The sequence below is a fragment of the Odontesthes bonariensis genome, chromosome 4 (assembly GCF_027942865.1).
Source record: "Odontesthes bonariensis isolate fOdoBon6 chromosome 4, fOdoBon6.hap1, whole genome shotgun sequence".
NCBI lineage: Eukaryota > Metazoa > Chordata > Actinopteri > Atheriniformes > Atherinopsidae > Odontesthes > Odontesthes bonariensis.
In genome coordinates, this window is record NC_134509.1 from 18365579 (window position 1) to 18432137 (window position 66559).

Sequence of the window (66559 nt, forward strand, 5' to 3'; positions counted from 1 at the left end):
GCAGAGATAGTGTGCAATCCTATCACATCATTTCATGCTCTTCACTTTACAGACTTCACAAAAATCACTAGTAAAGGTTGCCAAAAGGAAAAAGGGCCCACCTCCAGTGTTCTCCACACACAGGTGGTGACAGAGACTGAAAACGCAAAGCAAAGGTCCAACGTTAAACTACCCTGCATGCTCTGTCAAGACAACGGACACAAACTTTACAGCTGCCCCCAGTTCAAAGGCAAATCACTTGAGGAACGAAGGAAATACATAAAGGATAAAAGGCTCTGTTACGGCTGTCTCAAACCCGGCCACAGCGCAAAGGACTGTCGCTACAGACTTGTATGCGAAATGTGTAAGAAAAAACACCCCACCTGTTTGCACGACTTCAACTATGATAACAACAAATCAGCAACAAACCCAATTCAGACCAACACAGAACAGGCTGCAACTACCCTGTCTCTAAATACAGAAACCAACGAACAATGTGCAAACACTTCCATGATCGTACCAGTGTGGGTTTCTTCAGAACAACAACCAGGTAAAGAAAGGCTTGTTTATGCACTCTTAGACACCCAAAGTGACACTGTCTTCATTGACCAAGATGTGTCTAACAACATTAAGGCTAAGTCTACCCCAATAAGGTTAAAGCTCACTACAATGCTAGGTAAGGATGCTGTTGTGCCATGTGAACGTGTCTCAGGTCTCAAGGTGAGAGGCTACAACTCCACGGAAATGATTGAACTCCCTCCTGCTTACACCAAAGACTGTATACCAGTTAACCGCTCTCACATTCCTTCCTGTGAAACGGCAAGGCAATGGAATCATCTCAGAGCAATTGTGAATGAGATTCCTCCACAGCTAGAATGTGAAGTTGGGCTTTTAATTGGCTACAATTGCTCCAAGGCATTAGCTCCAAGGCAGGTAATCTTAGGAGGAGATAACGAACCCTACGCGGTCCGCACCGCATTGGGCTGGAGTATTGTAGGCCCTACATCATCTCACAATGACTCTCTTAGCATGTCTGTGTGTCACAGAGTCACAGTCAAAGAGCTCCCCTTAATGACTCCAGCTGATGCACTCAAGGTTCTCGAGTCTGACTTTAAGGATGACACCAAGGATAACAGATCAGTGTCTCAAGACGACATTCTCTTTCTGAACACATTAAAGGAAGGCATTTACAAAAACAATGAAGGACATTATGAAATGCCACTTCCATTTAAGGAGCGACCTCTCTTACCAGATAATAAGCAAATGGCCACTGTGCGACTTCAAAGCCTCAAAAACAAACTGTTGAAAGACCAAGGCTACAAGAAGCAATATGTAAAGTTTATGAGTGAAATCATAGAAAAGGGTGATGCAGAGGAAGTGCACAGTGAAGCAAAGGAAGGAGAACGGTGGTATATTCCCCACCACGGGATATATCATCCCCAAAAACCAGACAAACTCAGAGTAGTCTTTGACGCCTCAGCAAAATACAAAGGTAACAGTCTCAATGATTATTTGCTGTCAGGCCCAGATCTGCTGAACAGTCTAAATGGTGTTCTCATCCGATTCAGACGTCATCAAGTTGCATTGTTATGCGACGTTGAAAAAATGTTCCACCAATTTCATGTATACGAAGCAGATAGAGACTATTTAAGATTTTTATGGTGGAAAAATGGCAACCTGGACGCTGAGCCCCAAGAATTTAGAATGAAGGTGCACCTTTTTGGCGCCACGTCCTCACCAGGGTGTGCCAATTATGGACTAAAACATCTTGCGAAAGAAAATGAGACACAGTTTCCTCTTGCATCTCAGTTCATAATGAAGGATTTCTATGTGGACGATGGTGTAACAAGTACTGCAAGCATCATGGAAGCTATTCAGCTCGCTCAGGAGGCTCAGACACTCTGTGCATCAGGTGGCCTCAGACTACACAAGTTTGTCAGTAATGACAAAACAGTGATAGAAAGCATTCCAGCATCTGAACGTGCCTCTCCACAGCAAGCATGTGACTTAGCATTTAATGACTCTAAACTTGAAAGAGCTCTTGGGATTCACTGGCACATAGAATCAGACACACTCAGATTTCGCTTTCACCCCGATGACCAACCTGCTACAAGACGTGGCATCCTCTCTATTGTTGCATCTCTTTACGATCCATTGGGATTCATTTCCCCCTTTGTACTCACAGGCAAAAGAGTGCTTCAAGAGGCATGCAAACAAGGCACTGGTTGGGATGATCCCCTTCCCAGTGAACTATGGCCAGTGTGGGATAACTGGAAAGATGACTTGAAGAACTTGGAGAAAATCACAATACCACGCTGTTATGTTACCAAAGATTTTGGCCAAATTGTAAAAACAGAGTTGCATCATTTTTCCGATGCAAGTTCCTATGGTTATGGTCAGTGTTCATATTTAAGACACATAAACAAAGATGATAAAGTGCATTGTGCTTTGGTTACAGCAAAGACCAGAGTTGCTCCCATTAAAGTAATAACCATACCAAGACTCGAACTGACAGCTGCCGTTGTCTCCATTACTGCAAGCAACATGTTAAAGGATGAGCTTGAATTGACACAGATTGACGAGTATTTCTGGACAGACTCTAAAGTAGTTTTAGGTTACATCAATAACGAAGCACGCCGTTTTCACACATTTGTCTCCAATAGAGTGCAAAAGATAAGGCTCAATAGCGCCCCCCAGCAGTGGAGATATGTTTCGTCTGAGCAAAATCCTGCGGATATTGCCTCCAGAGGTTCAAATGCGAGTGACCTCATTTCATCAGATTGGTTTAATGGGCCACAGTTTCTGTGGAACAAGGCAATCCCTCCAGCTGCAGAGATTGACATGAACGTGTCACTCGGTGATCCAGAGGTAAAAAGGGCACACGTACTGACCACTCTCAAAGCAGAGAAGAAGAGTTTGTCAGATAAGTTGACAAAGTTTTCCTCGTGGTACAAAGTCACTCAAGCCATAGCTCGACTCATTCGCTGTGCCAAGAGAGATAAAACAGCAGGCCATAGTACAGTACAGGAAAGACAACACGCACAATGTGTTATTCTAAGGGACGTACAAGCAAGGGAATATGCAGAGGAAATAAAGATGCTAAAACACGGAAAGGCACTTCCTCGCAAAAGCACACTGTTTGAAATGGATACTTTCCTTGACAATGATGGACTCCTTAAGGTGGGAGGAAGACTCAAAAATGCTTCATTCTCCTCCACAATGAAACATCCAGTAATAGTTCCGAAGGGTCAACATGTCACTCAGCTAATAATAGCTCATTTCCACAGTAAAGTGCAACACCAAGGGAAGGGACTGACAATCAATGAGATCAGGTCAAATGGAATTTGGATTCCAGGCATCAACAAGGCCGTGGCAAATTTTATACACCAATGTGTAAAGTGTCGCAAACTCAGAAGAGGTACGGAAGAACAGAAAATGTCTGATCTCCCAACACAGCGCTTAGATCCATCTCCACCATTTGCCTTTTGTGGAATGGACTGTTTTGGACCATTTCTAACCAAGCAAGCTCGCAAAGTGCACAAGCGTTATGGACTTCTTTTTACCTGCCTTTGTTGCAGAGCAGTGCACATAGAAATGTTAGATGACATGACTACAGATGCCTTTATAAATGGACTCCGCTGTTTCATAGCCATAAGAGGAACAGTCAGTGAGATAAGGTGTGATCAAGGAAGCAACTTCGTCGGAGCTAAAAACGAACTGAAGGAAGCTCTAAAGCAAGTGGACCCTAACCGAATTACCACATTTCTTGCCGAGAAACAGTGTGACTTCAAAATGCACACTCCTCATTCAAGCCATACAGGAGGGGTATGGGAAAGACAAATCAGGACAGTTCGAAACATTCTGTGTTCAACTGCTTCACTTTCGTCAGGTAGACTGGATGATGCATCATTAAGAACATTCTTTTATGAGGCAATGGCCATTACGAACAGCAGTATGGAAGCAAATCGTAATCAAAATTCAAATTCAAATGCATTATCAGAAATGCTTTTTCATTTTAAGAATGTGGCTGCATTATTTGACTCATAAATATAATTACTAATCAAACATCCTATTTGCATTTCAATTTTCTTCTTCAAGACTGCTCATTCTTTCACTTAATTCAAATGAAAAGGACAAAGACATTTGGAATTTAATTTTCAAAATATGCCTCAGCAAATAGATACCAAAATTCAATTTGAAATGTAAAAGTTGAAAATTCAAATGCATTATCAGAAATGCTTTTGCATTTTAAGAATGTGGCTGCATTATTTGACTCATAAATAAAATTACTAATCAATCATCCTATTGCATTTCAATTTTCTTCTTCAAGACTGCACATTCTATGCCATAATCAAAAAGAAAACTAAGCGGACATTGCTTTTTCGTTTTAGTGGTCTGCATGCAAAATACTGCCCACAATTCGATAATGAAAAAGCAATCTGAGCGGCGCAGGAGAGTGACGTCACGCCTGCTGACCGTGCTACCCATCATGTAGGCTACGGTAGGGGGCGGTGTGCATATTTGCTGTACAGTTTAGCTGCCCAGGTGGAGTCAAACAATATATCCATTCTGATGCCGGTGACCGGGTTGAACGGGTCACAGAGAGCTTGGCTGCATACTCTGCCGTCACAGATTCAGAGGTTAGTGCAGCAAGGGCTAGCGCGTCGCGGCTACGACCGGCCATGACTTTCGGGCCGCGGCCATCGCTGAGGGAGCAGCCATTAATGAGGCTGAGACAGACTTTGCGAACAGGAGTCGGGGGATTACCTTTCACAGGTAGGATTCAACATTACTATTGGTTGCATTTTGTCAATAGAATATTATTGTACTGTATTTGTGTCTGCCGGCGAAATCGTAGCCAGCAAACGTTAAACTAGGATATGTTTATAGCAGGTGTTATGCCGAGAAGTGCTCCCCCTGCTGGTCGTACTTTAAGGAGAGTCTGTGATGGAATGATACGATAAAACTACATCATAATTTGTTTACCTAATTGAATTAACGGATGCAAATCTCAATAAGTCCAAATTTGTATATACAATTAAAATAACCAAATTTCATAGTTTCAGGTTCATTTTTATATAATTTCATCTGGGCTATAATGAGTTGAGATTGTTAATAGAAAATGTATCCAACAGTCTTTCGTGTTGACTCCAAAAGTATTAGTCACGGCCCTTACTTTTGAATATATGTCCAATAATATAAAAATAGTTAGGAATAGGAATACTCTAAACTCTACAATTGTCAGATTATCATAATTGTACACGTATTATTAATTTACATGAAGAGATGTGAAAAAAGATGCACGAATGAAACACCATTGTCAGCTCAATATTATTTTTTTTGGATAAATGTAATAATCCACACCTGAAACGGTTTACGCGCGCTCCGTGAATGGGAATGCACTTCTCGGCAGAACACCTCTGTTCACACGGCTATTAGGCCAACGGAAACTTCATAAATCATATATTCCATAACACAGGCTTAGATTACAACTAACACAAGAATGCTACTTTTGAAATAATGCAAATATTACTGTTATAACATTGACCATCACATTTTACTCAGGTTTATTAATGACGTTTATTATGCCTGTATTATTCACATGTAATTCTTTCATCCTAACAAAAGTATTTACCTCATGTCTCATACCCACCCCTCAGATTGTCCGACCGAGAGTTGGTGTTATTCCCTCCATCTTCGGCTTACAGGTTCACCTAATAAGAGTAGGTGTATCATCATAAGGCTATTAGCATTCATAAATTGAAATATTATCAATAACAGGGCGGGGTGAAATACTTATCCCTGTGTGTGTGTATTTTTATATATTTTAATATTATGCTTCTTCATTTTAGCCAGAAAAGGGCAGGACTACATGTTCTTCCAGAAAAGCTGAAGAGAGCCTGTCTGTGACCACTGACAGCAAGGGCTCGCACATTTTCTGGTGGGGAGGGGGGGGGGGCGGGGGGGACTCACACTAGGGCCAAAACACCAACTACAGGTACCGTACATTAACAGCAGAATGACAGTGTGTGATAGACTGGTCAGTAGGCTATATTTATAAGACACCGATGTTCGTTGTCAGCTGCCGCTGTTTTGGCAGCTCGAGCCTTGTCGTAATTTTGTAATTTGGAACGGATGGAATGAGAATCCAGCTTTGTACATATGTATGTGTATATATATATTTCTAGTGTAAGGTAGAGGATGTTTGTTTTGTATGTGTATTTATTTGACGATTGCCTATGGTGCCCTACGAATGAATGAGTACGTATGTATACACACTGCTTGAAGATCATTCAAGCTGTTGACCTAACGAATTTTCCAATCACGTACTACAAGCTTTGTATCATTGAAGAGGAATAAAGACACTATACAGCTGTTATGATTTTTATGTAACATCTTTATCAAATCTGTAATAAAGTATTTCACAAGGCCAAAACAATGTAAGAAAATATCTTTGATTTTTGCTTTTTTGGCTTCACAGCATAACTTTGTTATGACCATAGCATCAAGGTTCAAGGTACAATGTTTTTTAAATTGCCAATTGTGCATGAACCGCAGTCAAGACACATGCACTACTTGTTCAGGGATCTCTCTGAGTTAGTCTAGAAATATAGAAATACTATAATAAAATATGAAGAATATAAAAAACACTGTACAAGAAGGTAGTTGTATATACACAAGTTTAAATATTTTGAATGGTATCAACCTAAAGCAAAACAAAATGAGCTAAGAGCCCTTGTTATAAATAGGCTTTATTCTTAGACTTTATGTATTCATATTCTGTAGTTCTCTAGATAATCTATGTTCCTAGTTTGTACGTTACACTCTGCTCATACAACGCAAATGTATGTCCAACACTTTAAGATGACGTAGCGGGATAAAATAACTGGGTCAGATAAAGCGTCTCTTAGGACAGATAGGTCTGGTGCAGTAGATGCACGCCTGAAACAACACGCACACACACACATCGCTTATCACATCCAAAGAACATGACGAAGACGGTGGATGGCCTGCTCACAGCATGAGTAAATATTCAATAATGCGCCGTCAAATGTAGGTACAACCTCTGAGATAAGGGTGAACATAAATATGAAATGTTTCCAGATCTCTGGACTTGGTCGGACGGATTTCATGCGAGAACTCTGTCTCTCCAAGTCCAGCGCTGATACTTGACCTGTGACCTCCAATAAATACTTTGTTTAACTTAAGACTGCTCCAACTGGTTCTTAGGCTTCCAATATAAAGAATAGGGTCTAACACCCTGAAAGAGGAGTGTTTTGCAGAGCTTGTTTTTGTCTCATGCTCCCTTTTATGCAGGTCAAGAGAGGTCAGTTTGCCAATGTGGTGGGGCCTTATTTTCAGAAACACAGACACAAACAATGACAACAAGTTGGAATAATGGTTGTTGATGCCAAACTTTGTCTCCTCAATGTGTTCCCCAAGCTGAAGAACATCCTCCGTTCTCCTCCCGGATGATGTACGTGACTGTCGTCGTCTTTACAGCTTTGCTGAAGCTTGGCGAATCACCCACTCTGCAGCTCTCAGCACCTTCACTGTGCCACATGATGGAATCACTAGTACACCGTTGTTTTTCAGGGCTAGAAAGTGGTAGCTATCATGAAATGATGAAGGTACAGCATCTCTGACCAAGCTTGCATGGCACACACCACAGGACAGCTTTTGCAGAATCTGGAGGACTACAAACCCTGCGATGTAGTACAAAGCATTGTCCACAACATCCACCAGTATAAATATTGAGAAGTAGCTATTTAACATATTTAGAACGGTAATTTTGATATGATGTTTAAAAAAGAAATACTCAAATCATTAGGCTGAGTTAGTGAGTTTGAGGTTGAAGCTTCTGGGTCATCCTGAGTGGTCACAGACAGGCTCTCTTCAGCTTTTCTGGAAGAACATGTAGTCCTGCCCTTTTCTGGCTAAAAGGAAGAAGCATTATATTAAAATATATAAAAATACACACACACACAGGGATAAGTATTTCACCCTGCCCTGTTATTGATAATATTTCAATTTATGAATGCTAATAGCCTTATGATGATACACCTACTCTTATTAGGTGAACCTGTAAGCCGAAGATGGAGGGAATAACACCAACTCTCGGTCGGACAATCTGAGGGGTGGGTATGAGACATGAGGTAAATACTTTTGTTAGGATGAAAGAATTACATGTGAATAATACAGGCATAATAAACGTCATTAATAAACCTGAGTAAAATGTGATGGTCAATGTTATAACAGTAATATTTGCATTATTTCAAAAGTAGCATTCTTGTGTTAGTTGTAATCTAAGCCTGTGTTATGGAATATATGATTTATGAAGTTTCCGTTGGCCTAATAGCCGTGTGAACAGAGGTGTTCTGCCGAGAAGTGCATTCCCATTCACGGAGCGCGCGTAAATCGTTTCAGGTGTGGATTATTACATTGATCCAAAAAAAATAATATTGAGCTGACAATGGTGTTTCATTCGTGCATCTTTTTTCACATCTCTTCATGTAAATTAATAATACGTGTACAATTATGATAATCTGACAATTGTAGAGTTTAGAGTATTCCTATTCCTAACTATTTTTATGTTATTGGACATATATTCAAAAGTAAGGGCCGTGACTAATACTTTTGGAGTCAACACGAAAGACTGTTGGATACATTTTCTATTAACAATCTCAACTCATTATAGCCCAGATGAAATGATATAAAAATGAACCTGAAACTATGAAATTTGGTTATTTTAATTGTATATACAAATTTGGACTTATTGAGATTTGCATCCGTTAATTCAATTAGGTAAACAAATTATGATGTAGTTTTATCATATCATTCCATCACAGACTCTCCTTAAAGTACGACCAGCAGGGGGAGCACTTCTCGGCATAACACCGGCTATAAACATATCCTAGTTTAACGTTTGCTGGCTACGATTTCGCCGGCAGACACAAATACAGTACAATAATATTCTATTGACAAAATGCAACCAATAGTAATGTTGAATCCTACCTGTGAAAGGTAATCCCCCGACTCCTGTTCGCAAAGTCTGTCTCAGCCTCATTAATGGCTGCTCCCTCAGCGATGGCCGCGGCCCGAAAGTCATGGCCGGTCGTAGCCGCGACGCGCTAGCCCTTGCTGCACTAACCTCTGAATCTGTGACGGCAGAGTATGCAGCCAAGCTCTCTGTGACCCGTTCAACCCGGTCACCGGCATCAGAATGGATATATTGTTTGACTCCACCTGGGCAGCTAAACTGTACAGCAAATATGCACACCGCCCCCTACCGTAGCCTACATGATGGGTAGCACGGTCAGCAGGCGTGACGTCACTCTCCTGCGCCGCTCAGATTGCTTTTTCATTATCGAATTGTGGGCAGTATTTTGCATGCAGACCACTAAAACGAAAAAGCAATGTCCGCTTAGTTTTCTTTTTGATTATGGCATAGAATGTGCAGTCTTGAAGAAGAAAATTGAAATGCAATAGGATGATTGATTAGTAATTTTATTTATGAGTCAAATAATGCAGCCACATTCTTAAAATGCAAAAGCATTTCTGATAATGCATTTGAATTTTCAACTTTTACATTTCAAATTGAATTTTGGTATCTATTTGCTGAGGCATATTTTGAAAATTAAATTTCAAATGTCTTTGTCCTTTTCATTTGAATTAAGTGAAAGAATGAGCAGTCTTGAAGAAGAAAATTGAAATGCAAATAGGATGTTTGATTAGTAATTATATTTATGAGTCAAATAATGCAGCCACATTCTTAAAATGAAAAAGCATTTCTGATAATGCATTTGAATTTGAATTTTGATTACGATTTGCTTCCATACAGCAGACCTCTTACAGTGGACAGCTTAAGTGACCCAACCAGCCCAGAGCCGTTGACTCCAAATCACCTGCTCACCATGAAATCTAAGGCAGCCCTGCCACCTCCAGGTAAATTCATCAAAGAGGACATTTATGCACGGAAAAGGTGGCGGCAGGTGCAGTACCTAGCAGAACAGTTTTGGTCACGTTGGAAAAGGGAATATTTGTCCAACATCGCAACAAGGCAGAAATGGCATACTCCAAGGAGAAACTTGAAAGTTGGAGATGTTGTCATGGAAAAGATGGATGACTTACCTCGCAATGAATGGAGATTAGCACGTGTAATGGACACAGTGACTGACAAAGACGGACTCGTAAGGAAAGTAAAGCTTCGCTTTGGAGAAAAGAAGATGGAGAAAGGAAAATGTCCTAGCAAACCTTCTATAGTAGAACGTCCAGTGCAGAAACTGGTTCTGCTTTTTGAGACTGTTTAACTATATTTTACAGTTAATGTTCATCCTTTCTTGTGGACTGAGTTTTCACAGACTTTAAGGGTTGTAGGTCCTTTCTTCATTAGGAAATTATTATCGCTCCCTTTGTTTGCTAGTTAAGCTCTAATAATTTGGTGGGAGTGTAAAGGACTACTAATATGTTCTGTATTATAAATTTATTCATATGTGTTTGTCCTTCTGCTGCAGCTGTTGCGCAGCCAATGCTTTTATTTTGAAAAGCTTAGAACAGGAAGGTGTCGTAAATCGATTGTCGCAAACTGCGGTAGTAGCGCGAACTCCGGGGAAAAGAGAGGCGATGTGCTCCACAGTTGAACGGAACATATTACTACAGTATTATTGTGGATTGAAAAGGTCCTTTAGCACCTGGTTGATGGAGGAACAAGGTTGGTAGTAGTGTTTTATTGTATAAATGTATATTTAATTATATTTCACGGAGCATACAGGTTGCTATCAAGCTTAGCAGTAATGTTTTTCCCAGTAGAGGGCACTCGTGTTTTATGTGTCAGTCATGTTTATCATATATAGGTTTATAAGTTTCAATGTTATATGCTATGTAAGGTCACAGGTTTTATCTTTGTGTATTTTGTTTTATTTCACAGTACAGTAAAATATTGAAGACAATATTAACGAATAAAGGTAACATACTGTCAGAGTTACTAATAATGTATTTATTCTGTATGTTTCTAGCTCTTACGGTGTGTTCACATGCAAGGCTGTTCAATAAAGGATTGTGAACCATCAGTTTGAGAGACCATCTTTCCAACCGGGACGCTACAGCCTAAAGAGACAGACAGAGGAGGTTCCTTTGACGTGAACCTAAACAGAGGTAAGTTGCAACTCTTGTAAAAATACAATTTATCATATTGTGTGTTTAAATGAAAGTAATTAAGATCAAAACTAAGATAATTCTGATGATGTTCATGTACTTGATCGTTTTACAACGATGAGAATTTCATTTTGGGAAGTGTTCAACCATTAAAATGTTTCAGGGGAAAAATGTAAACACAGAACTTTCAAACTTAAGCTCTACACTTTACCATTTAGTTGTGGAGACACTGGTAGAGTTTTCTTTATTACTTTTATGTAGTCCCGCGACCCGACCGACGGATTCAGCGGTATAGAAAATGGATGGATGGACTTTTATGTAGTTTCTTTGTGTATTGCTTTGTGATTGCAGATCTGTATAGCTGCTTGGTTGTCTGTTATCCTGTTTTTTTTTTTGGCTGGATCTTGAGTCTGAAATAATATTTCTATCTATCATGTAGGGCTGGACAATAAATCAATAATATATATCACGATAGACACGTGATCAATATTAATAGATCGTGCGTCTGATAGAATATTCAATATATAGAATATTCTCTGAACTCTGATCCAGAACCACAGAGCATTCTGGAGGATGTAGGCAGAGGAAAGGCTTTAGCCACTCAACCTCTCAAGGCCAGCTAAGCTAGGTTGATGGCATTATTCAACTCCCTCACTCACTCACTGGTGAACTAGCAACAAGCTGTTGAGTAACTTGCGGAGCAGCAGTTTCATGTTTCGCCACCGTGCCTCATAACTTTAATAAATAAATAAATAAATAAAGGTGTGAAAGCTGTGGATAAAAGAGGAAAGATAACATCACCAGTTTGGCAGCATTTCAGATATAAAAACAAAACAAAATAACAACTAATCAGTAATAAACTGATATGAAATGCTTGCATCGTTTTTCAGTAATATCATCCAACTCTACTATCATGTTCATAATAAATCTTTTGCAATGTTATATTTTATTAGACGTTATTCATTACTTATTGTTTGTAACTGTCACAGGATGGAAGAGATATGTGACTTCTTAAAATCACGGGATGTTTCAGAGGAAGTCATACAACGACTGGAAAAGGATAAGGTAGTTAGATTGTTGAGGAAATCAGTACCATTTAGCAGTTATCATACAACACTATTATAGCGACATGGTGAAGAAAGATAAGTTTTATCATTTGGCCTTTTTTTACTTTTTTTTAAAACTTTTTTATTTATAGGTTAAATAACTGTTTCAACATTTTTTTTCTAGATTGACTCCAGTGTCCTTCTGCTCATGACAGATGAGCAGCTTAAGGAGTATCTCCCATCTTATGGTGATCGACTGGCGCTTCTTGGATATTGCAGAAGGAGGGGAAATGATCCTGCTGGCCGGAAATCAAAACTTTTTGACCGACTGAGAGCCAAGATTTCAAGAAACAAAGGCAACGATCAGAAGCAGGTCTCAGAAAATGTTACCATCAGAAATGCTCAAAAAAGTATGCGAAAAGTTGAGATAGGATGGCTGAATTCTCGAGATGGGAAGTTTTTTCAAGTTAGGACAAAGAAAGGTGGTGGAACAAGAAAAATTGATGTGTCAAAGGACTGTAGAAAAAATGAGTTAATTGAAAAGGCAGTGGGTTTGTTTTTTCCGTCTCAAAGAAATTCACAGGGAAGAATCACAGATTTTGAGTTTGATATGACAGATTTTCAGGAACATTCACTTGATAAACATATTACCGTTGGAGAACTTTATGAGCAGACAAAACTACCTCTTTTGCGATTTTACCTAACAACCAAAAAAAAGGACAGTGGCAGTGACTCAGAACCAGACAACCCCAGTGGAAATGACCAAGAAGCTTTAAGTTTTTCTACTCACTCTCAGGTTCACACACCACTGACTCAATCCAAAGCACCAGAAAGTTTTGATGTCATATATGTTGGAAACAGCAGTGTCCTGACAAACAGCAGCAGTGATAATGTTCACCTAGTTTACTCTACTGTTGACATGGGTGATTTGTCCAGTGTCCAAGAGCTAGATGCAGCAATCAATGTTGACATTTTAGAAGACAGTGGCACTGTTACCTTTCTCACAGGACACATTTCTAACACAGGTAGTCTCAGTCTTGATGACACCCTTCCGCTGTCTCCACAGTCATCTAGTCCAGTGCTTTCTTCTTCACACTTTGATTATTTGGAGGAGCCCATTGTTCAGAGAGATGGGATTAAAAAAATCCTTGTTCTTCACCGTGGCCAAATCCTGAAAGAACTAATTTCACATTTTTGTGATCCAAGTGTCACTCAGGAGGACATATGTATTCAAGTGGTGCTTCCTGATGGAAGGCGAGAAAAGGCTGTTGATGATGGTGGAGTTTTGAGGGATGTCCTCTCCGAGTTTTGGCAGGACTTTTATGAACAGTGCACAATGGGCAATAACTTTAAGGTGCCCTACTTGCGTCATGATTTTGGACAGCAACAATGGGAAAGCATTGGCCGAATCATTGCCTTTGGCTGGCAAAAACAGAAGTACCTGCCTATAAAACTTGCTCCAGTAATACTGGAGCAAGCAGCTCTTGGTTGTATAAAGAGTCCTCTTGTTGATAGCTTCCTTAGGTATGTTACAGAGTCCGATCGAATGGTGTTTGAATCTTGCCGTTCAGATTTTCAGAGTGTGGACAGAGAAGAGCTTCTGGAAATCATGGATCTCCATAACTGTCGAAGAGTACCAACAGCTGATAACTTTGAGGTGCTACTTGAGGAGCTTGCTCACCAAAAGCTCATTCAGGAACCTGCCTTTGTTATTGAGCAGTGGAGCACTGTGCTTTCCCCGCTGAGGTCAGAGATGGAAAGTATTACAGCTGCATATGAAAATCTCCAACCAACATTAAGAAAGGTTGTACGTTCAATTGTATACCCTGCAATCATGAATGCACAGCAGAAAAACATCAGCAAATATTTAAGTTCTTATCTCAGGGAATCAGACACACAGCACCTGTCACTTTTTCTTCGGTTCTGCACGGGATCTGATTTGTGTCTTGGAAAAACCATCAGTGTTAGCTTCACTCAACTTCAAGGTATTCAGAGACGGCCAGTTGCCCACACATGCGGTTGCTACCTTGAGTTGCCGGTTAATTATGATAACTATCCAGAGTTTCGATACGAAATAAACAAGGTCCTAGAAAGCAGTGTATGGGTGATGGATATAGTGTAACAGACTTCAGCTGAAGAACATGTGAGTTTAAGGAGTTTTTAGCATTACACTTTCAAAGTTTAGCATTATCTTAAAAACACAGTTTTTAGCTCATCTTACCTCCACAGTGTTTGTATTTTTGCAATGTATTGTTCTCTGGAGTATTTATAAGACCTGCAATGTCTTAGTTGTAGGCACTCTCCTACTGGTGTTTGTTTTTTTCTGTTAAAGTACACCAAAGTTAAAGAAAAAGTTTAAAACATAAATCTGAGTCTGCAGTAAAATGTATTTCCTCAATATTTTGGGTTTAATTGAAAGATTTTGTATTGCTGCTATGACTTTTTTTTTTAACTTTTAATCATTTTACTTGAGGCCACAATAGCTGGTTTATTCCACAGTTAAAAATTGAGATATGGCCAACATGCTTGTAAACAAGCAGCTCTTGGTTGTATAAATCATTTATGAATCATTTCTGATGTTTTGTTTCTTATATCAGTCACATACTTTAAATGTTCTGTGCGTGAACATGTTTCTACTCTGTAGTTCTGGAACAAATGGAACAGAGTGTTTTATTTATCCGTATTCATTAAAACGTTTCTTTTGTTTACTCAGCATTTTATTTATATTGCTGTTATTTTAAGGTTATGCTTACTTATATCTTCAATAACAGATTGATGCCATTGCAGTAGCTCAATATCAGATTTAACCAGAAAACAGCTGAGAAAGAACACTTTTTTTCAGTTATTCTTTTTTTTTACACCTTGAAGCATTATTTGTCATTATTTTTAAAAATGATTTTAGAAAATAACTCAAAGCCTTCTGTAATGGTTATGTAGAGATTTTTTTATTTTATTTTGAAATACAATAAACCACTTTCTCAATTTAAGTGTGATTTATTTGGGGTGGGGGCTTTAAATCAGCATTGGATGCACACATGAAAAATTAGGTTTCAACAGCAGTTTTCAATTCCTTTATTTTCTATTTAATAATCAACATAATGTTCAAACTGTAATGAAGTGAAATTGATAATAAAGGGAAAATATCAAAATCAAAAACCATCTGACCATACTTGTGTAATGTATCAATATATTGATTATTATATCAGCTCAGCATGCATTGATCTTATTATTTTAGCGTTTCTTCTTACTTGGTTACAGAGCTTGGGAATGGCTTTGACCCATCATTATGATGGTGCAACAATTTGCTGAAGCAAATGCAGGTACTCCCAGGAAACGTCTACTGAAGTCCAAATTAGTGACAAGGTAGCAAACTGTCAACGCAACAAAATGTTTTTACATTTATCACTACAGTTCCAAATCACTAGTAATCAACTGTCTGAGTCTTATATATAGATCAATTGTTGCAAACACATCATCTGTGACATCCAGGTTATGCTCTGAAATCAGGTCCACACAGATACTGAAGACATCTTCATCGCATGGAAAGTCTTTGAAAACACAGTTTTCCAAGCAGGCTTCAACCCTGTTCAGATCGATGCTGTGTAGATAGTCTCTGGTTCCATACACCTGAGGTACTGTGTACATTATGGATGAGCGCCCATGAGGACTTCGTGAATTATGTGCTGGACGTATCCTGTGGTTGTTCCAAGCTGAAGCAACTTCATTTAGTTCTTTCTAGAAGAAAATAAAAACCAAACTAGACTCATTGCCTTGAAATAAGCATTCAAAAGTAAAACAGAAATATGAACCTAGCATTACTAAATCCATTTACCCATCTAAAAACGGGGAGATTTCATTCAAGCAACTGTCCAAACATGCAATCTTTGCAATATTTAAGATATGCTATTAATTTAGTATCATACTCAGAAAATAAATCTTTGCACATTATAATCACTTTATAGCAATCATAAATATTTTCAATAGGTGAGAAGGTGTAAGACAGAGCGGCTCAAATCAAGCTCACCTGTATTATGTGGAGAAAACAGAACTGAATCAAGGCTTTGTCCAAGAAGCTGTCCGAGAAGTGTCCATCTGCTTTCAGTTTGTCAAAGAGGTCCATCCAAAACTGGAAACATTCACTTCGCAGGATCAACCACCATCTTTCAATCCGCTGATTTCCAGTGCTTGGACCAAATATTACATTACCACTTTCAGGTTGATCTTCTGTAAGATGCAAAAATCTTTGCATGTCAGCCGCATGAACATTTTCTGTCCCTAAATCCACTCTCAGTCTTTCAGGACAACCCTCGGCTTTAATCACTGCATCCATGAAATATCCAGCAATGACTTTTGGATCATTATTTGTTTTGTATGCCTCAAGCCATATTAGCCTTCTGGAAAAACCGTCAATGCAACCGTTGATCCCAATTCCAAATGGTTTGAGCTTATCATAGCCATCCATATGCCAAACATAGTTTGGACCACGACTATAGTAAACCCGTCTCCTCAGTCGATTTCTTGACCTTAGGTCCACTCCTTCACCATCTAGTAAGCGTAAAAGGACTCGAACTGTTTCCCTGTCTGTAACAAGACCATTCATCCAACATTTTTGGTGCATCCATCGATATCCGTGACACTGTCCAGAGGTTTCGAGTTGCTGTCGAATGAAAGCTGCCACGACACTCGCATCAGTTTTGTTCTTTCGGCGCCAAAGTTTCTTCTTATTAAGAATCCTTTCAAGTGTCCTCTTGCTAAGAATAACCCCATGAACCTCAGCCAGCAAAGCAAGAATTTCATCATTGGTGAAACCACGTCTGAAATACACCTCAATTTGTTTATAATCCATTAAAAAGGGGAGAAAAAACTGGTTAGACTACTGTTTTTCACTGGTTAGACTGATCAAATGGATCTCATCCTCAGACAAGACAGTATGTCTACTGGAATTGTCAGTTTTGGAAAGTCAAAATTATGACTTTAAATCTCATAATTATGACTTTGAAAGTCGAAATTATGACTTTAAATCTCATAATTATGATTTTCTATCTCATAATAATGACTTTGAAAGTCGAAATTATGACTTTGAATCTCATAATAATGACTTTCTATCTCATATTTATGACTTTGAATCTCATAATAATGACTTTCTATCTCGTAATTATGACTTTGAAAGTCGAAATTATGACTTTGAATCTCATAATTATGACTTTGAGTCTCATAATTATGACTTTGAGTCTCATAATTATGAATTTGAATCTCATAATTATGACTTTGAAAGTCGAAATTATGACTTTGAATCTCATAATTATGACTTTGAATCTCATAATTATGACTTTGAAAGTCGAAATTATGACTTTGAATCTCATAATTATGACTTTGAATCTCGTAATTATGACTTTGAATCTCATAATTATGACTTTGAAAGTCGAAATTATGACTTTGAATCTCATAATAATGACTTTCTATCTCATAATTATGACTTTGAATCTCATAATTATGACTTTCTATCTCATAATTATGACTTTGAATCTCATAATTATGACTTTCTATCTCATAATTATGACTTTGAATCTCATAATAATGACTTTGAAAGTCGAAATTATGACTTTGAATCTCATAATTATGACTTTGAATCTCATAATTATGACTTTGAAAGTCGAAATTATGACTTTGAATCTCATAATTATGACTTTGAAAGTCGAAATTATGACTTCCTGTTGGTCTTTTATATTTTCTTTCATGGCGGAAATGGGCTTCCATAGAATTGAGTGTTAAGAATGTGATTCTCCTTTCTGCTGGAAACAAAGGAGCAGAACTGTGGCTCTTTTTTTTTTAGATGACCGACCATCACAGAGCGAATAAGAAGGAAGAATATTCTGCCACAGGCTGAGGAAACTAAAGAGAAAGGTGTCTTTAGGACGTATCTCCCAGCATGACGGCGCCCCACATCAGCTGAAGCCTTTCTGGGTGAGTCTGCATGTTGTCTCTGTGGTCTTTTCCAGGTTTTTATCAGGTTAAGTTGAATTTATAGTTCAGCCCCTGGGAGAGAATCCAACCCTCCAGGATGAAGCAGGCTTAGAAAATGAAAGAAGACAAAAGGTTGAGTTGGAATTTCTCCTGGATTATACTGACATCTTGTGGTTAAACATTATTTTACAGTATTTTCTCGAAGCTAAATGATCAAATATTTAAGTTTCTATTCTATTTATCAAACCCTTTTTCTTTCTAAGCAGATTTCTTTGTATTTCTTTTACACAATTTTCTGTGTTTGATGCCTGAGCTTCTGTTAAAGATGCATTTTGTCATATTAATATATAAATATATTTGTATAATAAATTGCTGCACATGCTGCTGAAGTCTGACAGGAGTTTGATAACTACTAACAATACTGTAATAAAGACTTATTCCATGTAATGTATTTCACTGCTTTTTCATCCCGTGTCACAGGTAATTAAATATATAAACTCTCCACCTGCAAATGAACTGAATAAAAACGATGATTCGCAGCAGCAGCTGTAGGTTCGGAGGAGTTACACCGACCATAAATGTTGGCATCACATGAAACTGGATCCAGAATCAGTCTAAAGTTTAGGCTCAAACAGCTTAAACAGCCCAAACCATCTCAAACGGTCGTTAAAGCCTCCTAAATGAACAGCCTGCCTGGTTCAGTAAAAACAAATGTGTCTTCTTTCTAAAGCAGGAGGAGTTGTGATGTGATTTGTTGTATTTTTCACTTGTAAAACAACTATTTAAGGAAGTTTTCAGGGTTGAACTTGTAAAATAATTAAATCTCCTTTAGAGAGATGAGTGTGGTGAACCTGAGCAGTCCAGATGTTTCTGCACACCACAGAGTTAAAGACAGATGTGTCACTGTCTGTGGCAGCCATGCAGGCCATAACAACCCTCCTCACAGGTAGAATTATCATCATCGTCTGGAAGAGTCATCCTGATGAGTCTGAAAGACATTTGGGTTTTTCCCGTTCAGTCATTAGCAGAGGAGCTCATCTTCATCCATCCAGCTGTGATTACTCAGCTCAGCAGTGCGGTCGCGCCTCCCAATGAAGCTTCGAACAGGTGATGTCCTTCCTAATGTTCAAATATGGCAGCTACAGACTCGTAAGATCACAACAGTCTGTGGTTCTTCTGCTTTATTTGGTGTTTTCCTGTTTTATTTGGTGTTTTTTCTGTTTTTTTTTGCTTTTTATTTGGTGTTCTTCGTTTTTTTTGGAGTTTTTGGTTTTATTTAGGATTTAATCTCGCTTTGCGTTACTCTATTCTTGATGAGCCTCTTTGTTTCTACTCTGGCTTTTATGATTTGCCTCTGTTGTTGTAGTCTCAGTATTGTGTTACCTCGGTTCAGTTTCTGGTTTATTCTGTTTCCGTCCTCGGTTCTCCTGTTTGGGCCTCAGCTCCACGCTCACCTGTCCGTCCTGTTCATCAGTTCCCGCAGTATTTATGCTCCTGTGGTTGATCACCGCTGTAATTCTGTTGTCCACAACCTTCCAACCACCGCCGATCCCGACAATAACAAGCTTAGAATAAAGCTCAATGTGAGTCTCAGCTGCTGTTTTTCTGTTTCTGCCCTGTTTGATGTATTTTTGTGCCTCTGCTTTTTTCACTTTTCCCTTTAAACACTCTGAGCTGTGTTACAGGGAAATAACTGTTCTTCAGTCACAGCATAGGAACAACACACAGAGAGCAAGGAGAGAATAAAACATGTTACTGTTTCCTTTGTCCAAATTGGTGTTGATCCACTTGAACAGAACCCTCTACAAATAAATTCACAATAAGATGGTATTTAGTGCTCTGAAATAGCCTGAAATAGTCTGAAAGCTTACTTTGGAATCAGTAACCTTTCCAGGTGGATATTTCAGTAAAGTTTGGGATACATTTCCTACAATGATGCCCATTAAAACTGTAGCTCAGGTGTGAAATAATCAGTGTGATCAAATTCATCTGGTGTTCATTCACCGAAACGTCCTAAAATGACAGGATTCTACTTCCTGTTCATGTTTTCCTGGTTAAAAAAGTCACGTCTGCCCTGCAGTTGACCCAAATGATGTATTTCAATTCAATTCAGTTCAGTTTTATTTACATAATGTCAAATTACAACAAATGTCATCTCAAGGCATCACAAAGATACAGTCGAGATGTTTGTATCATTAAAAAGCACTCGATTATCCTTCATAGAAAAACCTTCATATGTGGAACTCAGACATGCAAAGTTGAGTTTTTAAGGCCCTTAAGACTGTAATATTTACTGTTTATGCAAAAAGACAAACTAAAGTAAAAGTGCTCAAAGTAATGAGGTCTGTGCAAACTTTAAATAATATTCAGTCATATTCAGTCCAATTCAAGCCAATTATTATGACTAACTGGATGAATTTTGTTCAGATCTTTTTAATTTATCTGTAAAATTGAATGTTTTCAAGAGAAAATAAACCTTTATCCAATATGTCCTCCTTGAAATGTATTTTACATGAAGTGGAAGCGCCGGTTTAAAGAAGATACTGTGAGCTGGGTGTGCTTTTGTATCTCGTTACATCATCTTTCACCCCGGAGACATTTACGGCATCACCACAACAGAGAATATATGCTGCGTAAAACAAAGGGAAGACTGTTGTGTCGGGTTATTTTTACCTGTTAGAATAACAGAAATAAAGCTTTGTGTGTTTATTCTGAACAAAATGCTTCCAATTCTTCTTCGTGAATGTGCTCTGATCAGGAGGAAATGATGAGTTAAACACAGAACTTCCCCATGGCTGCCAAACAAAGCTTCTTTATTATCTCAGTAGTTTCACAACATGATTAATGGAAATGTGTTGACATGATGCACAACTAAAAAAAACAATGTTTAGACAGATAAATGCAGCAGGCTTGACAAAAGAAACGACGATCCCACACATGCAATATCAATATTTTTACAATTTTCTTCATCAAACATCAAACCGAGGAGGAGAAAAACAGCTCCAAGGCTCTCTGAGGTTTGTAAATCTTGGGTACCTGTCATGGTTATGTGCTGTTGCCAGTTCTTCGGGTGTGTTTTCCCTTGAGCCGTGGATTGGGTTGGGTTGGGCAGGATTGTGAGTTCATCCACCTGGGTGGAGTCTGGGCTCCTGCCACAGCAGCTGCTTCATCCGCTCTGCTCATAAGGACCAGCATTTGCACCAACTCTCCACCAGAGTGTCAGCATCTGTATTGTGGTAATCGGGTCTCCTCGTGGCTCTTCTCTGAGTAATATTCTCTCCTGCCTCCTGGTGGGTTCCTGGTAGTTTGGAAGTGGCTAACTCTCCTGTGCACCTGATCTGTCTCAGTTTCTGTGAAAGCCTTCCTGATGATAACTTATCATGACAACCTACCTGCCTGCCCACCCTCCTATGGCTGCAGCACCCACCAAAGGCAACCAGTGTGGAGGAGAATTTACACCCCATCATAAATGTTATCTTTCTGTTTTTAAAACATCTGTTTTTGGAGCCTCTGACAGATGACGTCAGTACTTTGTATGTTCTGATTGGCTGGTTGACTGCAGCCTGAACACGTCTGCAGCTTCCAGTCTGATTCAGTCTTCGTACTCATGTCGGGTCGTCATGTCTGTCTGTCTCAGACAGAAATCAGCATTCATTCCACCAGCTTTATAAACCCTGTGTGTTCAGATGGTTCTTTTATAAATTTCATTCACTGAGAAACTAAATGAACGTGCACAAACCTGATTTCCTACTTTAGCCTTTAATGGATGCAGGCACTTCTATGCTTTGTCATTTACATATCAAGACATGTTTCCACACTTTGAACTTGCCTCTGGCTAATGATACCTGCACATTTTTGCATACATGCTGAACAGGTATTCCGCCCACAGTTGGAGGAAGTATGGACCCCGACAGTTTAAAGCGCGCAACAGACTGTGAGAGACTGTCCTGTGGTTGGTTTCTGTAGAAGTGAAGCAGATATGAAATAGTTTCAGTGGTCTCTGCTGCGCTTAGCTTCATGTAGGTCACATAGTGGTGGCCCAGAAGGCTGGACAGAGACAGCATGCGTCTCCTTTTATCTGCCTTTATGTATATATATATATATATATATATAAATATATATCTTAGCTTCATGTACACTCTAAAAAAGAATGTGCTGGCTCAACATGAAACAATTGATGTAACAATTTGCATAGATTTTTTTAAGCTATTTCAACTTAGCCATAATTGAGTCAGTGCCACAAGATTTATCTGGTTAGGCAAACTCATTTACTTTAGCACAGGCAACATGATTTTCTTTGTGTAAAAATGACTCCTTTTAGTTATGGAACCAATTTCTTTTCCTTTGATTCTACTCAGAAATGTCTATGGAAATTGTTACCTTATTTTTTTTTTAGTACTATTAACTTATTTATCTAAGTCAGAATAAATTACACATTGAAATTCCAGTTTTATGAACGGTTTATTCAAACATGGCTGCATATTGACATTTTAATAGCACACAAAACTGTAGCCTCCATAAAAGAAATGCTATAAAACAGCTCAGTAAAACTGTCTCAGAGATACCTAACATTCTGACAGTCATGCTGATCAGACTGATATAAATTCTTTGCATTACTGAAAGTGCATTATTTTGAACTATACTATCTACTAACTAACTATACACTATACTATAGGTGAACTATAGCTGAACTCTACATTATACACTGCACTTTGAACATTACACCTTCTGTATAGTATGTTACTCAACAAAACATTGCAAACAACAGTGCAACATTTTCCTCTTTAATTTGAGGATGGTCTAACTCAGATTCTTTTTAGTACAATAGTTTATTTTTTAGTGACATAACCGTGGGACTGGCTTTCAGATCATCCAGCTCGAGGAGGATCTTTTGAAACACTTCAAAAGTATTTTTCAGTCCTTTTGGGTAGCTGAGGTTGAGTGCGTATATCAACCCCATGAGCAAGACACAGGCTCTGGGAATATCCACATCTGTTAGGACCTCTGTTCCCTCTATGACGATCTTTGCATGGGCTGGATCAGAGCCACCTCGTGTTGTGACAATCTTCATCAGTTGGTCCGTACTATTCCCATCTCCATCCTAGTAGGTCAGAATTAATATAAATGTTTAAAGGGTTTGTAGTGGATTGGAAAATGCAACATATATTTACTATGTTATTTTTAAATCTTATGTATATGTATCTTATGTTCCGTATGCGCTGAATATTCATTTTTTGCAGCCCCCCCTCTTGAGGACAGCAGGTACATTATTTTCGGGGAGTATTGGTCCAGTTTTGCCAGGAATGTTGTCTCCAGGCTAACAGTTGTGATCCTCCTGAATTCTTGGTTAATCTGTATACAAAACAAAAGGCACAAATAGGCACACCATGTTAATGCATACAATTTACTCCAAAATAACACATACTGTTAGCTGTCTCATGGAAAAATATTTACTTGAGCTGCGTCAAAAAGAGCCGGCCATCTTTCTTTCCGGTCACTGCCTACAACTTGTGCCACATCAGCAATACAGTAAATTTAATTTGACCATTTTTGAATATTCAAGATGAAAAACAAGAAAAACAAAAGCTTGCAAACTAGCCTTCTACAAAGAAATAGGCATTGGGCAAGCACACATACACACACAACTAGCTTAATAATGTTAAGACCACTCCTGCGCCGTTGGCATCTGCAACATTTGCTTCCTCACCCGCGTTTTTACACTGCACTTACTGTCACATTGTGGTGGCCCAGAAGGCTAGACAGAGACAGCATGCGTCTCCTTTTATCTGCTTTTATTATGTTCTAGGTTTGTGTGGAACAGGAAGAGGTGAGTGGGTTTCCCTTCAGTCACAGCTCTCAGCCAGAAGACTCATCGACCTGCAGGAACAAAGACTCAGCGTTCTGTGGACTTTGGGTGTTTCAGCACAGAGCCACTAACAGCTGTGAAACCATCACAAAACATATCAGATATCATTACCATCAACATTTTATATGTTTTAAATGTTCTTTTATGAATTACATCTTGTTCTGGGAGATTTCCCATCCAAGGTGTTAGCCTGATTCTTTTATTGGAAGCCCAAGAACAAGCTGGAGGAATCTTAAGTTAAACAAAGTATTTATTCGTGGTCACATGTGAAGTTTAGCCGTGCTGAACTCGGAGAGACAGAGCCCTCGCAGGGCCTCCCATCAGAGAGAGCCCCAATATCTGGACACATTTCATGTTTATGTCCACCTTTATCTCACAGAGGTTGTACCTACATTTGACGACAAATCATTGAATACTTACTCATACTGTGAGCAGGCCATCCACCGTCTTTGTCATGTTCTTTGGATGTGATAAGCGATGTGTGTGTGTGTGTGTTGTTGTTTCAGGCGTGCATCTACTGCACCAGACCTATCTGTCCTAAGAGACGCTTTATCTGACCCAGTTATTTTATCCCGCTACGTCATCTTAAAGTGTTGGTGTATGAGTGTAGGAACATAGATAATCTAGAGAACTACAGAATATGAATACATAAAGTCTAAGAATAAAGCCAATTTATAACAAAGGCATCCTGTTTTTATTCAAAATGTTGCACCGTGTCCCCATCTTTGGGGAACCGGAGATGTACAAAATGCTTTATAAAGATGTCAGGTACATGGTCAAAAACTGGAGGAAAAGGACCCAAAAGCAGGACTTCAGACGGATGGAAGACGGGCAGAGACGACCAATGAGAACCTTATTAAAAAGAAAACTTTCTGCTTTTTATCTCAAACTAAATAGGGAGAATTTACCCTCCATCATAAATGTTATCTTTTTGTTTTTAAAACATCTGTTTTTGGAGCAGCCTCTGACGTCAGTACTTTGTATTTTTCTGATTGGCTGGTTGACTGCAGCCTGAACACGTCTGCAGCTTCAGTCTGATTCAGTCTTCGTGCTCATGTCGGGTCGTGATGTCTGTCTCCGTTTAACTCCGTCATGGAGACGAGGATGATCGTTATTTCCCTCTGCCTTGGTAAGTGAGCTGTTTGTTCTGTTTGATAGAAACCTGCACAGCAGGTAAAGTTCAGGGTCTGCGCGGGTTTGCAGAGTCTCAGCAGTCAGAGAACAGCCGCCTCATATGTGCAGCACATTCAGCTCAGAGTCGCTTTTATCTTTATTTCATGATTTCTGTTTCTTTGGAAGGTGCACCTGACCGTCTCTGCCTCCAACTGTTACCTGATCATCATTTATTGATCTGCTTCATGCATGGAACTCCATTATGATGCTTAATAGAGGGTTGATGAGTTATTTTGGAGAAGAGAAAACTAATTCCAGGATGTGTCTTATCAATTAAAATAATCAGAATGAATCTCTAAGAAAAAGAATATCTGGATCTGGGTTTTCAGGCTCCTGTAGGAGCCACAAAGTCCAGAATATCTCCGCAGGTTGAGCTGAACTCAGCGATCAGTTGGTCAGAGTCAGTAAAAAGCGGATGGAGGTTATTTCTGCCTTTAAACAGAGAAGAGGCGCTAAAGGCTTCAGAGGAGTCACTCATAGTGCTTATTAATAATGTGTGAGAAATGAGGAGCAGTGTGTAGCAGGTGGGTGAGCTCCACCTTTAAAAGATTCATTTTGTTTTACAAAGTCGTTATATTTCACTTTTTAAAGATAACGTGAGATAAAAAGTTTCCACCAGAGCTGGAATCCGCTCAAAACAGAGAGATTGTTGAATAAAACCAGATAAATACTGAGGTGGAATTAATCAGGACATTTATCTGAAACAAATAACAGACAAAAGAACAGGAAACTGTTAACAAAAGATTATAAAGTTGATGTTGAAGTCAAGCCAACAATGCAGTGAAAAGCCTGTTCAATGCTCCGTTCATCACCGTTACAGTGAAATAACAATGATTGCTTCTTCTCTGCACTTTAAGTTGGTAAAATGTATCCTGCTGGCTCACTGTGCCCCACATCACATATTTAACAGCTAGCTTACCAATACAGGCATATATTTAGCTCAATGGCTGCAAACAAAGGAGGAATCTGTTTTAAAAGATCAGATATCAAGTTTCAGACGAAGCCACAAAAAGCTAAATTCAAGGCAGTGACCTAAAATTCTACAGAATAACAGCTTGTTTGGCTTTTAGTGTGAACTGCAGATGATTCATTTCTCATAAAATGAAGAGAAATATCAGGTCAGGGTCAGCATCAGTGAAATGAGGGTTCCTGGTTCAAATCCCGGCTGGTTCTTTCTGTGTGGAGTTTGTATGTTCTCCCCATGGATGTGTGGGTTCTCTCCGGCTTCCTCCCACCACCCAAACATGAATGTCAGGCTGGTGACTCTGAATTGTCTCTAGGAGCGTCTCTGTGATGGCGAACACTGCCTCTCGACCCTGTTGGATTAAACAGGTATAGAAAATAGATGGATGATGGAGGCTACTTTTTTTGTACTTCACGTTCAACAGACACTGAGGGTGGGGGGTATTTCTATATGCATTATGCATTCACTTCTTTTACATTACATTTAGCAAACGCTTTTACAAATTAGGATAATTAGGATATGATGACAGACAGACAGTCATCATTGAAAAAAATAAACGTGCACAATCGGCCTCCTATAATGCAATATATGCAGTTTCCAAGTATAGAATCTAGAGAGTGAAATGAAAGAATTCCTGATTTCCATGTCATTTCTTTTTTTTTCTTTCATTCCCCCCCAATCTCACGTCCCGGTTTGGAATGTCTCGCGGACCGGACCCGGTGTTTGGGGACCCCTGCTATAGTGCCTGTTCCCTTCTGGAGTTTCCCACCTGCTTCAGTTACTGATTAACTCACTTGTTTAGCGTTTGTCGTGTTCGGTTCCCGGACGCCGACTTTGAACTGAAGAAAGAATCCAAACACAGCTGCCACTCTGATGGATGGTGGGATAAATGAAACTGGGTGGAAAGTAGGGGTGGGTATTGGCAAAGAAGTCACGATTCGATTCGAATCACGATTCACATGCCACTATGCGATACTATCACAATGCATCACGATACTTGAATTATTGCGATGCATCGCGATATTTTCACTGAACATACTTTAAAAAAAAATATAGCCATTACCAGTGGCTGACTGGCTGTGTATGATCTGGATAATGTCTTCAATTAATACATAACTCAAAGCAAATCAATTCATAACTGTATTTATTGAAACAACTTTTGGAGGTATTGCCATTAAAACAAATATTACTGGACACACTCATCACAAAAAGTGCATAGGATTTATAAAACTTAAAATAACAAAATAGGGATGATCAGTACAGATAAAAAAAGTGCATAGGCTTTATAAAACTATAAAAAAATCAAATAAATATTGCAAACATCCCATGCAGCGAAATGCATCAATTGCATGTGTCCTATCATTAAAGGCATAAAAAGCCCCCCCACCCAAAAAAAAAAATAAATAAAAATAAATAAAATAAAATAAAAATAATTGATACTTGGCGTCAAGAATCGATGCAGTAGATCGCGAAAATTAGAATCGCGATGCATCGTCATGACGATTATTTTGCACACCCCTAGTGGAAAGCAGGACAGAAATCCTGTTGCAGCTCGACTGAATCACGTCGACTGTTCTGCCCGCAGCGGTTAATGTTACTGAGGAGTAGTGTTGTGACGTTCGCGAACGAGCCGGTTCTTTTGAACGGCTCTTTCATATGAACGAAGGGAGCCGAGTTGCGGTGGCGCGGGAGCCGTTCTATTTCTCGTTCTTTTTTTCTTTTCTTTTTTTTTGTCATGCGTGTTTCACGCAGCTCCCAGGGGACATCTAGTTGCGGATTCCCCCCACATAGGACAACTACGAGTAGGAGGGGTAGGGCGCAGGCAGCTTGCACGTGCCCTTCACATGAGCAGTGAGTGTCTGAGTGAGCACTGACACTTCTGTATGGGGGGGGGGCCTTCGTGGCGCGAAAATAAGCGCCGCAGCGGCGCCACGCCGACAGCGCACACATAGAACGTGAGGGAAAAGTAATATAGGAATCTAGTCAGACAGTCAGTCACTCATTGCTCGCAGAAAGGGACAGAAAGGGAAGCAGCCAAATTTGTTTCGAAATGAGCCAGAGAAAGAGGAGCAATATTGGGACCACTTTTCAGCTGAGGGGGATACCAAAGCTAAATGTAACTTATGCATCTTATGTATGATTTCTGCCGCATTCCCAAATGTGTGCAGGACTTTGCGTTTGTGGAGTAACCAGAGACGGTCAAATAGGACTAAGAAAATCTTTTGAGTAACCATGGGTACGAGCGGACATGGCGGAAATTGATTATAAGCCTAAAATACTTTAAAAAAAAAAAGAAAAAAAAGAGCCAAACGAGCCAGTTTTTTGAACGGCTCTTTGAAAGGAATGAGCCATAAAGAGCCGGATCCCCCAAAAGAGCCATAAATCCCATCTCTACTGAGGAGCAAAGAGGAGGTTTCATGTCAGAACCTGAAACTGAGAGACAAGGCAAACAAAGGTGTGTCTGACGGAAACCACAACTCATCTTTTCCTGCTTCATCAGGTGCGGGTGTTTGGGGGGCTGAGCCTCTCCCAGCTGCGCTCAGATCAGAATCACTGATAAAGATAACCTGCATGTTTGTGGACTGTCGGAGGAGAGCGGCCACACAAGCAGCTCAGCTTTAATCAGAACACACATCCTGCAGACTTTAAAGAACCTGAGCCTAAAGCACCTTTTTATTTCTATCATCTTTCATTCAGTTCCAAACTGTAATAATCAGCTGATTATTGATCTTTATGATCATCCTGTTCAGTAAATGTGTGAGACTTCCTGCACACTGGTTCCAGAACCAGTCAGCACCTGGAGAAGCAGCATTTTCACCACTTTGGAGCTGAACTGTTCAACAATCAGCAGCAGATGTTTTCCCTCTTATATAAAATGTTATGATGGGAAACCGAGCCAGATGTTCCGTACCTGCGAGCTGGTTTCTGCAGATATTTACAGTCACTGAACAGCTTTATGAGCCTGTAGGAACCGGTCTGTAGTGCGTGCAGGACAGCTGAGTCAAAGCCAAACAACAGAGTGAAAGCAGCACTCTGCTGTGACTCTCAGGTTAAAGCGTGTTTGACTTGATTTAGAAACATCTGGATTTGGCTTTTTGCTTCCAGTTGTGCATCGTGATGTTGTGAAGATTCACCTCGTGTCTCCGGCTCTGTTCGGTGTTCCTGTCCGTGAGACTGAGAAGTCAAAGTTTATGCAAATTCACTGAAGTCTCAGTTTCATTTGTCAGGACTGAATTGAATTTACTGCTTTTAAAAGTTAGCCACCATTCTGTGTTGGTGCATCTGGACTCCTTATGATCCCTGCTGTATTTGAAAGGTTTTCTCCTGTTTCCCTCCTGGATGTTTTACTTCCTGCCCTCGTGTTTCTTCACACCTGTGTTGTACTAGTTTCTCTGAGCTCCACAGTTTTCTTTGTCTTTTCTCTGACTGTCACCGACAGCTTCACTGTAAACCCACATATCCTTCAGACAGCTGGGATAGCTTTGATGGGAGCTGAAGCTGACTGTTGTGTCTCTGATTGTTTCACAGGAACAATTTTATCTGCCGCTGAAGGAGTGAAGGAGAACCTGACAGGTGTTGTAGGAGGAAGCATCAGACTGCCCGACTCCATGCTGGATAAAGGATTTCTTTTATATAATAGAAACAACATTGCTTCAGTGAAAAATAGAGAATTTGAGATCGAGGAGGACATTTATCTGAACAAACTTCTCTGGGACAAAGAAACTGGACTCTTTACAATCACAGACCTGCAGAGGAACGACTCTGGAGTTTATAAGTTTGACTCTAAAAAAGGACGCGTTTTCACCTCATCTTATAAACTTACAGTTTACGGTGAGTCCCATTTCCTCCTAAATCTGATCAGTGTATTGATGGTATAAATGTTCTAGTGCAAAGATCAGACTTGTATAACTGCACCAAAGCAGACTGCAACGCCTGCAGACAGAGATCAGGTCAGCACATCGCAGGAAGCTTTATCTCTGCAGGATTTCTGCCAGCAAAGTGAATCAGGCCACAACCATCACACTGCCCACATCTGGAAATGATGCAGAGGTTTATTAATATGCAGCTTCCAGCTTGTCAGAACCTGTTTGACCTGCAGGTGAGTCAGGAACTCAGCTTAACCCTCACCAGGATTACTGGATGTGGGGAAGTTGAATGATGTGGGGATTTTTACCTCCTGAGTTCTGCTTTATGTTAGAAAACAACTGAATGTCTCCTTTATGACTCCAGATCATCTTTAGAGCAACATCCCTTTTAAAAAGTTCCCTGCTGAATTAAACAGAGAGGAACATGAATAAAACCTCCTCGTCTTCCTTCTGTTCTCCATCCATTTCCCCTCCAGACTCTGTTCCGTCTCCTGCAGTGAACACACTGAGTGTGAGCTCTGACAGCTGCTCGTTGCTGTGTTCGGTGCACAAAGAGACGACGCTGCTGTGGTTTAAAGGCGAGCGGATCCTGAATCGGAGCCTCTCTGCGTCCTCTCTGCCTCTCACCGTAAACACAGAGGACTTCAGCTCCTCTTACAGATGTGTTGCTGCCAGCCCTGCAGAAAATAAGACTCTGACGGTCAACATTAATGCATCTTGCAGTGAAGAAGCTACGAGGCAGATTCCAGCTGAAAATAAGATAAGACATTGTAAGATTCATTTCAACACTGATTCTGACAAACATATCTCATATTTTATTCAAACACAGTTCCTGTTGGATCTCATTACTTTGTGTGCTTTGTGTTCATTGACAGATTATTGGCTCATTGGACTTCTAACCTGCATCGGGTCCCTTGGATTTGTTGCACTGGCTGTCTGCGTGATTAAGAAAAGATGTCTTCCAGGCACAAAGAGGACAATCAGTCAAACACAAGGCAGGTATTTGTCTTTTTTTATTCATTCCCACAGATATAGTATTGATTATTGATTGTATTTGTCTACAGATTGTAGAATATTCTGTTATTCAGTCTGAGGTCGTATGAGGCGTCAGTACAGCTTATTAAATTCTTCGGCTTATAGATGTGTATTTCTCTGTTATTTATGTGTGACGTGCTTTGACTGTGTTCAGGGTTTTTTTAGTAGTCCATTTTATTTCTTCCCAGAGATAGTTTATTGGTTATTCACATCAGTATTAGGTGTTTGTATTTGTCTACATTATTACAGCTCTGTTTGAAAATCTTAATGTCATAAAATTCAAATGTAGCTTCAATTTTTAATCTCTGCAGATTATCTGAAGACAAATGTCCAATATGCTGAAATCCAATCGTGTGGTGACAGACACATCCAGGTCAGTGCGTTTTAGTATGAGATCCCTTCAGATCGCCTTTAATGCTGATGTCAGCGTCAGATCTCTGCTGAAGTCTTTCTCTGAGCAGTTTGATGTCCTCCCTGAGCTACAGTTCTCGAGTCTCCCACAGTTCAAACACACAGATGATACAGTTGGTGATATGACTTTTAATATGGATGTTTGCCGAACCCAATGTTAGACAAAGTATGCTTTGAAATCAAGGTGCCCCAGCTCAGATCTTTGCCCCCCATCAACACCTGTGTGTGACCCAGCTGGGGCGATTAATGAGCCCCACTCAGCCCCGGCTAACTCCTTCTTTCATGGGCTCCACGCAGCAGCCCGTCAGGATCGGTTCCTCCAGCATTCCTCGTGGAACATTTGGGATGTCCGACCTGTGTTGGTTCTGTGCAGATTCAAAGCAGAAAGCCTCAGCCTCAGCACGGGCGGCTAATTTTGCTCATATGTCATATTCCACAAATATTTTATCACAGTTAAAATCAATATCTTTAAATTAAAGTCTTATTCAGTTTAGTTTAATTTATGTCCATGTTTACTCTGGAATAGGTGCTACTTCTGCTTCTAACGGTGCTAACTTGTAGCTAAATATCCAGCTGGCGAACAGAACAAGGCTAAAGTCAAACATTAATGTCAAAGTAGAGCAGAACAAGCTCAACGAAACAGAACAGAACCACCAAGCCTGTGAACTACGACACCAGTGTTATTAATCTGCACTCGTTTCTTGTGTTTTTAATTCTTCAGGGAGGAAATTTCCCAGATTCATCCGGAGCTGTTGAGCCCTCCTGTCTGACCACAGTCTGCTACAGATGTGTGTCATTAGACGCTGCTGCTGGACTTTAACTGCAAAATAAAGACTTACAGGATAAAGAACAATATGATTCCACAGTAAGAAGTCTCAGTCTGTGACTGAACTTCTTCTTATTTAGCGAGTTGAACAGAAGTATTGATGCTTCCGTAATGGTAGCTGTGTTTTTATTTTAGATTAGAAGGATAGAAGAAGAATTGAGTGTTAAGAATGTGATTCTCCTTTCTGCTGGAAACAAAGGAGCAGAACTGTGGCTCTTTTCCACGATGACCGACCATCACAGAGCGAATAAGAAGGAAGAATATTCTGCCACAGGCTGAGGAAACTAAAGAGAAAGGTGTCTTTAGGACGTATCTCCCAGCATGACGGCGCCCCACATCAGCTGAAGCCTTTCTGGGTGGGTCTGCATGTTGTCTCTGTGGTCTTTTCCAGGTTAAGTTGAATTTATAGTTCAGCCCCTGGGAGAGAATCCAACCCTCCAGGATGAAGCAGGCTTAGAAAATGAAAGAAGACAAAAGGTTGAGGAGGAATTTCTCCTGGATTATACTGACATCTTGTGGTTAAACATTATTTTACAGTATTTTCTCGAAGATAAATGATCAAATATTTAAGTTTCTATTCTATTTATCAAACCTTTTTTCTTTCTAAGCAGATTTCTTTGCGTTTCTTTTACACATTTTTCTGTGTTTGATGCCTGAGCTTCTGTTAAATATTTTTTTGTCATATTAATATATAAATAAATATATTTGTATAATAAATGGCTGCACATGCTGCTGAAGTCTGACAGGAGTTTGATAACTACTAACAATACTGTAATAAAGACTTATTCCATGTAATGTATTTCACTGCTTTTTCATCCCGTGTCACAGGTAATTAAATATATAAACTCTCCACCTGCAAATGAACTGAATAAAAACGATGATTTGCAGCAGCAGCTGCAGGTTCGGAGGAGTTACACCGACCATAAATGTTGGCATCACATGAAACTGGATCCAGAATCAGTCTAAAGTTTAGGCTCAAACAGCTTAAACAGCCCAAACCATCTCAAACGGTCGTTAAAGCCTCCTAAATGGTTCAGTAAAAACAAATGTGTCTTCTTTCTAAAGCAGGAGGAGTTGTGATATGATTTGTTGTATTTTTCACTTGTAAAACAACTATTTAAGGAAGTTTTCAGGGTTGAACTTGTAAAATAATTAAATCTCCTTTAGAGAGATGAGTGTGGTGAACCTGAGCAGTCCAGATGTTTCTGCACACCACAGAGTTAAAGACAGATGTGTCATTGTCTGTGGCAGCCATGCAGGCCATAACAACCCTCCTCACAGGTAGAATTATCATCATCGTCTGGAAGAGTCATCCTGATGAGTCTGAAAGACATTTGGGTTTTTCCCGTTCAGTCATTAGCAGAGGAGCTCATCTTCATCCATCCAGCTGTGATTACTCAGCTCAGCAGTGCGGTCGCGCCTCCCAATGAAGCTTCGAACAGGTGATGTCCTTCCTAATGTTCAAATATGGCAGCTACAGACTCGTAAGATCATAACAGTCTGTGGTTCTTCTGTTTTACTTGGTGTTTTCCTGTTTTATTCGGTGTTCTTTCTGTTTTATTTTTTGTTTTTTTTCTGTTATTTTTGCTTTATTTGGTTTTTTCCTGTTTTATTTGGTGTTTTTTCTGCTTTATTTGTTTTTTTCCTGTTTTATTTGGTGTTTTTTCTGTTTTTTTTTGCTTTTTATTTGGTGTTCTTTTTTTTTTGAGTTTTTGGTTTTATTTAGGAATTATTCTCGCTTTGCGTTACTCTATTCTTGATGAGCCTCTTTGTTTCTACTCTGGCTTTTATGATTTGCCTCTGTTGTTGTAGTCTCAGTATTGTGTTACCTCGGTTCAGTTTCTGGTTCATTCTGTTTCCGTCCTCGGTTCTCCTGTTTGGGCCTCAGCTCCACGCTCACCTGTCCGTCCTGTTCATCAGTTCCCGCAGTATTTATGCTCCTGTGGTTGATCACCGCTGTAATTCTGTTGTGCACAACCTTCCAACCACCGCCGACCCCAACAATAACAAGCTTAGAATAAAGCTCAATGTGAGTCTCAGCTGCTGTTTTTCTGTTTCTGCCCTGTTTGATGTATTTTTGTGCCTCTGCTTTTTTCACTTTTCCCTTTAAACACTCTGAGCTGTGTTACAGGGAAATAACTGTTCTTCAGTCACAGCATAGGAACAACACACAGAGAGCAAGGAGAGAATAAAACATGTTACTGTTTCCTTTGTCCAAATTGGTGTTGATCTACTTGAACAGAACCCTCTACAAATAAATTCACAATAAGATGGTATTTAGTGCTCTGAAATAGCCTGAAATAGTCTGAAAGCTTACTTTGGAATCAGTAACCTTTCCAGGTGGATATTTCAGTAAAGTTTGGGATACATTTCCTACAATGATGCCCATTAAAACTAGCTCAGGTGTGAAATAATCAGTGTGATCAAATTCATCTGGTGTTCATTCACCGAAACGTCCTAAAATGACAGGATTCTACTTCCTGTTCATGTTTTCCTGGTTGAAAAAGTCACGTCTGCCCTGCAGTTGACCCAAATGATGTATTTCAATTCAATTCAGTTCAGTTTTATTTACATAATGTCAAATTACAACAAACGTCATCTCAAGGCACTTCAAAGATACAGTCTGTGCAGTCGAGATGTTTGTATCATTAAAAAGCACTCGATTATCCTTCATAGAAAAACCTTCATATGTGGAACTCAGACATGCAAAGTTGAGTTTTTAAGGCCCTTAAGAATGTAAAAATACTGTAATATTTACTGTTTATGCAAAAAGACAAACTAAAGTAAAAGTGCTCAAAGTAATGAGGTCTGTGCAAACTTTAAATAATAAGAGATAAAATGATAAAAAGGATGAATAGATGAAATGTATTCAGTCCAATTCAAGCCAATTATTATGACTAATTGGATGAATTTTGTTCAGATCTTTTTAATTTATCTGTAAAATTGAATGTTTTCAAGGGAAAATAAACCTTTATCCAATATGTCCTCCTTGAAATGTATTTTACATGAAGTGGAAGCACCGGTTTAAACAAGATACTGTGAGCTGGGTGTGCTTTTGTATCTCGTTACATCATCTTTCACCCCGGAGACATTTACGGCATCACCACAACAGAGAATATATGCTGCGTAAAACAAAGGGAAGACTGTTGTGTCGGGTTATTTTTACCTGTTAGAATAACAGAAATAAAGCTTTGTGTGTTTATTCTGAACAAAATGCTTCCAATTCTTCTTTATGAATGTGCTCTGATCAGGAGGAAATGATGAGTTAAACACAGAACTTCCTCATGGCTGCCAAACAAAGCTTCTTTATTATCTCAGTAGTTTCACAACATGATTAATGGAAATGTGTTGAAAAAACAATGTTTAGACAGATAAATGCAGCAGGCTTGACAAAAGAAACGATACAATAAATATGAAATGATTAAATGTTCACCTGAGATCTTCCTGCATGTCTCACACAGAGGAGATAACAAGCTGTGGCAAAGGAAATGAATGTCTGACACCCTGAAATCTGCAGTTAAACACTGACAGCAGCGTCTGTCGGCCCGATGCGATGAGCCTGCAGTTGATCATAGACTGTGGTTAAGCTGGAGTTATCCACACTGCCTGAAGAATCTGGACCATTTCCTTCCTGAAGAAGCAAAAACACAGGAAGTGAGTGTCCAGCAGAATAACAGGAACCCTTCTCCACCCTGGAGGTTGTTGTGCTCCTCTGTACACATTCGACCTGCTGATGGACCAGAAAGGAAGCAGCTTCTCTGTTTCAGCTCATGGAGACAACAGAACCATCTCAACAACATCACCGTCATAGCTTTAAAGCTCTCCGGTGAGCTCATCTGTCCTTAATGTCTGACTCTGACATAAAATCAGAACAGAAACCATCCCCAGAACCCACAGTCTGCTCATTTCGCCTGCATCAGTTTGTACACATCAGCAGCATGAACAGCATCCTGAGTCATCCTGCTCTGCTCTGCTACCTGAATGGTGTGTTAATGCTGAGCACAGCAGACAGAGACAGATGAGTGTAAGCTGAGCCTCACCAGCTGCATCCCTCCTCTGAAATCAAGCCCAGAGCTATCTCACCACCTGCCAGGTTGTAATCTGTTTCCTGTCACTGTCATTATCCTCAGCGTTGATGACTTGCTCTCAACCTTCACACGAACCTGGTTATCTGTCTGGATCAGCTTCTTCTAAACACCTCCCGAACAGATCTGCTTCAGAGAACTGGGACCCTGCAGTGCTCAGACCTTTCTATATGACACCACTCCTCCGTCTGCTCCACCTTAGAGTCTCTGTCTGGCCTCAGTTAGGTATGTGTCATCAGTATGTTTGGACACAGCTAAGTTCTGACTTATGTCTGTAAGGTCTGACACTGTTACCTTTAGAGCCGATGATCTGATGCAACATACAGATTTCATGCTTTCATGATTAATTAGTTAATACAGTGCATTCGGAAAGTATTCAGGCCCCCTTCAATTTTTCACTATTTGTTATGTTACAGCCTTATGTTAAAATTCATTTTTTTACCCGTCAATCTACACTCAGCACCCTATACTGGCAGCACAAACACAGAATTATAGAATTTTTTGCAAATTTATTAAAAAAGAAAAACTGAAATATCACAAGAACTTAAGTATTCAGACCCTTTGCTCAGCACTTGGTAGAGGCACCTTTTTCAGCCAGTACAGCCATGAGTCTTCTCGGGAATGATGTAACAAGATTTTTCACACCTGGATGTGGGGATTTTCTGACACTCTTCCTTGCAGAGCCTCTCCAGCTCTGTCATGTTGGATGGGAAACGTTGGTGGACAGCCATTTTTAGGTCCCTCCAGAGATGTTCAATTGGGTTTAAGTCAGGGCTCTGACTGGGCCATTTAAGGACATTCACTGACTTGTTCCTAAGCCACTCCTGCGTTAATTTGGCTGTGTGCTTCGGGTCATTGTCATGTTGGAAGGTGAACCTTCGGCCCAGTCTGAGGTCTTGAGCACTCTGGACAAGGTTTTCATCCAGGATATCTCGGTACTTTGCAGCGTTCATCTTTCCTTGAATCACAACCAGTTGCTCCCGTCCCTGCAGCTGAAAAACACCCCCACAGCATGATGCTGCCACCACCATGCTTCACCGTTGGGATGGTATTGGGCAGGTGATGAGCATTGCCTGGTTTCCTCCACACATACTGCTTAGAATTAAGACCAAATAATTCAATCTTGGTCTCATCAGACCAGAGAATCTTCTGTCTTACAGTCTGGGAGTCCTTTTGGTGTTTTCTTTGCAAACTCCATCCGGGCTTTCATGTGTCTTGCACAGAGTAGAGGCTTCCGTCTGGCCACTCTGCCATATAGCCCAGATTGATGGAGGGCTGCAGTGATGGTTGTCTTTCTGCAACTCTCCCATATCCACACAGGATCTCTGGAGCTCAGCCAGAGTCGTCTTTGGGTTCTTGGTTACCTCTCGCACCAAGGCTCTTCTCCCCCGACTGCTCAGTTTGGCCGGACAGCCAGCTCTACGAGGAGTCCTGGTTGTCTGAAACTTCTTCCATTTGAGAATTATTGAGGCCACAGTGCTCTTAGGAACAATAAGTGCAGCCGAAATTCTTTTGTAGCCTTGGCCAGGTCTGTGCCTTGCCACAATTTTGTCTCGGAGCTCTTTTGGCAGTTCCTTTGACCTCATGGCTCTCATTTTTAAAAAAAAAATTTGGGGCTTTTTATGCCTTTATTATATATAGGACAGTGAAGAGAGACAGTAAGCAGGGGGCAGAGATAGGAGAATAACACGCAGCAAAGGGCCATCCGATCGAACCAGCTGCACGAGGACTATAGCCTCTGTACATGGCTCTCATGGCTCTCATTTTACTCTGATATGCACTGTGAGCTGTAAGGCCTTATATAGACAGGTGTGTGCCTTTCCAAATCATGTCCAATCAATTTGCAATTTTTTTAAAATTCTGAACTTGTGCTGTCATTATAGGGTGCAGAGTGTAGATTGATGGGGGAAAAATGAATTAAAATGATTTTAAAATAACGGTGCAACATAACAAATAGTGAAAAATTGAAGGGGGTCTGAATACTTTCCGAATGCACTGTAAGAGCACGGTTACAGATCCAACCAGGGAGAATGCTCTTAAGTGCTCAGAACTGTGGTTTTCTGACCCATCTTTCCACTAAATGTAAATGTAAATGTAAAATGCTTATCGCCTGCAGCAAATGTCCAGTGAAGTGGTCTAGGACGGATGTGTTAGCTTATAAAACAGTACAACAGCTGTTAATGTTGAGTAACCTAGCAACCAGATGAAAAGCCCTTACCTGACTTTTTCTGTCACTGCATACATGAATTTGCGTATATTGGACTTCGCTCTCGCTTCGTACTGAGTCTGCAGAGATACAAAGTTGAAAGTGAATTTGTTTTTCATTGTGATAAAACTTTCAAAAGCAGGTTTAGTGAGTGCTTCAGGGGAGAAAAGGGAACAGAGCAAAAACAACAAGACGTTCAGGTTTGTGAGAATATATTTCAGATCAGATTGTTGAGGCCCTGAGAGCAGTCAGAGCAGCTCAGTGTTGGGCCTTTGTTCTGATGATGTGAACATGTGTGATGAGCACAAACTGTGTCATGCCTGAAAATATTAGATTTCTGATTAAATGTTCAACCTCCCAGGAAACCAGTACGACAAAGTGAAGAAACAGCAGCGGTGTCTTTATTAATCATGCAGACAAAATGTGGTTCTTGGCTTAAATACAAAAACAGAGTTCAAGATGATAAAAGACAAATGTTTATTCAACAGGACTTAAATGGCTTTCAGTGAGAGTTCAGTTGTTAGACCTGACACTTCTTCTTTTGTCCTCCACTTGTACAGTTTCCTCAAATGTTTTAAGGACACACTGCACACCATGCTGAGATATGCCAAGTGTTCAGCTAACAGCTCTTTGGGAACCACCTTGTTGCTGCAGAAATCCTATTTTCTGTCCGTCAAACTGAGTTATCTTTGCTGATTTTCAGTGATGCAACTAAAGAAATGGGAACAAATGATGTGTCTTTGTGACAGGCTGCTGGTAACAAAGTGCCTAAAGATCCAATTTAAAATGGCTTCTTTGCTAAGTTGTCTGTTATGTGTGGACACAACTCTGGTTCATCCCTTGAGTTAGGAGCCTTTATTCTGCCTGAATGATTCATAGCTCAGAGTTAAGTGGCTTAACAAAGAAAAAACACATTCCTCTGAAGATGCTGAGGTACAAGGACTGGACTGAAGATGAGGGAAAAAACAGAAAATGTCCAAAGAAAAACTCTGAAAGAGCTTCAGGAAGCTGGAGAACTGTCGATCAGGACACTTTAAATGTTACAGGAAAGTCTGGCTGCTTGGAGGGAAACAGGAAGAAATGAGAGCTGGATCAACAGTTGGAAGATTGTGTAACTGAAGTGCACCAACAATGTTTCCATGGTAACTCTGTTTGAAATGCTTCGCTTCGCCTCAGGAAACGCTTCTGGTTGCTCAGATATGATGGAAGGCTGCTTCAGTCACACAGGGCCAGTGTATAAGTTTTCACATGTGTGTCTGATTCACATGATAACATTGATCTGTTCTCTGAGCAGAAGCCAGGGCCTACAAAGAGTCAGTATGCTGAGCAGTGTTGGAGTCTGGGAAAATCCCTCCTGATAAATGACAGAATGTTATCTATTAAGAGAAGAAGCTCTGTGTTTTCACAGCTTTTTAATTGAACTTCCTCTCATTTATCTGCATTTATGTCTCTCATCATTCAGAAAAACCGTGTTCAGGGCGGCTTTAAGAGCTGCTGGAGCTGCTTGAACCCCAAGATGTTGGATTTAATGTGTCTATGTGTATGTAAACATGTTCCAAAAGCTGTTATTTCAGAGCTGGGTGATGTGAGGTGACTTCTATGAAAACGTCCTGTTTAATAAATCATTCCTTTTCAGCCCTGTAAGGTTTCAGGAAGCAGGAAACTTCTCAGCAGGATTTCCTGCAGCTGCAACAGGAAATAAAGGCACTGGTTGTTTTTATTCCAGCCTGAAGTACCTTCAGCGGCGAAGCAAAAGATGAATCTGCTGTGCACAGAGCAGACCATAACGCCATGTTACAGTGCCACAAACACTCTGACAGTAAACAAAGTGTTTGACGCAGGTCTTCACTTTACTCACATCCTGTTTCCTGTTTTCTGCAGCAATCTTTATCAAAGCCAAGAGATTAAACCAAACAAAAAGTCACATCAGCGAGTTGGATCTCCATCTAAGGCACTAATTTCCCCGAACCTTTGGAACAAAGATGGAGAGTAGATAAGACACAAGAAACAGACGTATGATTCCTCATTTGCAGCATTGGTTTCTGCACAGCTCTCTGAAGGTCCCACCACAGCATCTCAGTCAGGCTGAGGTCTGGACTTTGACTGGACCATTGCAACACCTTGATTCTTTTCTTCTTCACACATTCTGTTGTAGATCTGCTGCTGTGTTTGGGATCTTTGTCCTGTTGATGAGCCTGTTTCAGCCCAGCTTTAGCTGTCGGACAGATGGCCTCACATCTGACTCTAGAACACTTTGGTATCCAGAGGAGTTCATGGTGGACTCAATGACTGCAAGGTGCCCAGGTCCTGTGGCTGTTGAACAAGCCCAGATCATCAGCCCTCCACCACCGTGCTTGACAGCTGGTATGAGGTGTTTGTGCTGATATGCTGTGTTTGGTTTCCTCCAAACGTGCTGCTTTGCATTATGAGCAAACATCTCCACTTTGGTCTGGTCTGTCCAAAGGACATTGTTCCAGAAGTCTTGTGGTTTGTTCAGATGCAGCTTTGCAAACCTAAGCTGTGCTGCCATGTTCTTTTTAAAGAGAAGAGGCTTTCTCCTGCAACCCTTCCAAACAAGCCATACTTGTTCAGTCTTTTTCTAACTGTGCTGTCATGAACTTTAACCTTTAACATGCTAACTGAGGCCTGCAGAATCTGAGATGTAGCTCTTGGGTTTTTGACCTTGGGGTGACCTTGCTGGGACGTCCACTCCTGGGAAGATTGACAGCTGTCCTGAATGTTTTCCACTTGTGAATAATCTTTCTCTCTGTAGAATGGTGGACTCCAGATAGTTTGGAAATGGCCTTATAACCCTTCCCAGATTGATGGGCAACAACAACTGCTTCTCTAAGATCATTTCTGATGTCTTTCCTCCTTGGCATCGTGCTAACACACACCTGAATGCTGCAGAGCAGCAAACTGACAGAACTTCTGCTTTTATAGAGCTGCTCACACTGATGATAAGTATCTGCCCTGATATGTAAAACCTTCAAACTGAATGAGGTTACTTTCTTTTTCACGTGGCTGTGTCACACACATTCAGCTATGGCCTGAATTCATCTTTACTCTTTGCTGTAAGCAGGACTAATAGACTACTGCTCAGATTTATTCTTGTATTTCGCATAACAACTTGATACTTTAACTGGTGTGATTTGTGGCTTTGGAAAGCACCGGCAATGACCAAGTTCAACAGGGTCTTTATTTCAACGGTGATGTCATATGAGGCCATTATGTCCCTCGGCTCTGATTACACCGAGGCACAATAAAACATGGAAATCACCCTCTATTCACTGGTCTGAATGCAGCAAACAGAAACCATCTGGCATGACATAATGGCGTCCATGAAAAGAATCAAATTATTCAAAAACACCTTTTATACCACAAAAACCCAGAGAACTCTCAGTGGATCTTTCTGATGATGCAGGTCGTACAACTGATGAACAATCCCTAAAAAAACCCTGAACACAGTCAAAGCACGTCACACATAAATAACAGAGAAATACACATCTATAAGCCGAAGAATTTAATAAGCTGTACTGACGCCTCATACGACCTCAGACTGAACAACAGAATATTCTACAATCTGTAGACAAATACAATCAATAATCAATACTATATCTGTGGGAATGAATAAAAAAAGACAAATACCTGCCTTGTGTTTGACTGATTGTCCTCTTTGTGCCTGGAAGACATCTTTTCTTAATCACGCAGACAGCCAGTGCAACAAATCCAAGGGACCCGATGCAGGTTAGAAGTCCAATGAGCCAATAATCTGTCAATGAACACAAAGCACACAAAGTAATGAGATCCAACAGGAACTGTGTTTGAATAAAATATGAGATATGTTTGTCAGAATCAGTGTTGAAATGAATCTTACAATGTCTTATCTTATTTTCAGCTGGAATCTGCCTCGTAGCTTCTTCACTGCAAGATGCATTAATGTTGACTGTCAGAGTCTTATTTTCTGCAGGGCTGGCAGCAACACATCTGTAAGAGGAGCTGAAGTCCTCTGTGTTTACGGTGAGAGGCAGAGAGGACGCAGAGAGGCTCCGATTCAGGATCCGCTCGCCTTTAAACCACAGCAGCGTCGTCTCTTTGTGCACCGAACACAGCAACGAGCAGCTGTCAGAGCTCACACTCAGTGTGTTCACTGCAGGAGACGGAACAGAGTCTGGAGGGGAAATGGATGGAGAACAGAAGGAAGACGAGGAGGTTTTATTCATGTTCCTCTCTGTTTAATTCAACAGGGAACTTTTTAAAAGGGATGTTGCTCTAAAGATGATCAGGAGTCATAAAGGAGACATTCAGTTGTTTTCTAACATAAAGCAGAACTCAGGAGGTAAAAATCCCCACATCATTCAACTTCCCCACATCCAGTAATCCTGGTGAGGGTTAAGCTGAGTTCCTGACTCACCTGCAGGTCAAACAGGTTCTGACAAGCTGGAACACGGAGGATAGGAGTCAGTAAAAAGACATAGTGTTTGTGAATCCAGCGTAATGAGAGGATGATGCAGGTTTTCCATGAAGGCAGAGCTGCTCTGAGATTGAACTCAGCGTTTTTGATTTGCTGACCGCTTGAATTCACACACTGTCAAGAGAGAGTCGATTCTAACTTTATTCAACCAACAAACACACAGTCTCACTCACGTGTTGATGCTAATAGACTTTTATCACATTCTATTCTTTAAGTTTGTGGTCTGAGCTCCGGCCTCCTACTTAAGCTATTAAAGGATAACTGCGGTATTTTCAACATTAAGCCTCTTTCATGAGTCGTCTGCAATGTTTTAGAACCCCCCTCACCGCTTTTTTGGTGTTTACTGCTGTCTCCGGTATTTGCCTAATTTTGATTCATCTCAACCTGCTTCAGAATGGCAAGTCATATGCATGTACAAAAAGGTCCGTAAAAGCACCATAAACGTCCGTTTTCGAAATCATCAACTCACCGGAGTGGTTACTGGTGTGCACTGGTAATCCATATCAAATTTCGTGGCGAAAAGTTGCTTCTGTCGTGTTTTATTTGGCAGCTCGTTCATGCTCGAACTATTTTCTTAGCCACCTCACAGCCGTGGATAAACTTCCGCTCAGCAGTTGAATTTGACTTGCTATACTCCACACCACTTGATGGCGCCATTGATGGCGATTGTTCATTGTCCTTCGGCACGTAAATAAATAGAGGAAGTAGGCAGTCCGTAATCAGTACGCCAGTGAGAGACTGTGTTCAAAGCATCTGAAGAAAGTTGGAGCAGATTATATATTCTTTGTAAATTTCTTCGTATTATTTCTTTTTTTCCCGACCCGACCCGGGTCTTCGGGTCTCTTCGGGTCGGGAATGAGATCCTTCCCCAAGTGGAGGAGTTCAAGTATCTCAGGGTCTTGTTCACGAGTGAGGGACGAATGGAGCAGGAGATTGACAGACGGATTGGTGCGGCGTCTGCAGTGATGCGGGCTCTGCACCGGCCCGTCGTGGTGAAGAAGGAGCTGAGCCAGAAGGCGAAGCTCTCGATTTACCGGTCAATCTATGTTCCTACCCTCACCTATGGTCACGAGCTGTGGGTAGTGACCGAAAGAACGAGATCGCGAATACAAGCGGCCGAAATGAGTTTCCTCCGCAGGGTGTCTGGGCTCTCCCTTAGAGATAGGGTGAGAAGCTCGGTCATCCGGGAGGGGCTCGGAGTAGAACCGCTGCTCCTCCGCATCGAGAGGAGTCAGATGAGGTGGCTCGGGCATCTGGTGAGAATGCCTCCTGGACGCCTCCCCGGTGAGGTGTTCCGGGCCCGTCCCACTGGGAGGAGGCCCTGGGGAAGACCCAGGACACGTTGGAGAGACTATGTCTCTCGGCTGGCCTGGGAACGCCTCGGGGTCCCCCCAGAAGAGCTGGAGGAAGTGGCCGGGGACAGGGACGTCTGGGTCTCTTTGCTCAAGCTGCTGCCCCCGCGACCCGATCCCCGGACCAGCGGAAGATAATGGATGGATGGATTTCTTTTTTTCGGTGCAAGAGAACTACAAACATCTCCTCTTTCCGGTTTCGGTGGCGGAGTAATATCAGTGAACATCCAGTCTTCAATACAACTCAATGGGATTTACAAAATGTCAAATAAAACACGACAGAGGCCACAAAATTTGATATGGATTACCAGTGCACACCAGTAACCACTCTGGTGAGTTGATGATTTTGAAAACGGACGTTTATGGTGCTTTTACGGACCTTTTAGGACATGCGCATGACTTGCCATTCTGAAGCAGGTTGAGATGAATCAAAATTAGGCAAATACCGGAGACAGCAGAAAACATCAAAAAAGCGGTGAGGGGGGTTCTAAAACATTGCAGACGACTCAGAAAAGAGGCTTAATGTTGAAAATACCGCAGTTCTCCTTTAAATAGGTTTGTTTACACAAAGATGGGAGGGGTGCGTGTGATAAGGCAGGCGAGGCGCTGACGCTTCCCTACAGCCCCAACATTATAAACCACCAACGATCTTTGTGTTTACCAAGTAAAATCACTCCCAGGATAAACACTCATGTTGGCTCAGACTCTGCATTCTTGACTTGACAAGCAGCCCAGAGATAAATTTCCACCAACATGCACACACACGCCTTTCTATCTGAGGTTAATGCATTCGCCACAGATGTTCTGCACGAACACAACCTCATAGAAAGCAAATAGCATTATAAAACAACTCTTATCTGTCATATCCATGGGGTTTTCCCCATGTTTTTAGTTCTTAGTTTTGTGTTTTATCATGTTTTAGTTTATTTCATGTCTTAGTTTTCTAGTCCAGGTCCGGTATTTAGTTTAGCCATGTTTTCCCCACAGTTTCTCTTGCTCATCCATCACCTTCATTCAATTCACCAGTAGTTTTCTTCTCAGCTGCACTCACCTATCACCTATTCAGTATTTAATTTCCAGGTTTCCCCATGCACTTGGTCAGATCCTTGCACCTCACTCCTTCTACTCCGTCTTCACGCCACGCCAAGCTAAGTTAAGTTCTTTCAAGTCATGTTCTTTGTTTTGTTTTTCCACAGTCTAGTTTTGTCATCCGGCTCAGCCACGCTTTGTTTTAACCTTTGTTTTTTAAATAATAAATCAGTTTGCTTTTTGAAAAGTCTGCGTCCGTGTCCTTCCACGCCTCTCACCCACCCAATAGTGACATTATCAACGTTAATCCAGCCATTAGTTGAGAACATTCATGATACATGCAGGTACAGAGAGAGTCTGGACACAACCAGGTTAAATATTTACTTTCAGCCATCTTTGCTAACCAGTGTGAGGCTACTTTTAAACGTCATGACAGAGAGGATGTTAGATGGGAGCGAGACGCTTGGCCCAGACCTCGAAAAAGTTACCTCAGCAGTGTGGAAGTTCTTCAGGGTTTAAAAAGTTTGGCTGATGGTAACATCGTTTGTCTGCTTAAAACTTACCGAATGTGTTTTAATTAGGGCTGGGACTTTAGTGCGTTAATTTCGATTAATTAACTACACACATATTAGCGCGTTAAAAACGCATTTTAATCGCACACTATAATATAGATAAGTAGTTCTGCATTAGAGCATTGGAGAGTGGCATTACGCCTGACGGTGTACACAGCCTGCTGGAAACTCAGAAGTCGTTTGGGATTTCACCTGTGGGGGTGGCACCAACACGTCATTGGGCAGCACTAATCCCTGAATGAATACAGCCAGACAGAAACAGAAGAAGAAGGACGTCTGAAAGACAAACATGGAGGAAGAAGCTAATGAGAATGCTTTAGTTGGCCCCGTGCAGGGGAAATTTAGTTTTAAAATATAGACGGATGGAAGCGTCGACAAGAGCGTGGTTGTGTGCAGATTATGCAACAAGGAATTCGCGTATCACCGCAGCATATTAAGCCTCAAATATCACCTCAACGCTAAACATGTAGCAGCTAGCGCGGAAGTTAACGGGGGCCCCTAATCTAGATTATAATAGTCAGGGTTTATATGCTTCTGAATGCACTTGAAAGTATTGTATTTAACAAAAAAAGTGTTCTAGATTACAGGTCTACCTATACCTATAAAGTTACCTGAATTTCTGAAATTTACTTTCCTAAGTATGCTGAACTTTATGGCAAAATATGCACTGGCCTGTTCTTGTTTTTGAAAAAAATAAAAAATAAGCAATATTTTGTTGATTAAGCTTATGTATTGTCATTCAAAATCCATGTGAAAAAAAAACAACTTCTCACTGGTCTCAACAGAAGCGCCTCCTAGTGGAAGCCAAGGGAAACTGCAGCTTAACATCCAAGATTCTATATACTGTGTTTTCATGCATGCTACATTCAGATTTCAAATAGGGATATGTTCTGTTGTTGAAATTATGTTGTTGAAAATGTTAATTTTCTAAAGGATAAAGTATATACGATTAAAATGCGATTAATTTCGATTAATTAATTTCAAAGCCTGTAGTTAACACGATTAAAAATTTTAATCGAGTCACAGCCCTAGTTTTAATGTAATAACACAGTTATAGCTGGGAACCAGCATCATTAGTCTTGGCAGTTCCAGCAAGTTATAATTCAAAGAGGGAGAGAAATAATAAAACTGACCCATGTTGACTCAATACGATCACAAGTTATCGAGTTGTTTTTGCGTTATTGGCTGCAGGAGGAAGTCGGTAAGAGGATGTTGATAAGAGGTCCATCTTTGGCTGCCTGCAGTGTTGTGTGAGCTAAAGGCTGCTGAGTGGGACGCAGTTTGCTGACAGATACGACAACACTTGTTGTTCAGGGTTTCCTGCTGAGCTGCAGATGTTTAAAAGCAAGGAAATTAGATAAATGACATCTTCTCCAGGACAGAGAAGCAAAGAAGAGTTTATTATAAACCACACGATTTATAATCAAAATCTGGGCAGTAAATATAAATAGTTTTCAGTTCATTGGCTCATGGCTGATTAAATGTTACAATTAAAATGTTTAATGAACTGGAGTTGATTGGATTATGATTACAATGAACTGGGCTCTAATTGGTTTGAATTGGATTGGATCACTGAAGTGTCTTGAGATGATATTTGATGTTATTTGGTGCTTTATAGAAATAATTTTGAATTTAATTTGAGCAGAGACTCGATAACTGACAAATGACCTGAAATAAAGGCTGCTGCGTGGCTTATATCCAAAGAATTTAATCCGGTCTTCTTTTGTTTTTTTTCTTAATCTGACAAATGACCACATTCGTTGGTGACTTTTGGTGGAGAATTACACCACCTGTATTAGTAATCCCAAAGCTTGTGACCGTAGGGTCAGGTTTGGAACATGGATCAACTGGTAAACGGAAAGCTTCCCTTTCTGACTCAGCTCTCTCTTCATCAAAGCAGACCTGTTCAAAGTCAGCAGCATTGTGGACGCTGACCCTAATACCTGTGAACAAGACCCCGACAGTTACTCCACCCCAACCTGCAGGGGACATTTCACCCTTTTCCAACTGAGGACTGTGGCTTCAGACTCGGAAGTGCTAAACCTCATCTGGGCTGCTTCACCCTCGTGGCAGCCCTGGTGGAGACCAACAAGCTCCGCCAACAACAAGCGCCGCCAACAAGCATCGCCAACAAGCGCCGCCAACAAGCATCGCCAACAAGCATCGCCAACAACAAGCGCCGCCAACAAGCACCGCCAACAAGCACCGCCAACAAGCACCGCCAACAAGCACCGCCAACAACAAGCACCGCCAACAAGCACCGCCAACAAGCACCGCCAACAACAAGCACCGCCAACAAGCACCGCCAACAAGCACCGCCAACAACAAGCACCGCCAACAACAAGCACCGCCAACAAGCACCGCCAACAAGCACTGTCAACAACAAGCGTCGCCAACAAGCACCGCCCACAAGCACCGCCAACAAGCACCGCCAGCAACAAGCACCGCCAACAAGCACCGCCAACAACAAGCACCGCCAACAACAAGCACAGCAAACAACAAGCACCGCCAACTAGCGCCGCCAACAAGCGCCGCTAACAACAAGCGCCGCTAACAACAAGCGCCGCCAACAACAAGCACCGCCAACAAGCACCGCCAACAAGCACCGCCAGCAAGCACCGCCAGCAACAAGCACCGCCAACAACAAGCGCCGCCAACAACAAGCACCGCCAACAAGCGCCGCCAACAAGCACCGCCAACAACAAGCGCCGCCAACAAGCACCCCCAACAAGCACCGCCAACAAGCACCGCCAACAAGCACCGCCAACAAGCACCACCAGCAACAAGCACCGCCAACAAGCACCGCCAACAAGCGCCGCCAACAACAAGCGCCGCCAACAAGCACCGCCAACAAGCACCGCCAACAAGCACCGCCAGCAACAAGCACCGCCAACAAGCACTGCCAACAAGCACTGCCAACAACAAGCACCGCCAACAAGCACCGCCAATAACAAGCGCCGCCAACAAGCGCCGCTAACAACAAGCGCCGCCAACAACAAGCGCCGCCAACAACAAGCGCCGCCAACAACAAGCACCGCCAACAAGCACCGCCAACAAGCACCGCCAACAAGCACCGCCAACAAGCACCGCCAGCAACAAGCACCGCCAACAAGCACCGCCAGCAACAAGCACCGCCAACAAGCACTGCCAACAAGCACTGCCAACAACAAGCACCGCCAACAAGCACCGCCAATAACAAGCGCCGCCAACAAGCGCCGCTAACAACAAGCGCCGCCAACAACAAGCACCGCCAACAAGCACCGCTAACAACAAGCGCCGCTAACAACAAGCGCCACTAACAACAAGCGCCGCCAACAACAAGCACCGCCAACAAGCACCGCCAGCAAGCACCGCCAGCAACAAGCACCGCCAACAACAAGCACCGCCAACAAGCACCGCCAACATAAGCGCCGCCAACAACAAGCACCGCCAACAAGCGCCGCCAACAAGCACCGCCAACAACAAGCGCCGCCAACAAGCACCGCCAACAAGCACCGCCAACAAGCACCGCCAACAAGCACCGCCAACAAGCACCACCAGCAACAAGCACCGCCAGCAACAAGCGCCGCCAACAACAAGCGCCGCCAACAACAAGCACCGCCAACAAGCACCGCCAACAAGCGCCGCCAACAACAAGCGCCGCCAACAAGCACCGCCAACAAGCACCGCCAACAAGCACCGCCAACAAGCACCGCCAACAAGCACCGCCAGCAACAAGCACCGCCAACAAGCACCGCCAGCAACAAGCACCGCCAACAAGCACTGCCAACAACAAGCACCGCCAACAAGCACCGCCAATAACAAGCGCCGCCAAGAAGCGCCGCCAACAAGCGCCACCAACAAGCGCCGCCAACAAGCGCTGCCAACAACAAGCACCGCCAACTAGCGCCGCCAACAAGCGCCGCTAACAACAAGCGCCGCCAACAACAAGCACCGCCAACAAGCACCGCCAACAACAAGCACCGCCAACAAGCACCGCTAACAACAAGCGCCGCTAACAACAAGCGCCGCCAACAACAAGCACCGCCAACAACAAGCACCGCCAGCAACAAGCACCGCCAACAAGCACCGCCAACAACAAGCGCCGCCAACAACAAGCACCGCCAACAAGCGCCGCCAACAAGCACCGCCAACAACAAGCGCCGCCAACAAGCACCGCCAACAAGCACCGCCAACAAGCACCGCCAACAAGCACCACCAGCAACAAGCACCGCCAACAAGCGCCGCCAACAACAAGCGCCGCCAACAACAAGCGCCGCCAACAACAAGCACCGCCAACAAGCACCGCCAACAAGCGCCGCCAACAACAAGCGCCGCCAACAAGCACCGCCAACAAGCACCGCCAACAAGCACCGCCAACAATCACCGCCAGCAACAAGCACCGCCAACAAGCACCGCCAGCAACAAGCACCGCCAACAAGCACTGCCAACAAGCACCGCCAACAAGCACTGCCAACAACAAGCACCGCCAACAAGCACTGCCAACAACAAGCACCGCCAACAAGCACCGCCAACAAGCACTGCCAACAACAAGCACCGCCAACAAGCACCGCCAACAAGCACTGCCAACAACAAGCACCGCCAACAAGCGCCGCCAACAAGCGCCGCCAACAAGCGCCGCCAACAAGCGCCACCAACAAGCGCCGCCAACAAGCGCTGCCAACAAGCACTGCCAACAACAAGCACCGCCAACAAGCGCCGCCAATAACAAGCGCCGCCAACAAGCGCCGCCAACAAGCGCCGCCAACAAGCGCCGCCAGCAACAAGCACCGCCAACAAGCACTGCCAACAAGCACTGCCAACAACAAGCACCGCCAACAAGCACCGCCAACAAGCACTGCCAACAACAAGCACCGCCAACAAGCGCCGCCAACAAGCGCCGCCAACAAGCGCCACCAACAAGCGCCGCCAACAAGCGCTGCCAACAAGCACTGCCAACAACAAGCACCGCCAACAAGCGCCGCCAATAACAAGCGCCGCCAACAAGCGCCGCCAACAAGCGCCGCCAACAAGCGCCGCCAACAAGCGCCGCCAACAACAAGCGCCGCCAACAACAAGCGCCGCCAACAACAAGCGCCGCCAACAACAAGCACCGCCTCTGACCTACTGCCAGCAATGCAAACTAACCTCTCACTGCGGTTGTAAAGGGGCCGGATGGCCCGTAACAAGGGGCCTGAACCCAATTCTACCAGAACACCTCCCACAGGACACCATGAAGGACATGATCATCAGCCTTCATAATCCATAGAACACATGAGGACTGGTTGGGCAAACTCCCATGTTCCACAGTTGGAACACAGCCTCTGGTCCCCCTTTTTGAATAGAGGTACCACCATCCGTTCAACCAGTTCACTGTCCCAGACCTCCATGTAATGTTGCACAGGCCCGTTAACCAAGACTGCCCAACAACATCCAAGGCCTTCAGGAACTTAGGGCAGGTCCCATCCACCCCTGAAACCTGGCTGCCATGGAGTTGGTGATGAGTGAGACCCCCTAAACTCCCTGGCCTCTCCCTCCGGTGTGGAAGGCTTATCATAACCTGGTTCCATTCTTACCATATTTTGGGTCAGCTGTGGGAAATTGAATGGACTCTTAATCTGGCAGCTTCGCTCTGTTTTAAACATGTTCTTCCCATGCATGTTGGAATCATGTGAGGGTAAGATGAGGAAGAGTCACGCTGCAGCAAGCATCTGATCACACAAATCATGACCAGTGGTCACTTCAGCCATCAGTTCCTCATTGTAGTTTCTATTTTTAATAGGTTGAAAAATGTAAATTTAGATTAGATTTAATCTTGAAGGCAGCAGAACAACCTACGTAGCTGTTAGGCTAACATTGAACCCATGCTTTACTATACTGGTCCTAATTTTCCTAAGAAAAGCCAGGCAGTATGTTTCTGTAACAACCCTGACCCTGAAGAACAACTACAGATCCTTAGAAGAAGAGCTGCCACTGGTCCTCTGTGGCACCAAACAGAGGCGTCTCAGTCCTACATCAACACGTGTTTCTCGCTTACTTTGCGGCATCAGCTGAGTGACCACAACATCTCTGGTTAGAGGGGTGTGTTCTGCAGTCCCAGCGCTCCCACATAGATCAGTCTCTCCTGTTCCTCCCTTGGCAGCTCAGAGGTGTATCAGCAGAGAATCATTGAATGAACTTCCAACTTCTCCTCCCTCCAAATCCGCCTCTGTGCTGTCAAACATGACATCTTTACACAACGAATGTCCCAGCTTGACCCTGATGAGTGGAATTGCTGTTGCAAACCTCTATTTCCTAATTTATTATGATAGAGGGATATTTAGTCCTCGTTTGATCTGCCTTTGACTTCCTCTTTATGTCCCCTGCTGGTCCAACAACAACAACAAAACATTTCTTTCTGTTTTTCTGCACCACCTTTAACTCAGATTACGCAAATGTTCACTGTGGCATCATTTGGATAAGCTTACACAACATCACAAGATTCATTTCCAGAGAGAGTTGTGTGGAAATGATGTCTCATGCTCCCTGAAACACTCTTTCTCAATCTAAGCCCGATGAATCCCGACACTGCGATCTTGCAATATATTTGTGTCATCAGGGAAGAAATAATCTATTGTTGTAAAAAACGGGTCATGTAGTATAATCAGGTAGTCTTTTAGGCACGTGTTGTTGAACCTGATCAACTGACTGATTGAAGCAATATAAAGGTTGGAATACAATATTTAAAAAGTCTGGTTAGATTAAACTTTATTCTAAAGCCTTGTTGAGCACCAGTGGCTTTTATTTGAAAGTAGGTAGACCGAAAGGGGGGAGGACATGCAGCAAAGGGCTCCGGGCTGACCCCAGGATGGCAGCATCTAGGAACTAAGCCTTTGCACCTGGGACGTCTGCTCAATCAGCTGAACTATAAGGTGCCCACAGCGATCTCAGACCTGTTTCCAGTGTCTCCAGCCTCCTGCCCCCTTTCTACGTACCAGGACTTTGAAGATGTCCTGCAGCTAATTTAAGGCTCAAATCGATGCTACAACAAAAGGAGTCCAAGCAGTGTCTACTTCCACTTTAAGCACCTGACGGTCGGATGAAAATGTACTTAAACACCATAAAGATGTTCCAACTACTGACTACAACAAACCTCTACAGCTGCGTGAGAGGACGTAATTCTGCAATGCAAAATGGAGCAGGTGTCGATTCATTCGTCGATAAGATGTAAAACTGTAGCATCCAACATGGCTCTTGCTCAGTTTTGCAGTTTTAATGTGTTCAGGTTCATTGCCTCGGAAGTGTAAATAGCAGTTGATTGGTGAGTTAAACTCAGCGTCAGTCATTAGTTTTTCTGGTTAGATGCGTACGTGGGCGAGACGCTCGTGTTTTATTCAAATGAAACTTATGAACACTATTTAAGCATCTACAAATAACTCCCACAGACACACACATACAACGAACTGAGTTCGGTTGCTTTAGTTTTTCTCTGCATAGCTGCATACATCCGTTACTCACCAAACCTGCTTGTTGATTGTGATGTTGTTATTTCTCTTGGTTCCTCGTCTGTTTTCCCACACTACCAGTCGAACAGAAGTGACCTGAACAGGTTTTCTGTCCCTAACTGTCACCATAACTGTTCCAGAAATTAATCACTACGTACCGGTTTTAATGATGGCGTTAAATAGATAAAGTTGGGACTGAAAAGAAGATGATAAAATGTCTGTGAAACAATTCTTTACTGTGATCAGGATGGTGTCTATAACAGGAGCTGCTGCCATCATTGTTGCAGGTTAGCAGGCAGACTGTGTTCTGCCTTATGAGTCCTCACTGTGGAGGGACCAGCGTTCATCAGACCTTCTCGTTTTCACTTTCTCACCACACGTTTGTTAAAGGTCAGAGGTCAAAAGGTTTATTGTGCAGTAATAAAAAAGCAATAAAGTTATCAATCCAATGAAATCCTCGGTTTGTTGTGTCTGTATTTATTGTAATAAACAATCATCTGTCAACAAAATAAAGAAAATGCTCATTCAGACTCATTAATTGGACAGATTCATACATGCAGAGCTGGATCCTTAAAATGAGACGTGCACGGAGCAACAAACGTGCACTAAACATGTGCAAAAACTTCTGTTCTGATGTTGGTGATGTGGGAGGAGACGGTGCAGTGGACGGTATGGACTGATTCACTTTGCTGGCAGATGTCCTGCAGCAGCAAAGATCCACGTGATCTCCTCCAAAAAGAAGAGCTGTGCACATTAATGCCAGTGGCATCGCTGAGGGAACTTCATTATCAGCTTCTACTCGTAAATCATCCTGCACATGGAGGACAGGGTCAGACCGGTTCTCACACTAACTTTGTCACTTCAGTCACACACGGTCACAGTTAATAAAGAGCAGTGACATCATCTGTTAGACGGGGCCGCCCTCAGGGTGTGCTGCATCACAGCTGGCAGCTTATTTAGAGGTTTTACTGTCAGTAAAAGTCTGATCTGTGCACCAAAGCATATCACCTCTGTATTTACTACAGTAAACACGATGTGTTTGATTAATTACATCGTATTTCTTTCTGTAGAAATACAGAAAATCATCTCTTCTCCAGAGTTATTCTTTTCACCCACTTCTGCATCTCATTAAGCAGGATTCATGGCAGCACAGATCTGCTTGTGGAGTTTGGAGCTCTCCTCCAATGAGTTTAGAGGCTATCTGCAGGTCGAATGCTGATTGGTTGGAAGCAGACACATGAGACTCGACAAAGAAAGAAGAAGCTCGGGTGGAAAGCACAGACAACAGCAGCTGTTTCTGGAACCATCAATACACTGATCAGATTTAGGAGGAAATGGGACTCACCGTAAACTGTAAGTTTATAAGATGAGGTGAAAACGCGTCCTTTTTTAGAGTCAAACTTATAAACTCCAGAGTCGTTCCTCTGCAGGTCTGTGATTGTAAAGAGTCCAGTTTCTTTGTCCCAGAGAAGTTTGTTCAGATAAATGTCCTCCTCGATCTCAAATTCTCTATTTTTCACAGAAGCAATGTTGTTTCCATCATATAAAAGAAATCCTTTATCCAGCATGGAGTCGGGCAGTCTGATGCTTCCTCCTACAACACCTGTCAGGTTCTCCTTCACTCCTTCAGCTGCAGATAAAATTGTTCCTGTGAAACAATCAGAGACACAACAGTCAGCTTCAGCTCCCATCAAAGTGAACCGTAACACGTCCTGTTTCACGTTAGCTGCTGACTTTGAGTTTTCTATCACTGGCTGTCTGTCTGAGTCGGCCCTGAGACTTTCTAAAGTGTGTCTGAGTGATGTCTTAGATGTTAAACAGACCAGGCCAAATTCCTCGTGATGTAAAAATGAATTGGCAATAAAACCTTTTCTGATTCTGATTCTGATTATCACAGCTGTCTGAAGGATATGTGGGTTTACAGTGAAGCTGTCGGTGACAGTCAGAGAAAGGACAAAGAAAACTGTGGAGCTCAGAGAAACAGGGAAACAGGAGAAAACCTTTCAAATACAGCAGGGATCATAAAGAGTCCAGATGCACCAACACAGAATGGTGGCTAACTTTTAAAAGCAGTAAATTCAATTCAGTCCTGACAAATGAAACTGAGACTTCAGTGAATTTGCATAAACTTTGACTTCTCAGTCTCACGGACAGGAACACCGAACAGAGCCGGAGACACGAGGTGAATCTTCACAACATCACGATGCACAACTGGAAGCAAAAAGCCAAATCCAGATGTTTCTAAATCAAGTCAAACACGCTTTAACCTGAGAGTCACAGCAGAGTGCTGCTTTCACTCTGTTGTTTGGCTTTGACTCAGCTGTCCTGCACGCACTACAGACCGGTTCCTACAGGCTCATAAAGCTGTTCAGTGACTGTAAATATCTGCAGAAAGAAGCTCGCAGGTACGGAACATCTGGCTCGGTTTCCCATCATAACATTTTATATAAGAGGGAAAACATCTGCTGCTGATTGTTGAACAGTTCAGCTCCAAAGTGGTGAAAATGCTGCTTCTCCAGGTGCTGACTGGTTCTGGAACCAGTGTGCAGGAAGAGTCACATTTACTGAACAGGATGATCATAAAGATCAATAATCAGCTGATTATTACAGTTTGTTTATTTTGGAACTGAATGAAAGATGATAGAAATAAAAAGGTGCTTTAGGCTCAGGTTCTTTAAAGTCTGCAGGATGTGTGTTCTGATTAAAGCTGAGCTGCTTGTGTGGCCGCTCTCCTCCGACAGTCCACAAACATGCAGGTTATCTTTATCAGTGATTCTGATCTGAGCACAGCTGGGAGAGGCTCAGCCCCCCAAACACCCGCACCTGATGAAGCAGGAAAAGATGAGTTGTGGTTTCCGTCAGACACACCTTTGTTTGCCTTGTCTCTCAGTTTCAGGTTCTGACATGAAATCTCCTCTTTGCTCCTCAGTAACATTCACCGCTGCGGGCAGAACAGTCGACGTGATTCAGTCGAGCTGCAACAGGATTTCTGTCTGCTTTCCACCCAGTTTCATTTATCCCACCATCCATCAGGGTGGCAGCTGTGTTTGGGTTCTTTCTTCAGTTCAAAGTCGGTGTCCGGGGAACCGAACACGACTAACGCCAAACAAGTGAGTTAATCAGTAACTGAAGCAGGTGGGAAACTGCAGAAGGGAACAGGCTCTGTAGTATAAACCAGGCAGTAAAGCTCACAGAGCTGCAGAAGGAAAAACAATAAATAAATCAAACGGAACTTTTTAAATGACAGACGTGTTACTGTTCTCGTATGGACGGCCCACTACACAGAAGTTAGAGGAATCTGAAGCTTTATTTTGTGTTTTCTTTACTTTGTCACCAGTACAGAAGGCTCCTGGTGCAGCACAGGCTGCGGTTCAAGGTGAAACAGAACATAAAGTCTCTGTTCTGCTGCAGCACGCTTTGGTTCGCAGCTCAGTTCATGTAACAGATACAGAAGTGGCACAATGCAGCTGCCACGGTGACAGCTCTGAGGTTTGACCTATTTCCAGAAGGCTAAAAAGGTTCTGGCCTGTGCAGCTTTTAGCTTCTGACTCTCCAAACTGAGGAATCTCAAACACGACTCATGAGAACTTCACTCAACCACATTTCAAGAAAAGAGATGCCTTAAATAAGTTGATCAGTTCGAAAACCCATCAGCCAACCAGACGCTTCTATCGTTTCTTAAAAGTCGGTTCATGTTCTGTTTGGCACCACCTGAGAACTGAGCTTCAACACAAACATCTACACTCCTGTTGGATCATGTTGGATTTCCAGGCCTCCCACTAACACCGAGTTTAATTATAAATGTGCACGCTGTAATTAAACTGCAGCGAATCTTGATGCAAGTGAACCCAGCACTTAAGTCTTAGGATGTACAGATTATTTTGTAGTTAGTTTTTGTTAGACTGAACTTCTCAGCAGTATTCCAGAGGCCCGAGGCCTCGTGTGAACCTTATAACAACCAAAGAGTTCCACTGTTTGGGCTAAGCACACAGAAAGAAGACAGGGCGGATTTGCATCCTGTATTTGCTTTAGCATCAAGCTGCTTTCCATCATCACATCCTGCTTCTGCACTGAGCCCATCCTGAGTAAAGCAGGCTGGATTCTCAGAAAGGTGAGCCTCCCTCTGAACAACATCATCAATCCAGCTGATGATCTATACTGAATGCATCTTTTACCGTCAGCACATCCGCAGAGACACTGTTCCAGGAAACTGTAAAGGGAAAATAGGGATAATAACTGCTTTGTTGAGGAAGTTAAAAGGCTGCGGATGTGAATTCATCAGCTTCTAATTTAGTGCCTAAAAGCTTCTGTGTGTTCAGTTCAGCTTTAATGGAAACTCTTAATGGAGGGACAGCTGTAAATCCATGTCCTTTATCAATTTAAGGACATCACATCTGAAGGGTGACCTTCAGCTCATCTGTTCAGCTTCATGAGTTTTCAGTAAACAGACGTTGTTTGGGGTTGGATTTTATCTGCGTAATGTAAAAGCTGCCATGAGACTTTCTGTAAACAGATGCAAATAAAGACTTTCCTGTTTATTTAATCACCAAACAAAAACCCCATTGGAGGAGACTTAAAGTCTGGTACTTTTTCTTATTTCAACTTCCACTTTCAGTTTTATATTTTCTCTTTGATCACAGCATCCATCTATTTTCTATACCCACTCAGGTTCACCATCACAGAGACGCTCCTAGAGACAATTCAGAGTCACCAGCCTGACATTCATGTTTGGGTGGTGGGAGGAAGCCGGAGAGAACCCGCACATCCATGGGGAGAACATGCAAACTCCACACAGAAAGAACCAGCCGGGATTCGAACCAGGAACCCTCATTTCACTGATGCTGACCCTGGACCTGATATTTCTCTTCGTTTAATGAGAAATTAATCATCTGCAGTTCACACTAAAAGCCAAACAAGCTGTTATTCTATAGAAATTTAGGTCACTGCCTTGAATTTAGCTTTTTGTGACTTCGTCTGAAACCTGATACCTCATCTTTTAAAACAGATTCCTCCTTTGTTTGCAGCCATTGAGCTAAATATATGCCTGTGGCAAAGAAAGGCAAGACAAGTTTATTTGTACAGCTCAATTCAACAACAAGGTGATTCAAAGTGCTTTATAGATACGTTAAAACAGTAGAAATAAAAAGCATGATTTAAATTTTAAACAAAAAAGAAAGAAATAAGAACAATAGAAAAAATCAGTAGTTAAAATGTGATTAAGTTTTGAAACTCAAGCTTCAGATTTGGAGCTTTATTCAAACGCAGCTGAAAATAGGTGTGTCTTCAACCTGGATTTAAATCCACTGAGTGTTTCAGCTGATCTGAGGCTTTCTGGGAGTTTGTTCCAGACATGTGGAGCATTGAAGCTGAATACAGCTTCCCCATGTCTGTTTCTGACTCTGGGAACTGATAAAAGACCGGATCCACATGACCTGAGGGGTCTGGAAGGTTCAGACTGGGTCAGGAGGTCACTGATGTATTCTGGTCCTCGACCATTCAGAGCTTTATAGACCAGCATCAGAATTGTTAAGCTAGCTGTTAAATATGTGATGTGGGGCACAGTGAGCCAGCAGGATACATTTTACCAACTTAAAGTGCAGAGAAGAAGCAATCGCTGTTATTTCACTGTAACGGTGATGAACGGAGCATTGAACAGGCTTTTCACTGCATTGTTGGCTTGACTTCAACATCAACTTTATAATCTTTTGTTAACAGTTTCCTGTTCTTTTGTCTGTTATTTGTTTCAGATCAATGTCCTGATTAATTCCACTTCAGTATTTATCTGGTTTTATTCAACAATCTCTCTGTTTTTGGGCGGATTCCAGCTCTGGTGGAAACTTTTTATCTCACGTTATCTTTAAAAAGTGAAATATAACAACTTTCTAAAACAAAATGACTCTTTTGAAGGTGGAGCTCACCCACCTGCTACACACTGCTCCTCATTTCTCACACATTATTAATAAGCACTATGAGTGACTCCTCTGAAGCCTTTAGCGCCTCTTCTCTGTTTAAAGGCAGAAATAGTTCGGTAAAGTTGGAAAGATATTGGCAGATTCGGACTTCCGGGATCAATAACTCAGAAGTGAGACGTTGTTAAAACACAAAACAAGAATATTTCCAACCGTAGTAAGACAGACAAGGAGCTACAACCTAACTTTCATCAAAACGAGCCATCCTCGGAGCCACACCAATAACTTTAGAGTTTATTTAGCCGGCTGTGAGAGCAACGAGCAGGGACCGTCTACAAAGTGCAACCCAAGAGAGACATTACAAAAAATAATAAATAAATATCCAATAACTTCACTAGGATACAGTGTAGTGTCACCAAACTCACTACACATGTCACTGTTCTCCTACAGATTACACTACAACTCTTGGTTTGAAAAAAAAAAAACGTTTTTCATAATTTCTGTGGCTCCTACAGGAGCCTGAAAACCCAGATCCAGATATTCTTTTTCTTAGAGATTCATTCTGATTATTTTAATTGATAAGACACATCCTGGAATTAGTTTTCTCTTCTCCAAAATAACTCATCAACCCTCTATTAAGCATCATTATGGAGTTCCATGCATGAAGCAGATAAATAAATGATGATCAGGTAACAGTTGGAGGCAGAGACGGTCAGGTGCATCTTCCAAAGAAACAGAAATCATGAAATAAAGATAAAAGCGACTCTGAGCTGAATGTGCTGCACATATGAGGCGGCTGTTCTCTGACTGCTGAGACTCTGCAAACCCGCGCAGACCCTGAACTTTACCTGCTGTGCAGGTTTCTATCAAACAGAACAAACAGCTCACTTACCAAGGCAGAGGGAAATAACGATCATCCTCGTCTCCATGACGGAGTTAAACGGAGACAGACATCACGACCCGACATGAGCACGAAGACTGAATCAGACTGAAGCTGCAGACGTGTTCAGGCGAGAGGCGTGTGGCTGCAGACAAGGGCGTCAGTTTGGTTTTAGAAGTGGTGGGGACAAAAAACGTAATGCATTCTATGCCCCCCACGGACCACCCACCAACCAGGACATTAAAAAGTAACGCATTCTAGATCTATTCCAGCGTCATGTTTAATAAGCTGCCCTTTTTTTTTATGGACGCATACAGAGTTTATAAAATATATCCTTTAATTTCATGTTTCCATATCATTATGATCTGATTCGAAATTATGTATTTATTCATGAATTAATTACTGTTAATTAATTACGCTACTGTACTGTTTGTAAGAAAGAACAGTGAAAATGATCTGAACAACAGAAAAAGGGGAAAAGTGCAACTGCAACTGCAGTTGTTAGTCCGGACAGACTATCAAAACAAACACAGACTTCGGCCAACGGGCCCTATAACTAAGCAGAAACCTGTAGTCTGTGGGGCTCCTCATTCCTCCTCATCGAGCCTCTCACTACCACCTTTCCATCAACTACATTTGACACTGAGCATATACAGAATGTTATTTTCAGGAGTTGCTAAAAAAAACAAGCAAATAACTAGCTTAACCTTTCCTTGGCTAACCTAATACTAAAATGCTAACGCTGCACGCGGAGACTTCATAGCCACCATGGCAAATTATATTCATAATATTATAGTCTACACATGACAAATATTTAACACACATTTCACACACAGACAATATTTCAGATGATTTCTATGGATCGTATATGGTTTGCTTATCATTACAAAACATGAATGTGGAAGGCTATTGAGTAGCCTACTGATAAAAATAAAACGTTAGACAATTTACCTTGATAACTGTGTATATACTCCACAAAGAACTTGTACCCTTTCCTCAGCCTGGACTGTGGTGTTGGTGAGTGTGACTCCACGATCCTGTGTATATCCTCTAAAGTTATCCTTGGAAGAACCACCAGCGAAGTTGCGAAGAAACGCTGCATTTTTGTTTGTGTAGAAGTAGCTCTAAATGAGTTTCGCCGGGAAAGCGGTTTACCCGGGGTCCGTTTCACAAAGCAGGTTCAACAAACTCTGAGTCTGTTCCTGAACTCAGAGTTGATTAACTCTGAGATAGAAAATTCTGAGTTTTCGGTTCCAGAAACGCTGATTTGAGTGAGTTTAATCAACTCTGAGTAGGACCTTGAGTTTAGCGCGTGCACCACAACTTTAAAAAGCCAGCATCAATGGAGCCCCGATTCGACGAGTCACCATGGCAACGGGGAAGAGGAGGGGCTACGTTTTTCACCAACCTCGAATGCGCTCATACGGCGAGTTTCAACACGTTTTTAGAAATAAGTGCAACACCGCTGCAGCAGTAAAAGTGTCATTTTAAATGTAGTCCTTTGCAATCACAATAATATTACAGAGAAAGTGCTTGAATGGTAGCCCATTCATTTATTTCATTTAGGTGCAATCCCGCGGGGGAGAAGCGCACTTGGCAGCAGTTTAAGATGAAATATAAAAACATTGTTCAAACAGGTGATACCTCAGCATGGAGGTACCTCATTCTGATCATGTTTTACACTGTAAAGTAAATAGGCAATGCAAGGCAAGGCATCTATTTATATAGCGCATTTCATACTACAGGCAACTCAATGTGCTATATTTAAATATTAAGTGGCTATTTGACTGTGCAGTTATTTTATTCCCAACATAATGCTGTTTTCACACACATAAACTATGTCTTCTCATCTATATCATGTTCTGTTAAATAATTAAGCCTATTTAAACTATCACAGACTTCTACTAAGCCAACAGAAAGAAGGATGCCCGTAAAACGGGCTGCCCAGCACCGCCACCTCTAACGGGAGCAGTGGCTGAGGGAATCCCCGGAGGGAATCCACCCCCAAGAGACAAGTGTCTTTATAAAATATAATAGGCCTATATAATTTTTTTTAAGCCTATTCATACAAATATTTATTTGTATTTTATGTCTTTTTTTTCTTTTGTCCCAACAAAATTCTGATGGTGCCGATCAAAAAGATAATTGTCTGGAAATGCAAAAATCTATGCGGTCTGATAACCATCTCCTGATGAATATTTAATTCTCTGCGCAGTAATGCTGCACCTTCATCCACGGGATCGTTGTCAAAAGGACATTTTGGTGGAAACAGTCGCCTCCTACTGTGCCAAATGGACTTCTTGAAGTAGAAGAACTCGCTCTGCTGACTGAATGAATGAGGAAATCAAATGGCTGAAAGAGGGCGGAGACAGAGAGAAACTCAAGGTTTATTGAGTAAAAGTTTCTCTCATTTCAGAGTTAATCAACTCAGAGTTTTCACTAAACCTGCTTCGTGAAACGGACCTCTGGTGTGACGTCATTGGAATGCACCGACTCCGCTGTCATTTTACAACTTCATGTTTCTACAGTGGCTCACAGTCGGCAAATCAAACGACTAAATACCAAATTGGGGTTTTCACATGTTCGTGCGCGCCTATCGCATGATTTAGACAGGACGATTTCGGTTGAGTATGTGGGGATTTTTTTTCGGTCGCATCAGAGCACATTTTTAAAAGTCGTGGGGACAAAATTCAAATCATAAATAGTGGGGGGGACATGTCCCCACCGTCCCCCGTAATCGACGCCTATGGCTGCAGACCTGCACTATCAGGACCCTTAGTTGGAGACATGCACTGTGACGTCACCTGCACTGTGAGGACCCGAAGCGACAACCGAGGAGCACGTATTTTTCGTTCCCCATTTGAACTGTGGAGACGACGAGGTGAGTGAAAGTCGAGTGAAAACAACTTTCTTTCATACGAAGAAACAGAAACAGTCTTTATTCACCTTAACGTTACGTTGCACACTATATACTCTAAAGTTATATTAATTTTAAAGAATCAGGGTTTTTTTTAAACTTTTGGCTAGTCTTCAGCGTTGTAATCGTATCGATAGTGCTCACTTAAATGTGCCATTTTTCGTATCGATAGTGCTGACTTGTTTAATTTTGTTTGACTTATTACGACATTATTTGTCTCTTACAGATGCATATTTCAATAACAACCGCCGGCACTACGCCCAAAATCGAACGCTGCACGTCATGTTGCAAACTGTTTCACTGCCCTCTGTGCCTACAATTTAAACCAGCAAAATTGTCCAAGCTGCAGAGCCACTTAGAGGCAGATACAAAAAGTGGCATTTTATTTAAAGGTAAGCATAATGTATTTGTCTGTTTGTTTGTACTCATAAGTATTAGCCAACGCTACTAACTTCTGGCAGGTTGTGGTTTGGTTTGTAAAAGGGTAAAAGGAAAATGAAGGGAATGTAGGTTGCAGTGAAGAACATCTGACACCTCACTTTCTGTCTTTTAGAAACCTATCCCAGTCACTAAATCCTGGCAACTGGACAGAGAAAACTGGACTACAAATTCAGGTAAGAGTATAAAGTATGTATAATGCATGTATTCATATTAATAGTTGAGTACTCAGGAAGAAGAGCAGCAGGCAGAGGTCTCCAAGAGAGCCAGACTTGCTGATGTGGACACACCAGTGGAAGGTGTAAGCTTTTGCACAGTATCTATTGGTCAGATACTGTTGGTGTGGCAGCTATAGTACAGACATCTTTCTTTCTGTCTTTTCCATAGGACTCGGTTGAAGATCGCATTCTTCAAAATTGCAGACATGCAGCAGAGTGGGCTGAGGCCAACAAACCACTGTTGTCTGCCAGAGTGGACCTGCCTGACGTTCTGGGCATGGGGGAAGAGGAACAGGCAGAGGCTGCTCTACAGTATGGGAGGTTGTGGAACGAAGAACTGGACGAGGATGAAAGAGAAGCAATCCTGGAGCCTTTCAAAATGATATTTCACAATATTAACGACATGTTGATATTTTGTGAACAGGTCGACAAAATCAAAGATTTTTTGTCATATTGTGAATGTTTGACTGAATAAACACTACAGAACATTTGATCATGTTGTGACTTGGTGTGCTTTTTATGTTTTCTCATTGATCTCTTAATAATTTGACTAAGATTATACTGTAGATATCAAGAGTTAGGGTACTATTTAGTGGTACTAAGGTGTTCCAGCAGCCCTCTCTCTCTCTCTCTCTATCTCTTGCTTTTTCTCTCTCTCTCTCTGCCCCATTTTCTTGTATGCTTATGTGTTTGTCTATGCGTCAACTGTCTAGTGTCATTTGTGTATATTTGTGTGAAAAAAAAAAAAAGTTTATATGGTGGTATGTTGAAATATAATGGAAAATAACTGTAGTCGTGTATGGGCATACACTGTGAACTGGAGGAAGAGAAAGAAGAAAGGGAAAAAAATATATATATACATATATATATATATATATTGATGATGATGATGAAATTGTATATGTTGTACAAGTCTACCAATAAACAAAGTAACAAAAAAAAGAACATAATTGGCATAGACATAGAACCAAACATGAAATTTATGGTGGTTAAGGATAAAAATACAGAATAATACAACAGAAAAACTAATTGAAACAAATATATATCTAAAGACCAGTGCGATAAAGTCAAAATGAAATGATAATGAAATAGCAGTGACTTACTCTATAGTACACAATAAAATGTACAGTATAGGCCTATGGCATCTTGTGAGATGTTGGCTTATGAATATGAGCCTAAGAGAAAATGTGTGCAGTGACCAAACAAAAGTTTACAATACAAATAAAAACAATAGACCGGGAATTGATAGATTTTATGTCGTACTGTTAACTAATTAATTCATTTGTGAGGACCTCTTGAAAAATATAGCGTTTAAAATCGTTTAAAAATACGTGCTTCCGATACACACGCTTTTATTTTGAAAGGCTTCGAATCAACTTCCGGTCCTCACAGTGCACTTCCGGTCCTCACAGTGCAGGTGACGGTCTCCAACAGGGTCCTGACAGTGCAGGTCTGCAGCCAGACTCTCTTGGGTTCAGGCTGCAGTCAACCAGCCAATCAGAAAAATAAAAAGTACTGACGTCAGAGGCTCCAAAAACAGATGTTTTAAAAACAAAAAGATAACATTTATGATGGAGGGTAAATTCTCCCTATTAAGTTTGAGATAAAAAGCAGAGAGTTTTCTTTTTAATAAGGTTCTCATTGGTCGTCTCTGCCCGTCTTCCATCCGTCTGAAGTCCTGCTTTTGGGTCCTTTTCCTCCAGTTTTTGACCATGTACCTGACATCTTTATAAAGCATTTTGTACATCTCCAGTTCCCAAAAGATGGGGACACGGTGCAACATTTTGAATAAAAACAGGATGCCTTGGATGGGAAATCTCCCAGAACAAGATGTTATTCATAAAAGAACATTTAAAACATATAAAATGTTGATGGTAATGATATCTGATATGTTTTGTGATGGTTTCACAGCTGTTTGTGGCTTTGTGCTGAAACAATTCAATTCAAATTCAAATTCAAATTCAATTAAAAAATACTTTATTTATCCCAGAGGGAAATTAAATGTTGATGTAACTCAATTAAATCAAGGAGTTATTATAGATGCTGATGGCTGTGGGCAGGAAAGATTTCCTGTAGCGGTCCGTTTTGCATCCAAACTGAAGAAGCCTTTGACTGAAGAGACTCTGTTTTCCGATAACAGTCTCATGGAGAGGATGTTCAGGGTTGTCCATAATTCTCTTGATTTTATGCAAAATCCTTCTTTGCATTATTGTCTCCAGAGGTTCCACAGTCGTCCCCAGAACAGAACCAGCCTTCTTTATCAGGTTGTTGAGTCTTTTTAGGTCCCTGGTTCTGATGCTGCTGCCCCAACAGATGACGCCAGAGGAAATGACGCTCTCAACAACAGACTTATAGAAGATCTGCAACATCTTGTTGCAAACCTTGAAGGACCTTAGCTTCCTCAAGAAGTACAGTCTGCTCTGTCCTTTCTTGTAGATGGCTTCACTGTTGTGTCTCCAGTCCAGTCTGTTGTCCAGATGAACACCAAGGTATTTATATTCCTCAAAGCGGTCCACCAGCTCTCTGTACTCAGCTTCTTGTCCATCTCTGATACACCCGACAACTGCAGAGTCATCTGAATATTTCTGTAGATGACAGGAGTCTGACTTGTCCTGGAAGTATGAAGTGTACAGAGTGAAAAGGAATGGTGAGAGTACAGTCCCCTGTGGTGCTCCTGTGCTGCTGATCACCTGGTTAGACACACAATTCTTCAGTCTGACAAACTGTGGTCT

At 41.7% G+C, this 66559-nt stretch overlaps 2 protein-coding genes and 3 long non-coding RNA genes across 7 annotated transcripts; 3 read left to right on the plus strand and 2 right to left on the minus strand.

Annotated features, from left to right (window-relative positions):
- The first annotated feature begins 4443 nt into the window (after positions 1-4443).
- LOC142378622 (uncharacterized) lies at positions 4444-5894 on the plus strand. The gene is made up of 3 exons (XR_012769622.1): positions 4444-4755; positions 5640-5702; positions 5832-5894. It is a non-coding gene; the product is annotated as an uncharacterized LOC142378622 (long non-coding RNA).
- A 461-nt stretch (positions 5895-6355) lies between these two features.
- Positions 6356-9298, minus strand: LOC142378620 (uncharacterized). Its single transcript, XR_012769619.1, has 3 exons — positions 8995-9298; positions 8048-8110; positions 6356-7916 (listed from the first exon to the last, which is right to left on the minus strand). It is a non-coding gene; the product is annotated as an uncharacterized LOC142378620 (long non-coding RNA).
- A 1267-nt stretch (positions 9299-10565) lies between these two features.
- LOC142378623 (uncharacterized) lies at positions 10566-15202 on the plus strand. The gene is made up of 3 exons (XR_012769623.1): positions 10566-10690; positions 10995-11133; positions 12364-15202. It is a non-coding gene; the product is annotated as an uncharacterized LOC142378623 (long non-coding RNA).
- Positions 15203-25024: 9822 nt separating this feature from the next.
- LOC142378615 (uncharacterized) lies at positions 25025-32382 on the plus strand. 2 transcript variants are annotated; one of them, XM_075463330.1, is made up of 6 exons: positions 25025-25138; positions 29675-29977; positions 30489-30782; positions 30888-31007; positions 31359-31420; positions 32180-32382. In XM_075463330.1, exons 1-6 carry the CDS (start codon positions 25102-25104, stop codon positions 32276-32278), a joined length of 915 nt encoding a protein of 304 aa, XP_075319445.1. In that variant the 5' UTR covers positions 25025-25101; the 3' UTR covers positions 32279-32382. The 2 variants fall into 2 exon arrangements, with proteins under 2 accessions (XP_075319445.1, XP_075319446.1); XM_075463331.1 differs by having other exon boundaries at positions 30888-31011; positions 32180-32266.
- A 2449-nt stretch (positions 32383-34831) lies between these two features.
- On the minus strand, positions 34832-60423 carry LOC142378614 (uncharacterized). 2 transcript variants are annotated; one of them, XM_075463329.1, is made up of 6 exons: positions 60267-60423; positions 54811-55113; positions 42453-42746; positions 42224-42347; positions 38588-38655; positions 34832-35915 (listed from the first exon to the last, which is right to left on the minus strand). In XM_075463329.1, the coding sequence occupies exons 1-5, from the start codon at positions 60301-60303 to the stop codon at positions 38601-38603; spliced, it is 813 nt and encodes a 270-aa protein (XP_075319444.1). In that variant the 5' UTR covers positions 60304-60423; the 3' UTR covers positions 34832-35915; positions 38588-38600. The 2 variants fall into 2 exon arrangements, with proteins under 2 accessions (XP_075319444.1, XP_075319443.1); XM_075463328.1 differs by having other exon boundaries at positions 42228-42347; positions 60267-60422.
- Positions 60424-66559: the final 6136 nt, after the last annotated feature.

Coding starts and splice junctions, on each gene's coding strand:
- LOC142378615 (XM_075463330.1), top strand. CDS start 25,102: ATGGAGACGAGGATGATCGTTATTTCCCTCTGCCTTG. Junction 25,139..29,674: donor CGTTATTTCCCTCTGCCTTG/GTAAGTGAGCTG, acceptor ATTGTTTCACAG/GAACAATTTTATCTGCCGCT. Junction 31,008..31,358: donor GACAATCAGTCAAACACAAG/GCAGGTATTTGT, acceptor TAATCTCTGCAG/ATTATCTGAAGACAAATGTC.
- LOC142378614 (XM_075463328.1), bottom strand. CDS start 60,303: ATGGAGACGAGGATGATCGTTATTTCCCTCTGCCTTG. Junction 55,114..60,266: donor CGTTATTTCCCTCTGCCTTG/GTAAGTGAGCTG, acceptor ATTGTTTCACAG/GAACAATTTTATCTGCAGCT. Junction 35,916..38,587: donor GCAGTGACAGAAAAAGTCAG/GTAAGGGCTTTT, acceptor TTGCTTCTTCAG/GAAGGAAATGGTCCAGATTC.